Below are 62,049 nucleotides of genomic sequence, written 5' to 3' on the forward strand. Positions count from 1 at the left end.
AATAAACAAAAAAAAAGTTTAAATGAACCGGTGGCACCATTTAGAATGACTCCAAAAAATATATATATATTTAAAATATTATAAAACAAATAATAATAAAAAGACAGAAATCTGGCAGGCGACATTGAAAACTGGGCTCCACCAAAAAAAGAAAAAAAATTTTAAAGCCCCCCAATTTTCAGAAATTACAGTATTCCATGATATATATATAGGTGGCGTCATTCTACATGGCTCCACCAAAAAAGTAATTTTTTTAATCCAGTTGCTGATGTGGCATGTTGGTGGTGCCAAACTCTTTGGCTCCACCAACTTTCACTGTAGATTTTAAATCATTTACACGTTTTATCAAAAAAATAGGTCATTTACGTAATTAATAAAAAAAATTTGGATTAGTTTTATAAAAAAAAATACCTTGTTACTCATAGCTCCCAATTAGGTGAGCTTTGTGTCAGTAGAAAATCACAGACAATATCATTACCACCCAAGAGGTAATTCATTTAATAAAGACTAGGTAATGCAGTATGAGATGGATTGCCATAAAAGTTACTTGAAAGAGCTTACGAATTTGACTAGGTCATTGGACAAAACATAAACCTAATTTGATTTCATAATGGTATATAATTGAGAGTTTAATTATGGTATATTTAGTGGATTGACTCCATAATTAAACAATGTTGTAACTAATAAAAGAAGAGTTTAAACTTAATTATAAATTATTTAAGCTCTAATTATATATTTTCGATTGGTTCATTCGGTAGCTCAAACATAGCCACGTATGGATTGCATTAGAATTGATACAATAAAAAATGAAAACAACAAAAGAAAAATAGAATATTTGATTACTATCAACAATAAATGCATTTTCTTGAAAGGAATAATAGATAACTTAGAATTTAATTTAATTTATTTGAATTATTATTTAATTAATTTTAATTAAATAATTGAGCTTGAATTGAAAATTAAATTAATTGGGTATTGTAGATTTACAAAACAAGAGAATTAAAATTTATTTACTTTAGATTCTATGGTAAAGTCATCATGATTTTGACGGAATTAAAGTTGAGTTGAGAAAATAATTTAATTGAAATAAATTATTTTAATTAATTGAATAAATAGTATTTTATATAAAAGATAATAATTTTACTATGGAATTTTATTTAAAAATTTATTCAAAAATTACAATAATAATAACAAAATAATTGGTTAAGGGACAAAATCCTAGTAGAAAGTGGTGGAGATTGAGAAATATTTTATATAAATCTTTTATCACTCCACTTGATTTAATTGATAAATTTGTTAGGCTTAAAAATATCAAGAGAGGGTGAATTGATATTTTAAATCTATTTACAAACTTTTCTAAATGATGAGAAAAAGGAAGAAAAGCTTGGGTATATAGTGGTTCAGCCACAATTGTCTATATCTACTACCTTAGTATACCTCAACTAAGGATTTTCTCTCAATTCACTATACTTGAATTGATATCTTTCAAGAAGAAAATATAACATTTACAATCCCTATATTTTCACAAGGCTAAGATAGAACATTCCCCCTAGTTTTTATGGCTTAACCAGAACCCTCTAATTTTTACAAGACTCAACTAACACCTTTTACAATTCATTTAAGGTTTTCCATCTCAAAAACCTTAAGTAGCTTTTTGTAATACAAAGAAATATGTGAACAATAAAGACCTCTCAAATGTGTGTCTTTACAAATGTTAAGCTTTCTCAAAGAATAGATGTGAGAATAATAATAAGTACCTAATAGATATGTGCAAGAGAAAATAAAGAAACAAAAAATTTGAAGCTTTTCTCTTAATTACTATGCCTAAATATTCCTCTCCTCTATCTTGAAGTGTTCTTGAGGTCCATTTATACCAAGGAATAAGTTTATTACCATTTATAGCCATTGGGGAAGAAAAATGACCGTCGGAAACATTAAATTCACAAGGCCATGCACACTAAGAGATCGATCCTTATTAAGTAAGTAACAAATATACATGTTAAAAGTTCACATAAAAATCAATTGATTTTTTGGTTACAATGATAAAACTGATTGTTTATCATTTATGGTGTTGTGAGTTTAAATCTTAAGAAGACAAAAACTTCCTCATAAAAGTATAACTTAATTTATATATGATAATGTATTTTAGTAATTTCATAATTGAAATGATACCCTGTCAAATAGAGGCGATCATGGGCCGGGTCGAGTCGGACCCAGAAAAAATTTTAGGCCCATTTTTTAGGCCGAGGCCCGGCCCGGCCGACCCAAAATATGGGCCTAAAAATTTGTCCAAGCCCGCCCCGAAAGAAAATTGCTAAGCCCGGCCCGGCCCATATTAAATTTTACAACACAAAAAAAGTATATATTTAATATATATATTTGATTAAAAAGTATATTTGATTAAAAATAAAAAATATATATAATTCGGGTCGGACCAAAGAGTTTTACCCAAGGCCCGGCCCGTTCTCTAAACGAGTCTCATTTTTTATCCAAACCCATATTTTGGGCCTATATTTTTACCCGAACCCTCTCATTTTTCGGGCGGGCCGTCAGGCCAGGCCGGGTAGCCCAACCCATTAGATATACCTACAATATGGGTGAATATATATATTTGTTAGAAATTTATGTAAGAAATAAATAAAACTTTAACTAAAATGGTAAAATCAAGTCAGGTTAAAATATGTCACAAGTCTTTGTATTTTTCATAAATTGGAAATGTAGTATATGTGCTTTTATTTTTAGGAATTTAGTATTTCTACTTTTCTAATTCTAAAATTCAAATATAAGAGCACGTTTGGTTCGCTGTAATGAAATAAAGGTGTAATGGAATAGATGCGTAATGTAATAGAGGTGTAATAGGTAATCCTTTTGTTTGGTTGAATGGAATGGAATAGAGGCGTAATAGTATTCTTGTGTTTAGTTGAATGGAATGATGTTATAATAGCATAAGGAAAAAAACTATAATGACTAGAATACCCTTAGCAGAATTTTTTTAGGTAGATGATTATTGTTATTGTTATTGTTATTAAATTTTAATAAGATTATTAATATAAATAATAAATGATTTAATCATATTTTAACATAATTATTATTAAATGTAATTTAATAAAATATATAATTTAATAAAATATATGAATTTACTAAAATCATAATATATAATACTATAAAATATAATTTAAAGTAATTATTATTAAATATAATTTAATAAAAATATATAATTTAATAAAATATATGAATTTACTAAAATCATAATATATAATACTATAAAATATAATTTAAAATAATTATTATTAAATATAATTTAATAAAATATATAATTTAATAAAATATATGAATTTACTAAAATCATAATATATAATACTATAAAATATAATTTAAAATAATTATTATTAAATATAATTTAACAAAAATATATAATTTAATAAAATTCTTAGTATTAAATATTCCTATATGAATTTACTAAAATCATAATATACAATACTATAAAATATAATTTAAAATAATTATTATTAAATATAATTTAATAAAATATATAATTTAATAAAATTCTTAGTATTAAATATTCTTATATGAATTTACTAAAATCATAATATATAATACTATAAAATATAATTTAAAATAATTATTATTAAATATAATTTAATAAAATATATAATTTGATAAAATTCTTTAGTATGAAATATTCTTATATGAATTTACTAAAATTATACTATATAATACTATAAAATATAATTTAAAATAATTATTATTAAATATAATTTATAATCTACTTTATTATTTTTAAACTGCAATACATATTTTAATGTGCTAAAATATCATTAGTGGAACAAATAATTTAATTATTCTACAATAAAAAATATTAGCAGTAATAAATAAATTGAGAATTATATTTTGCATAAACATAATTTTCATATATTAACAAAAGGTTAAATGAAATTCATGAAATTCTATGTCATAATCCATATGTTATACAGTTTTAGAACATCAAAAAGTTAGAAGATTGTAATGACATACCATCCCAAATATTACAAACAGAAAAAGTTATGAAAATATCATTAATAGAAATAAGAAGTTTAATGGTCAGCAAGAAATCTTCTGACCCATTCCAATCGCACATCAGAAGGTAAACTAAAGAAAATGAGCATTTGAGTTGGATGATCTGAAATTTTACTCAATGCTCGATACCGCTCATCCACTGTTAAACATTCTATTTCACATAAGGTTGAATATAAATTTGTAGCTTTTTCTTGGATGATCTGGAATTCTTCTGACTTTTGTTGAACTACCACATCAGAGGCAATACTCCTACTGATTTGTTCACCAATGGCCCGCATGTTTTTCGCCAATAAAGTGGTAGCATCATGAAATGAAGAAGAAAAATGATCAGTTGCATCAGAATGCTTTTTTTTCTTCTTTGAAGATGAGGAACCCCCTTGGTTTCTATCTGTTTGCGGCTCCGTAGCAGAAACATCCATCTCATCCAAAGAGACATCAGCTTCGCAGTCATAGAATTCGTTTCTTTCTTCATTAATATCTGCAGTATGTACATCCTGAACATTTATTTCTTCAATAACATCAGCGGTTGTTTGAGCATCTTTCCCAGTCGCTTGATCTCTTACGTATATGGCAGTAAGGTGGTTGTAGTAAGGGAAACTACGATGTCTGAATTGACCGGCTTCTTTATGACTCTATAAAAATGAGGAAATCATATTAGTTATAAGTTTGGTAAAAATAAGATAATAGAGACTTGAAATGATTCTTACATTTAAATAAGAGTCCCAAACCGCATCTTCAGCAACAACGAGCTGCCTATGCTCGTCCCAACCAAAACCGCTATTGTTTTGGTCATTAAACATGTCATACACGATTGACCAATCCCTTTTTAGTAACCTAATCCTCGATTCAATATTAGGTCTAGCCTTCAACATTGCATTAGGTAAAGCCTTTTCTAGCATTTTTTTCCAACTCGTTTAAATAACCGGCTTTAAACTCGGTATCAACATTAAATGTTCCAACATTGTGCAAGTCCACCATGCAGGAAACCAATGCTGCATCTTCTTCTGGAACCCATTTCCTTTTTGTTCCTCGAGAAGCTTGAGAAGAAACATTTGATTCTGAAACACTTGACATAATTATCTTAAGAAAAAAAACAAATTATATTAATTACTATTAATACCATGAATCAAAAGGTGAGCACTTTATAAAATTAAAATTAAGTTCAATATCATGAATCAAAAGCTCAACACTGTATAAAATTATAACACATGATGAATGAAAAGAAATTAAATTATAATTCAACAAGTTTAGTACAATAAAAAAAACAATTCAAACACCACCAAAGTTTCACAAACTAGATACATAAAATAACATAAACAAATTAACTCAAACTCATTTTGTTCCTAAACCTAACTAATTTCTAGATGCTTGCCATTCATTGAACATTTGGTTGGCTAGTTTCATCCTCCAAGTAGCCCAAGCATCCGATGGATGAATATTTACGATATTTGGTTCATCGTCATCTAGCACATTACTAGGTAATCCTTCTCCCACATCTGCTTCAATAGGATCAATACTCATATGCGTTCGAATAAAATTATGGAGCAAACAACATGCAATAATGATTCTATTGTGCACCCTTACAGGATAGAATGATGGACTCCTAAGTATTCCCCATCTAATTTTTAATAACCCAAAGCATCTTTCAATAACATTACGTGCTAAGGCATGTTTCATATTAAAAAACTCTTGCAGAGAACTTGGCTGATAACTCTGACGCCACTCGTTCAGATGATATCGTTGTCCTCTAAAAGGTGCAAGAAATCTCTCACAATTTGTGTATCCAACATCAACTAGATAATAACAACCTATAAAAAAACTTTTTTTAAAATGATTAATTCACCACAAAAAGTTTGATTTTAATGAATAATTCAAAGTCTTCTAACTATCCACTTTACCATGAGGAACTTTTAGTCTATGTCTCCTACTAATGGCATCTCGAAGAACCCGTCCATCAGCAACAGAACCTTCCCAACCAGGAAGAACATAAACAACTTGCATATCAAGTGTACAAACGCCTAGCATATTTATCAACTGTTGGAACCTTAATCTTGATGTAGGTTCCATCAAGAGCACCTAAACAATTTTATATCACATGTTATAAAACCTTGAGTTAGGATACTAAATTTAAATCTAAATCAACTAAATTATGTACAAGCTATATATAAAACTCAGTCCAATACCTTAAACCATTTCCACCTTGTGTCGAAGAATTAGTCGTAATTGGCTCGCCTTTTAAATAACACATCTTGTAAACGTATGACAGCATTTAAAACACTATGAAATGATCTGCTAACAGTTTCCCCGGACTTATTGAAGTGATGCTTGATAACTCGATTTTTAAGGTGATGGGAAATGATATGTAAAAACATTGCCACTTGCTCATCAACAAGCATGTTCCTGGACGACTTCAATCCCCCTAACGTTTGTAACATCTCACATAATTTAAAAAAGGCAAATCTATTCATCCTAACTTGTTCAATATAGGTCTCGTCACTAGCATATATAAGCCTTTTCACGTAATCCCATTGTGCATAAAAATCTAAAATATAGGACCTAATCCTTGGTCTATAAGTATGTAGGCTATGGCTGGCACCCAATGTAAGTAAGAACCAACTCGCAATTTTACAGATTTGCAACCATGTCAATGAAATACCAATTCTTTTACGCCTCACACTTTGTGCAATTAAAGGCAGACGAGCCATTACTACAAGATATTAATGTGTTCCATATTGTCAAATCGTAGTAAAATGGTCACATTTCTCCAATCATAATTTCAATAATAGTAAAATTAAATTAAATAATTTAATTGCCAAAAAACTTACAGTGATTGTGTGAAAAGAAGACGCTCAACTGTGGGTGGAGGAAGCAATCAAACAAGCCGCTTCAATAGGAAGCAATAACACACTATCAAAGAAAAATGAACAATACAAATTTAAAATCTTTACGAGGCAAAAAATAGAAATTAAAATTATCTTTGCAACTTAAAATTCATTTCTTTATATGGATATCTGTTTCATTACAGCTTGATAAAGGGAAAAAAAAAAGAAGAGGAAAAATCTTGAAATTCAATTATTTTCTTTCATTACAGCTTGATGAAAGGATATTTGTTAAATTTATAATTATAACAAGTACAAAATATTCTCGTCAATTAAAATAAAAAATTCAAACTCGTACTATTATATATATAAAAGCATATTTTAAACATCATAATTATAAAATGATATTATTTTTATATATATTCTTTTATCATGCTTTTAAATGGAACCTTTATTTATTATCTTTCTTATCCTATCAAAATCATGACATTTTTAATTATAAAATAGAATTGAGTTGAGTAGCCAACTCATATTATTAAAATTTTATATTTTAAACATTTAAAAATGAAAGATTATATATTTGTAGGAACTAAATTTTTTATTTTCATATATCAAAAGAAAATAGGAATTTATTAAAACTTAGATGGTTCCATATTTTAGGTTTTAAGCATAAATTTCTCTCAATATATATAAAATGTACGATAAATTGACGCAATTAGGGGTGATAAAAAATCTCGAATTTAATGGGTTTCAATATACTATAATTTTATAGGTATGAAGCATAAATAAAAGTTTTCAATTTAATGGGTTTCAATATACTATAATTTTATAGGTATGAAGCATAAATAAAAGTTTTACTTTAACGAAAGGAAATGAATGGACTTCTGATAGTTTTTTGTCGTTTTTCACACTTTTCCATTACTAAAGTCAGGTAAAAGTAAATTATTTTAGGAAAATTGGTTAATTTATCAATGTGGTTTTAATTTTAATTCTTTTCAATAATAAATAAAAACTCTAACTGTATTAAACTAAGGTAAAATCGAAGAAATTAATTTAAAATTAAAATCGAAATAAATATTTTAAATAAAACCGAATTCAAAATCATATATATATAAATTGATTAAGAAAAAATAAATCCAACACCCTACATTGCTATCCCATTCCTACATTGCTTCAAAAAAAGGCACCTTCCAGAGGCAGAGAATTAAGCTTGCAACCTTCAACAGGATCAAAACCAGGAGGCAGATTTCCACTTGGGATTGGCTTTATCTGCAGAATAGAAAAGTTCCATGGATTGTGATGCACAAGTCCAGTATTACAATTGAAAAAAAGAAGGTAAAATTGAAAAAAAACATGAAGCTGAAGATCTGTTGTTAATTGTGATGCACAAGTTCAGTATTACAATTTCAGGCATCATAAAATGTTTTGTAAAACCATCCAGGCACTCACACATTTGGCAGCACATGAAGCATAAGAAAGGAAACTCTATGAGAGGTTTACTTTCGGAAATAGTAAGAGCAAGCAATAACCACTAGCAGGAGGAGAGAAAACCGGTGATAGACAAACCACTAGAAATAAGGCTCAAGCTTACCACAGAAAGAGACAAATGTTCAAGAGAACTTGTAGCATGTCTTAAAGGCTATTAAACTCACCAGCATGCTTCACTCAGTAATACCATATATTAGATCATAATAGGCAAATCATGCATTACTGCCTTCAGCAATACCCCTTCACATTTCACTTCCTTAGTGGAGCCTCAAACAGATACTTTGGCCATGCCCAAGAAAATGGTACGCTAAATAGGGTTCAAGAAATGAGAAAGAACTTCTCAAATTACGACCTTCAAAGATAAAGCATGCCACTTTAAAGCATGCCACTTTCTTGGATTATATTCCTCCATCAGACTTATAATTTGAAGGTGAAAGACATAGCTAAGAAGGTGCAAAGTCATTTTTTATTTAACATCTCCATGGGCTGAAATTCAAATAGCCAATAAAAGTGAATTCTCAAATGCTAAAGACCTCCAAATCGCCATTCCTTTCCTGAGCCGATCAAGGAAATTGCCTTCCTAAATGCTAAACGAAGACTAAACTACCAAGCTATTCTGATAAAAATGATGATGAAATGAAAATCAAGAATTTATTATGTTAAATCAGCCTCTAATAACCCTCCAAACCACTAGTTGCAAATTTTTAGAAAGAAGTGGTGATGTTTATGGATCACAAAGAAAGCGTTTAAAAGTCATAATTCTTCGCAGTAGTATTGATCAGTAATTTTATGTTAAAATTTGAAAGTCTCTCCAAAACCAAACAACACTTCTGAATTCAACCAAATGAAAATCTACATTACTCCAACTCTTCATTATTCTTTAAGTATGTGTGTCCGACACCTATTTCCAACACATATACATGGAAATTATAGAAAATTGAACATACATGTGTTGGAACACACTTGAGCATAAGTAACACAGGTACAAACTCAAGTTGCTCTACTTCTTATACTGATGTGAAACAAGACCAGTCTTCTTTTTCTTGGTTGTTCTGGTAAATATTTTCCTAACACTTCAATAGTAACCTTCTATGACTGGGAAAAGGAGAAATAAGAAGAAAAATATGGAAGATCTGGGAATAAAGGGCACGAAAAAGAAGGAAAGGATCATTGGGATCAAAATAAATGAATCAACTAACTTGTGAAGTTTCCTTAAAACAAATTATGGCACAACCAATATATACACGACTAAATTTCATTTCAGTAACAAAAGAAGAGAATTCCCATATTATGATTAGTTTACCAAGCTGTTCATCAATTTGTCTTGGAAGCCTATGAATGCAAACAAGAGCCATGCATAAGCCTATGGAAGCCTATGAATGTAGCAACTGTTCTTATCGCATATGTGCATAAACTAAAAATCAAGAATTACTGCAAACGAAGTTGACGCCAATCAAGAACCGAACAACAAAGCCCACGGAATATCCAAAATCAAGCAAGAATATGTTACAACTAAAAATAGAAAGACTATTCAGAAAATCCACATAAAACACACAAAATATTATCACAGGTACATCAAAGCTATGTTGCTCAGATTCGGGTATAAATGTTTGATACCCCGAACCCATGTCTAAAAACATGTCGAACACGAAAATTTCAAGAAAAATGAAGAGTTGGAGCCATATAAGAATCGAAGACATACAGAAAGGATGAACAAAAAGAGATCCATATTTCAATAAAACCAAACAACACCATTCAATTTCCATGAAAATCAATCAATAAACCAATGCAATTGGTAAAAGCAAACACTGTTTTTTACAAGTTTCAGACAAAAAGGAATTCAAAACATACCCAGAAAGGATGGAGATCAAGGAAATCTTGAGACCTAGTCAAGAACCAAACAAGAAAGTCAAAACAAGAGACTCAATTTGCAAGGTTTGAAGTTAAAGAAACACACCCACTTACAGGCAACCTTGTCAGAATTTTGAGATCAAAAACCTTGTCAGAGCCCTAGTTCCTGCTCGAAAATGATGAGGCCTCTTCGATTTTCCTGGAGCTTAAACAATAAACAAGCAGAAAAATTGACGGGACAGAAGAAGGAAAATGTAAGGGGCGGTTCTGTTTGATGTTGGGAGGGAGAGGATGGAGGTGGCTTTCGGGTTGGGAGGGTAAAACAGGGCAAAAGAAATTGGGAGAAACAAAACGGAAGCAAATCTGAGCTTTCCTTCCGGAATAGAAAGCAGCAGATTGCACGGAATAGGGGGTAATGTAATAAACCCGTAATAGGGCATTACACCCAACCCGGAATAGGTGGGGCCCACGGAATAGAGGCATAATATCGATTACAGCGAACCAAACATCACGTAATAGTTAACATTATTAAAATTATTTTGTTAAATTTAAGTTTATTACAAATTATTTTTTAGTTATATGACTATTAAGTGAGAATTTTTTATTTCAAAATGTCACAATAACAAAATTAACAAAAAAATAACAGAGTTAACAATTAGATTTTAATTTTGAAATTTAAAAATAAAAAGACTAAATTTCTAAACATAAAAGCACAAAGACTAAATTCTAAATTTGTGAAGAATATAAAGATTTATGACATATTTTAACCAATCAAGTCATATTCAAAATTTCAAATCTCATAAACAATATTAATAGCATAGGTAAATGTACGATAGAGACTCCTGTATTAAGAGTTAAGATTGTATTTTGACTATTCTACTAAAAAAATGGGCTAGTGCTTGTATGTTAGATAAAAAAATAAATCGATCATCCTGTTGAAATTTTCATTCATTTATATGGTTAAAAATGATCCATGTAAGTCAATAAGGGATGCATAAGGCATGCCAATGGTCACATTATGATTATTCTGTGAGCCACATAAGTTTTTAACAAAAGATGAAATTATTAATAGAAAGATCAATTTATTATTTGATTTAACATATAATAATTAATTTACTCATTTTTAATAAAAAATAAAATATAATCTAATTCTTAATACAAATTCTCTACCACATTTTTACTTATAATTGAAGGAACATTCCAGTTTTCAATCCCTAATAGTCGTTTTTTTTTAGGTTGGAACAATGGAGAAATCTGTCCTTTTCAACTCCCAACAATTACATTTGTCAAACACGCGCTTCAATCTGCGCTTATTCAAATTCTCAACTCACACTTCAAATCTAACCCAATTTTCTCTCTCACCTGATCATCAAAATTCAACCTTTTAGATGATACCCAGAAAAGCAGTTGTCAAACACTCGAAGTCTTGATGTGGGTGTTTCGATTCAAAAACCCCAGAAAACTTTGAATAATTTGCAGTAATGGATACCATGTTATGTGATGAATTATTACAAGAAATATTCAAAAGGCTGCCATCAACACCATCAGCTGCTTTATCAGTGTCTTTAGTTTCAAAGCGCTGGCTTAACCTTTATAGAAGCTCAAAAACTTCACTTTCTCTCAGGTTTCTTCCTCACAATTCAATGCTTGTTTCTTTGTCTTCTCTTCTTTCTTATTATCCTTCACTTTCTTCTCTTTCTCTTGTATTATCTGATTCAATCACTAACGCCAATTCAAGCACTGCTACTGCTTTTACTGATCACCTTCTTTTCATAGTTTCTTCTTCTTGTTCTAATCTTCATCATCTCAGGTTCTTAGCTGGTCCAGTTTCTGTTTCTTCTTTATTTTCACTATCAAGATCTTGTTCCCAACTTACTTGTATCACTGTTTCTTTATCTAAACCTCTTTATCTCAGCTGGATTGTGTCATTTCCCTGTTTGAAGGATTTGTGTTTGTATATATGCCCCAATGGAGTTAATAAATTTAGGTCGCTTTTAAATGAGGAATTTGATGCAGAATTCGGTTTAGAAACCCTGTTTTTGTCTGGGATTCAAGCAGGTGATGAGGGTCTTGGTTGGCTATGGAGGAACTGTAAAAGGCTCAAGAAATTACAGCTAAAGAACTGTGCAAGTGTTGGTGATGGTGAATCATTTTCATCATTTATCTTGTGTGTTAAAGGTCTTCAAGAAGTTGACTTAAGGAAATGTAGGAGTATTGTTGATGGGGTTTTATTAAAATTGGCTGAAAATTGTGGTTCATTGAATTCTCTATTGGTTTATGATGGAGGAAGCAAAGAAGGTTTACTTGAATTCATAAACACTTGCAGGTGTAATTTGCAGAAACTTGACCTTAGATTACCATTAGACCTCAACAACACTCATCTCTTAGCTGTTGCGATGAATTTAAGACATCTCTCAACACTTAAGCTTCAAAGTTGTTGTCTTGTTACAGGTGAAGGTCTAAATACACTTGGGACTGCCTTGTATAACAGTCTTGAAGAACTAGCATTGATAAACTGTGATGTTGTTGAAAGAGAGATAGGATTGTTAGCTACCTTGGGACAAAATTTAAGGATGTTGAGGAAATTAGACTTGTCTTATAATGAGTTATTGGTTGATAAAGAGCTCACTTCAATGCTAATTTCATGTAATAATCTGACAGATTTGAAGTTAAGAGGATGTAGGAAGATAACTGGTGTGACATTGTTTTCTATGTCTAAGAACATCAAGTGTTTACAAAGTGTTGATATCATGAATTGTCCTGGGATTGAAGCTGAGGCTGTTGAGTTCCTTGTTTTGAACTGTTCACAAATGAGACAAATGGTGGTTGAGGAGAACAAGGTTTCTAACATTGCAAGAACATGGGCATTGCATAAAGTTATAGAGGTAACTTCCGGTTGATGAATTGATTGATTGAAGTACATATTCTCTCTCTCTCTCTCTCTCTCTCTCTCTCTGTATGTATATGTATGTATATAAATTTATGTATGTATGTATGGATACACACACACCAAAAATCTTGCTTGTTTGCTGTAAATATTTCATTGCTTCATGTTCTGGAATTGAGAGGAGTTGCATTGCTCTCTGAATAAACATATGCTAAACCTGTTTGTTGTTGTAATAACTGCAATCTAATAGAAGAAGGGATTGCAGATGTTAGAATTCGAACTCTAGATATAAACCGAGCTAAGTCTAGGGTTCATGCTGTAATTCATTTTCATATTCATGGTACTTAAAAAAGTTTATGAGTGAATTGAGTGTGAATGTTTACATTCTTTTGAATCTGCCATCCAGTTTACAATATATTTGTGCTCAAGGGTCAAGGTATTTGCCTATTTTTGTTCCGGCCCTTTAGTTTTCTTCATCTGTTTGTATTTGACATAGTTTTGGATATGTATATGAAGATATAACCCTCCAAGGATCTAGAAAATGTTTTTTTTAAAAAGGTTAAAATATACTCCAAGTCCATTTACTCTTTGCACATATGGAATTTAGTCCTCTACTTTTATTTTCAAGAATTTAGTCCCTATACTTTTTAGATTTTAAAATTCAAGTCTAATTGTCAACACTGTTAAATGTCTTCTGTTAAATTCATTAGTGTAGCATTTTGAAATAAAAAAATTTTGACTTTGTAATGAACTTGAATTTAGAAATCAGAAAGTAAAATGATTAAATTCCTTGAAATAAAAGTAGATGTATTAAATTTCAAATGTATGAAAAGTACAGGGACTTGGAGCATATTTTAACCAAAAAAATGATCAAAACTTTTATTCGCACATATATTCATCTGACATTTACACCAGAAATTTTTTTTTATGCACTCGAATTTATGTCTTTTACAGTAACAACAATGTTGATATCAACTGAACTAAGACTCAATCGGCAATTACACACAAGTGTAAGTGAAAAATGTTGTCTTAATAGTAGATAGAAAGCAGCCAAATAGCGTCCCTTGTTTTCTGGTTGTTCACACAGAAATTTGATTTGGGTATCTTATCTGTAATAAAAGGAGCTGCTTTTGTAATAATAAAGTAGTCACTTCCTGCTAATATTTTAAATTAGTTTGTTGAAGCGTTCTCATGTCTTATTCATGGAGGGATATAAGGTTAAATTCAGCCATTGGCATGTTTACATCAAGAAATGTATCATATTATTGATAGCTTGGAAATGTCAACACTGGAAAAGTTTGAGCATTTCTTACCAACCAACTATCATGTTCAGATTCTATGAAGCTCGTATTAACATCGTGATCCTCCAAATATGTGAAAATTTTGGGGATGGCAGAAGGAGCATACCATTATCAGTTCGACATTTACTCCCAATCAATCCAATAAGTTTCAAAGAAACAACAATGTGGTGGTTTTGTTATAAACGTAAAAATTCGATATTAAAATGTGGAAATACATTTGAATCCATTGATATTTTGAGATCATGAAATTAATTTTTCAAATTAATACAAATATTTTAGGGAAAGTGGCTCTCTTGGGAAACAATTCTTGATTAAAGAAAATCCTTTTATCTGATTAGCAATGTTTGTGTCAATGGTGCGAACAAGAAGTTGAAGATTTGAACCATGCACTCTTTGATTGTGAGTTCATTTTCCATTTCTGGTGTGGTTTCTTTCATAGGTTGGTCTAAAAATTTGAGTTGAATGTGTTATATTTTTTAATGGAACAAAGGGATTGATTATCGAATTGAATATTGTTTCAATAATTTAATGATACTTTTATTTTGATTTAAGATTATGGTACTTGGCGATAACTTTTGAAAAAATCAATAACTTAATTAAGGTGATCGAAGATCTAAAACATACGCATATTAGCATAGAGACAAGTGTCATAGTTGGTTTTTTTAGCTTGACCAACTACTCACAAAAATAGTTTATACGAAATTAATTTGCTCGGGGATAGATATCAGTTAGTATTGTAAAGTTGTAGTTCTTTTTGGACAGTTTCCTCATATAAAAATTCAAACGTGTACTCTAAAAAAAACAAATTTCAAACTCAATTTGGTCACTTTAGCAATGTTTCCAAATCAGGTGGAATAAAAAAAAAAGTGTAAAACCTATAGAAATCCTTGTATTAAGTATTAGATTGCATTTTATTTTTTTATATAAAAAATGGGTAAATTAAATCTCTACACATTAAATCAAATAATACTTTTCTGTTAGACATTTTATTCATTTCTACTATTAAAAACTAACATAATTGACAAAATAACTAAACAATTATATGTGCATGCATACTAACATATAAGGACTTATTTTTGTTTTGTTTTTTTTTAGAAAAGGACAGCATGAAGCGATTACATTAGATAAAACCATAATCAAGAGTAAATAGACATGTTGTGATCTCTTCCCAACAAGTTCATGATAGAAGTTGATGGGGATTTAAATAAATGTATCAAAAAGCTACCTGTATCAGCACATTTAGTCATGTGATCAGCAACACCGTTAAGAGTTCTCAAGATATGTCAGATACGAATCTCCCATTTCCGACGCAAAACTTGATGTAACAGTCGCAATTCCACTAAACTACTACTAGCTCCTCCACCAAGTAAAAGTAATTCAACCAACAAAGCATTATCACACTCAAATTCAACTTTTCAAAACCCTTTATCTCAAGTTAAGAATAATCCTTCCAACATCACTCTTGTTTTAACTTATTAACTCGTTACCGAAACTCATCGCATAGCCCCATAACCAATTGGCATTTGAATCTCTAAGAACACCCCCAATAGAAGCCCTTCGTTCCAAATTCGACATACCCCAATGTAAGGACTAGTAAAAAGGATAAATATTTTAATAGAAAAACTGATTTACTCTTTGATCTATCGCCCTAAAATTAATAAAAGAAATAAAATGAAGTTGTTAGGACAATACCATATATTACCCGTCTCTTCCCTTCCCAATCTAATTTTCCATCTAGCTTTGATGTTTAGGAGAAACCCCAGCCAAAATTAAAAACAAACGTCGGTAGTTGTCACCTATTTCTTGTTTGTGGTATGGAATGAATCATGCTCAAAAAGAAAATGACGACGTTGGATTGGCTTGGCCCCACCGTTGGCGGTGGTGGGCCGGTGCCAAATGGACGGCATGGCCACCCAAGATTAACCATGCACCTATTCCGATAGAAAACATTAATCGTAATAATATATATGTGAGCTGACATGGCTCCACCTGTACATCTTTAGGCTGCCCACCATCCTCTTTCCCTAAAATTATATAGAGTTTACACCTCTCCACATAATATTTCCTTCTTTTTAATTTAACTGCATGCTCAACTTTTTCTCAAGAGTCCAAGTTAGAGTATTGTTTTAGGAACCAAAACCCTTTCTTCTTTGCGTATAATAAACAAACATTCAATTCTATTTTATTATTTTAAATATATTTTATATTTATTGGTATAAAATGTGAGATTAAAGAGAAAAACGATTCATCTTGTATGTTAAAAGTCGCTAATGATTATCAAAAGTATTTGATAGTTTTAAAAGAGATTTAACAGAAAGTTACTATGTTATTTCTTAACATCTCTTAGTATCGGAGAAGAGTTACATATATAGAAAATTTAATATGGATATCCTTAAGCAAATATCCTACCACGTAAGGTTAGCACTAAGATCATAGAGTGCCTTACTAGGATGTGAGTTACTTACTATAAAGACTTCGTAGTAGAGTTATGAATGCGATACATAAATAAGGGTGTAGACAATAACCTTGACCCTTAAAAATGTTAAATATACATTTTAATCCTTTAAAAATTTGCAAAATTACAAGCTAATATGTGGATGAAAATCGTATTTCTCCTCTCTAGTTTTAGCGAAGTGGTTACAAAATAAGAATAATTGGCAATGACATGGAAATGAAGGCAATAAAGAACCGTCCATTATCTATAATTATCAATATTCATTCTCTTGATTGACCGACTATGACCAAATGAAAGGGACAATCGAAGTAGGGGTGGGGCCTCTATTTTTATTCAATTTTTACACTGTCTCTTTTATGCCCAACCAACCTCATGCTTTGCTCATCTTTCTTAATGGAACTGCAAAACTACTATTTGATAAATAATTCAATCTTTAATTTTTAAATTTAGTATTTTTTTCAATTTGATCCTCGAACTTTCTTTGAGTCCAAAATAGTTCTTAAATTTAATAACATTTTCGATGGTACGATGCTTTAATATCGTATCATATCATCACCTAAAAATTATATTTTTTATATAAAAATTGAGAGTCAAAATTTAGAAAAGTAAATTAGATCAAAATTTGTAATTTGCTAAAATTTTGAAATTTCTTGCACAATCAAAATTGTGTACATGTTGGTCCTTCTTAAACTATTGGTGAATGGTCTTATCACCTTTCCAATAAATTTTTAATCTAAATTAGAAAGGTTGAATTCGGTAAAAAAATTCAGTTATTATTTTTAAAAATTTTAAAAAGTGATAACTTTTTTAAAAATAATTTATATATTTTAATTTACTACATAAATCAATTGAAATGAGATGAATCCACTTTCTTTAAATAAATAAATAAATAAGCGGAGTGTTTGAAAAAGTGTGTAATCACAAATATAAAATATAAAATATAAATAAATTAAAAATTCAAATAAAATGGATTCATGAAATGGACAATGAATGTATAAGATAGTAGTTCAAAAGGCAAAAGACAAGTTGGTGGAATCTTTGTATATCCACGTCGAGGGCGGCGGACCAAGACAATTTATTTTTGTTTGGTCGGTCGATTTAACACTTTATAGAAAATGAAATTTGATTATTTCGGACCTTAATTACGCCTTGCTAAATGAAAGTCTAAACAGATCAATTCAATTATTTTCTTTATTTGAATTCAACTCAATTATTTGAAATCCTAAAAATTTTTGTTTTTATTTTTGAAAGTAGTTTGCGTCTTCTTTTTCGTTTTATCCAGCGCCAATGTCAATGTTCAGATTGATTTTTGTCCTCTTTTTTTTCTTCATTCCTTTCATATGTCTCTCTCTTATCAGTTTGTAAATCTATTTTGTAGGTATTCTTCCAGTTTTCACAAGTAGTGATGGACAGCTAACGGTGCCTATCGTCGCTAAAACTCCATCGTCCACTGGTACTTTTCTCTTAAAAAAGTGGGTAGCTCTTCGTCGATTTGGACGTGTGTTGTCTTAAGTTTTATATGTTTTCTTTTGTTTGTTTTCTATTATTTAATAAGTCTTTACTTTTAGAAGTTTTTGTCTGCTCTTATAACATATTTTTTAGTTTTGTTCATGCATGTAGTCTTGCTTTTGCAAGTGATTTTAGGTATGATTTTGTTGTCATTCTCTCTAGTTTTTTGGATACTCGGTTCCTTTTCTGTTTTTTGCTCGTCGCTTTGGACCATCCGGGATTGATTTCTTTATAAGTGCTTGCAATCACTCCATGTGCTTGAGTTGTGACAAAGTCAATTATCAACATGTCATAATGTTTTATTATGTTGATGGAACTTGTTATTCACCACTTTCAACAGGTGTTTATTGATTTTATCTGCAAATTATATAATATTTCGTACAACCAACTATTGGATTTTTATTTATATTTCGAGATTTAAATTATTTTTTAGTTACAAATTCAACGCATTCAATGTTAAAAATATTAAACATGAATATCATAAATGCATTTAATATATTAAATTAATTTATTACATTATTTCTATTTCTAACTAATATGTGTCGTACCTAAAATTACAAATTTCAAAGAAAAGAATTACCAAAACAATATTAATTGAGGCATGGAATTAACCAAGTTGTCGCTTCACTGTTTTTTCACACCCAACTCAATTCCATTTACGTATTTAATTGATAAACTCAACCTTCTAACTTATCCTCAATTTTTTAAAATTTAAAATTTAGTTCTAAATGAAAATTCATTTATTTAAATCATTCGCTTAATAAAAAATTATTCCACGCTTAATTATTAAATTTGAGTTTAGATTTAAATTCAGACTAAAATTATAAAATATTCACTTTTTTTTTATTTCCTTTCATATAAGTGTAGCATCACGATTCTTAATATTTATTTTTTGATATAATGTCTAAAAAAGAACTACCCATAACCCATTTTCAACTCTTTAATGCACTCGAACCCTTGTCCTCTTGTACTAACAAGAATAATGATGCCAACTGAGTTAAGACTCAATCAACAAAAATATTCTATTTAAAGCTCTACATATATGTATAATTTGTATTTTATACATGAGTCATATATAAATCAGTATATTGAATTAGTAAAAGTACTATGAAGAACCTTTATACTAAGAGTTAGACTGTATTTTACCCTTCTACTAAAAAATGAGTAAATTAGTTCATATATGTTAGATTAAAGAACAAATCAACCTTCTATTAAAAATTCTATCAATTTCTACTATTAAAATTGATTTTGTAGGTCAGATAAAGTACACATGGCACATCACGTACCATTATCTAGTTATTCCGCTAGCTACACTAATTTTTAACAATACAAATATATGAATTTTAACAAAAATAACCGATTTGCTCATTAATTTAACGTACAAAGATTAATTTACTTATTTTTCTAATAAAAAGATAAAATATAATTTAACTATTAATATAGAGACTTCTATAATGTCTTTACCGTATTTTTATATTATCTGAAACCGATAGTCAAAAATGTAAAAGCATCCATAATTTTTCTCATAAAAATTATTATTATTGGAAGTTAAGAGTTAGTGAGACAGATTATTGGGGCACCAAATGATGCGACCTCACTAGACTGCTATTTTATATAAGACAATTATATTTAAAATAATTAGAAAATTCTCCTATTAGATACGTAAATTTACCTTTGAAAATTATCATCAATTATTTTCAAAGAATTAATCATGAAGTTTTACAACCACTTTTGATCTTGAATTTTCTTTAATTCTCTAATTCAATGCCCATTTTACAATCAAAGTAACCATTGAAATTGATATCTTTCATTGTTTCAAGTAGGTAAATTAGGAAGAACCTTAATATCAATATTAATGCTTCATGTAGAGGCAATAAATTTTAGATTTTTTAGTAGTAGGAAGTTGCAATCTCAGAGTCACAGATATTGAGATTCAATTTCATAAATTTTAAATTTGTAATATGAGTTCGAATTTATTATTATCATATATAGAGAAAGTGAGATGATTTGAACTTGTGCATAATGAGTTTTTTTATAAAATAAAATCGTAAAACTTCTCAAATCAAAATCGACAATACTATCAAAGTTGGGAGCTATCTCTATCGAGCATGATTTATATATTTGATATTTGAGATTGACAAGTTTAATCTTTAACCTTAAAATTAATGGACCATGTGCTCTTAATATCATATATGATATGACCACAATGTAAATAATTAAAAGCATGATGTAAAGAAATGTGAATATGTCAAGTGTACCTGATTGTTTATTTTATCCAATGTGATACTCAGATTTAATAAAAGTTATACATTTTGGTAATTGAAAGTAACAGTGTTAATTTTTCAGTGTTTAACTTGAGTTCTAGAGTTGATTTGTTAAAATTCATAATTAACGATAATATTAACAATTAACATTTATCAAATCAAGCCTAAAACCCGAATCAAGTCATATCAATCGAACTATATTTGACAAATTAAATGTAAAATTAAACAAATTCACAAATGACACTAGATTTATTTTATTAATGAATTATAAAAAAATTCAAACTGGTAAAATTATATTTTATAGAATCTAACTCTAAACTTGAACTAAACACTAAAGAGTTAACTTTAAGTATTAAAATATATAATTTTGTCAAATGCAAGTACTACATTAGACCAAAAAAATAGCGCAGGCACCACATCAAAAAGTATCAAATTAAATCAAATATAAATATTTTAAACACGATTATAATATAATAAAATACACGAAAATGATATGAATATACGAATTATGAGTTATAACTTTTGGTCAAATTTTGAAAGACTAAAAGAGGAATTTCTTTTTGGTCATGGAGTTAAAGTGAAGCTTAAGATCACAAATTTAAGGTTAATTGTGAAGAAAAAGGTGTTGGAACCCCCCAACAAGACAGCTCTAATAACATAAGCCTACAAAAAAGGAACTGTTAAAAGGGTTTTGTCTGAAACTGAAAACATCTCAACAAATTTTCAAATTATTAAATCAGAATTTGATCTTAAACCAAAAGAGAATATATTTTTACATTATTTGCCATGTGAGTGACCAATCAGTAGGGCCAATTCCACATATGTGTCCAACTCAGCATCTATATCAGCAAATACCAAGTTGCATTTGTCAGCTTACTATCAACAATACATTCCTCTTATTACCAGATCAATATTTATGCACATATATATATAACAATCATCAACCAATTCATGGTTATGAATGTTTCAGATCATAGGGAGTTTTCTTTAGTACTCTCGAACACAAACTCGATTCTATTATTTCTGCAGGAAAGTAGATGGCAACTGAAGCAGTGATCATTCAAGAACCTGTTTCCATAGTGGTAAAGTTCTTTCATCTTATATGATTCACAGTTTATGAATGTTTCAGGATGATAGGCCGTTTTGTTCAGTGTTCTTGAACTCGAATTCGATCACTTGTGCAGGAAAAAATTGCAACTGAATCAGTGATTATTCAAGAACCCATTTCCATAGTGGTAAAGTTCTTTCATCTTACATGATTCACAGTTTATGAATGTTTGAAATGATAGGCTCTCAAACTAGAATTCGATAACTTGTGCAGGAAAAAATGGCAACTGAAGAAGTGATCATTCAAGAACCCATTTCAATAGTGGTAAAGTTCTTTCATCTTACACGTATTGTGCTTTAAGCAAACTTTAGAACACTCTACGTCATCAAAGATCAGATGTCTTTGATGACAGATTAAACCAGAAAGATCATGCATCAGGTTTCATCTTTAAATAGCACTTCTGTTTTCGAGTTTTTCGGTGTTGTTGAAACACTTAAAACTGGAGGATCTCTAAGTTCTATAACTATCCTTTTAGTTGATTGATGAAGCATATAATCTCCGGATTTCAATCGGCTTAAAGACGGTAGTAAGCATATATTTTTAGATCTGTTGATGCAGGGTTCATGCATCAACAAGTTCTCTTTAGAAATACAAGGAAAACTTGGAAAAAGAAAATTGAACATGTATCGGGCACATATCCGTATCCGATACTAACACTAACATTAAAGACAAGCTAAATCTCTTTTCTAAACTGTAATTGTCACGACCTATCACCATTTGACCAGCCATAGGCTGTGTTACACGGGCATTGAGAGCACAAAAACGGTATTGTCTTCTTTGAGCGTCCACTAACCCTCGTAAAAGCTTTCTCACCTAAAGATGCGCTGAGTTGGATTGAACCTAAGACCTCCTATACCACACACATATATATAGTGGTCTTTTTTGCAAAGATCAAATGGTACTATGTTTTCAAGATAGACTACTATATGTGTTGTAGGAAGTGTTGGTTTCAAATCCAACGAGACACGCCATTGAATGAAAACCTTGAGGGGTTAGTCGACACCCAAAGAGGACAATGTTGGTATTGTGTTCACGATGCTTGCACAACCACCTTGGACATGACATAATTCAAACCACTTTCAATTACAGATATGGTCATGCATAACAGAAATCCCGTGTTATACAGAATCAAACTCGAAGTCAAGATTCAAATCCAATTCAAATTAACAAAATTCATCAATGTGTCTCGAGACATTATAGACCAAGTCTCGAGAATGTTCACGTTATTCTTTCACGTCTATAGTTCATATCCAAAATTGCCAACTGTTATCTGACAGCCAACTAGCTTTAATATTACATAGGAAAGGGAAAAATTGCCAGAAATAGATTAAGTTTGCCATTTTTTTTATGTTACCAAAGAAGCTTATTCTTCCAGAGAATAAATACCACATATGTAAATGAAAATAAAAGCTTTGTTTTCTTCATGCAGAAAACAGCAGAGAGCAAGCACTTGACCTTGGAAGTAGCTGCCAATAATAAGGGGATCGAAACGGCATATATCATCACTGAAAGCAATACTGGAATCTCTAAAGGTGAAAGTTTTTTAGTATCACCTGAGATTTCCATGGTTGCCAATGAGACCAGTGGAATGTTAGAACACACTGAGGTGGATGGCACTCCATTTAAAGAAGAGAAGATACTAGAGGACAAAGAAAAAACAGTGGTTTGGATCGAAGAAGAGGACCGAACTCGAGACGGAATTGAAAAGGGTGACATGGATCATGGCCTTGAAGAACTCGAGAAACAAGCTTCAATGGATTCTCATAATCCAATAGTGGACAACTTACCCTCAATGGTAGCTGAAAGCGAAGAGGTTGCTCGCGTACATGAACCTGAAGAGAACAAATGCGTCAATGGAGAAAATGATGCCAGCCAAGATGAGAATTTGTTCGATACTTCTTCCATCAAGAAAACCAAAGAGCTGCAATCTCAAGCCTCTGATATCAGGATGGAGAATATTGTTGAAGAGTGTCCAAGAGAAGAAACTGGACAATGTGAGATCGATGAGAAAACTGACCAAGATTTCAGCACGTCAAATGAATTATGTAAGGATGATGCAAACTCTGAATCGGAAAAGGTTGCAGTGGACGCAATAAAGGCAGAAGACAAGGAGCTGGCCATGACGGTGGCATCAGATGAAATGGAAATAGATGAGGAATCCGCAATTGCAATGCCTAAAGAATACATTACTGAAGCAGAACATGTTTCAAATCCAAATGAGAAGCCTGCAAATCCTATGAATGCAGTTTACAAAGATGCCAACATTGACATCTCTGGTGAAACTGCAAAAACAAGCACAAGCATCGAAGAGGCAACATCTGTCAAAGACCATGAAGACAGATCTGAGGGAGATGGGAGGGAAACGATGTCTGTTAAAGAGGTAAGTAGATTATATGACATACTGATCTCTGAACTTCTCACTTATTCAGTATTTCCAAACTCGAACTTCCACGAAAGGCATGGCAAAAACAATCATTATCCACACACACATGCACACCGTGCAAAACAGCAGACCCGGACCATCTTGTACCACACTCTGCATTTAAACAGTTTTTTTGCTTTATCCTACTTCAAGTTTGTTCTTGTTTATAATCTGATCTGTTACCTTCTAGTACTTTGTCGTAGTTAAATCAAAATTGTGTTTTGTCATGCAGGTCCATGAAGAATCAGAAATGGAAGCTTCAGGTACTGGAAAAGAAAATCCGGAAACGAAGGAACATCCAATACCTGACATCTCTGATTCATCAATTACAGATGAAACTGCAAAGGAAAGCATGAAGGAAGTTGAAAGCAGCCTAATGAAGTTGACAGAAGAGGTCAGCTAACAATGATAGTTAATTTAGGTCCAACAATTCTTTTCCTTTCGTACAATTATTTGTTGTTAACTTACGCACTCAATTGCTATACAGGCTACCAACTCGAATGTCACGGAAATGAACTCTATAGAGCAAAGAGCAAAGCCAGATAATGATCCAAGTCCATTTGATGAAAAGGAGTCGAAAGAAGAAATACAACAAACCCTCGAAGAGGACCTTGTTCGTGGCTCTTCGTTTGAGCTCAAGGAATCCAGAATGGAAACTGAAGAAGAAACATCAGTAAAAGAAGATGAAGCAGAAGGGGAAAAGAATGTTGTTGCGGTCAAAGAGATTGGCCTAGCCACAACTGAACATGACGTGATCGGTGTAGAAGGTGCTAACATTGATGTGAATTCAATGGACTTCTCTGTAACATGCGAGAAGAACGTGGAGGCTCCCAAACCCCGAGAAGAAGATGGAATGCAGGATAAAATTCAGAATGCAGTAAGTGAAGATAGAAAGGAGATGACCACTGAGGATGTTCCCTTGAAAGAAGCAATAGGAGATGAAATTAAGGAACATTCTACCATTCCTTCAGAAGAATACGAAACCGCTGAAGAAAGGAAAATAACAGATGAAACTTTGGAAAAAGATAGGGCGTATAAGCACTTAGAAAAGGTTGCAGCGGACGTGGAAGTTGTACTAGACACAGACAAAAAGCCGGCAGTAACTGGGGCATTAGATGAAATGAAAAGGGAAGAGGAATCCACTGTCCTGACGCCTGAAGGAAAACAGGAGGAAGAGATCCCAATCCAGCAGAAAAATGAACCCGAAAAGGAGATGCCTTCATGTCCCCTGAATGTAGTTCATGAGGATGTCAATACTGCCATCTCTCGTGAAACTACAGAAACAAGCACAAGCATCAGAGAAAAAACATCACTCGAAAACCATGAAGAAAGATCCGAGAGAGAAGGGAGGGAAGACTCATCGACCGAACACCAACAAAATGAAGTAAATGAGAATACCAAAACTATGGAACTTGAGATTTCAAACGACAATGCTGATGATTTACATGTTACTGATTCATCAGTTCAACAATCAGCTGAAAACGGGTATGAAAAGCAATTTGAGTTCTCTGATGTTCAACCCGAAGAACAAGTCGATGATGCAATGGTTGCAGTCAAGGAGAAGGAAAAAGTTAGTGAAGATGCCTCCAAAGCAAGTCAAAGCAGTGATTACACAATTCCAGAGCACATATTCACAGAAGCAGCGGCAACAGATTTGAAATCTGAAACAAGTGAAATGGGCAATGAAAACACAATGTTTGTAAAAGAGGCATATCACTTGAACTCCGGCTCAGAGTGCAATGAAGCTTTAAAAAACAAACACAAGGGGATACGACAAGAGCTAAATGATCACATAGAAGATAACTCGAAACACGAAGAAACTAAAGAGGTCTGATTCTAGATCATGAATACTAACTCAATTTCAATCTTTTTGTTAAAATCTGAAAGCTCCATGTTTAACCAATCTCTCAATATGTTTTCATTCAGGTCTCTGAAAAGCTGGAACTGGACAACACAGTTGAGAATGATGGAAAACAAATCCTAGAGGAAGACACCAACAATGATCAGATTACACTTAAAGAGGTAAGAAAATTATATGACTCTCTAATCTTCGAACTTCAAACTTATAATATATTTCTGAACTCGAACTTCCATCAATAGACATGGAACAAATAAAAATCTCTGGCATACATATGCATACAATGCAAAACAGCACAACCAGAACTCTTATGCCCCATCGAAAGGCTATCCATTAAACAGTGTAAAAGTAATAGAGCCGAGTAAATTCAGATCAAAATCAGAAAAGAGAAGGCCAAAAACAGAGTTCCACAATAAGAGAGGTGTCATGAAGCAAATGATGCCAGCAAGCAAACCACAAGATAACTGGGATTTCAAAGAATAAAAAATTCAGTTCATTAACTTAGCACAAAGATGACCCATGACCTGTTGGAATTTGTCTTATAATAGTCTGTAACCTTCTGGAACTTTATCATGTTTATATTGAAATTTTGTTTATTGTGAAGGTGTGTGAAGGATCAGAAACTGAAGCTTTGGGTACAGCAAAAGAAGAAATAACTCTAATCAAAGTCAAAGAAGAACTTGTCTGCAGCTCTTCGTTTGAGCTCGAGGAGTCTAAAATGGATACTGAAGAAGCAACAGCAGTAAAAGAACGTATCGATACTGCTGATTTGGACTGCACATCACAAGCAGCGGAAATGTTAGAAACAAACTTAAAGGAAGCTAAAGCCGAAGCAGAAGAAGAAGAGGAAAAGAATGAAATAAATAATGTCAGTGATGATGAAGATCATGGGAATGGTTTAGGAAGTGCTGACATTGATGCAAAATCAGCAGAATCGTGCATGACAGGTGAGAAGGACATAGATATTCCCCAAGAAGAAGATAGAATGCAGGATAAAATTCTGAATGCAGGCAGTGAAAATCAAATGGAAATGACCACCGACGAGATTCCGTTGAAAGATATAATAGGAGATGATGTTAAGGAACATTCTGCTATGCATTCAGAAGAAAACGATGCAACTCTCTTAGAAGAGAGGAAATTAGTTGATGAAACTTCGGAAGAAGATCAAGCTCAACAGAAGCACTCAGAAAACGTTGTGGTGGATGTGAAAGTTGTACAAGTGACAGGCGAGGAGCTCGCTATAACAAAGGGATCGGAAGAAATGAGAAAGGACAAAGAATCCATTGTTCCAATGCCTGAAGGAGAAATTAGTGAAGTAGAAAATATTGGTCTCGCACGGAAGAATCAGGAGGGAAATTCCGAGAAGGACGAAATCCTAGAGGAGAGCTTCAAGCAAAAGAATGAACCCGAAAAGGAGAACCGTGCATGTCCTTGGGATGCAGTTTCTGAGGATGTCAATACTGCCATCTGTGCCGAAACTGCAGAAACAAGCACAAGCATCGAAGAAGCAACACCAGTCAAAGACCAAGACGAGAGATCCGAGGGAGAAACTAGGGAAGACTCACCAACAGACCACCTACAAGCAAGTCAGAGTAATGAAACAGTGGAAGTTGAGATTTCAAACGAGAATGCTGATGATTTACATGTCACTGACTCATTCGTTGGACAACTAATGGACAATGAGCACGAAAAGCAGTACAAGTTCTCCGATGTTGAACCAGTGGAAAATGAAGCTTTAGAACACAAAGAAGAGAGTATACAGCAGGAGTCAGAGAACAGAAGTGCTCTACCAAAGGATGCCAAGGAGAACGTAGAAGATAACTTAAATCAGGAAGAAACCAAAGAGGTCTGGATTTAAAGCACAAATGAATTCTAACTCAGTTTCAAGCATCTTTTAAAACAATTTTAAACACTTCTCCAAGGTTAGCACTGTAATTGTTAAAAAAAGTACACCATGTTCTTCATGCAGGTTCATGAAGGCTCAACATCCATCGTGAAGGAAGAATGTGCTACCATCAATGACTCACTGAAAGCTACAGAAGAAAATGAAAATGAAGCCACACCTGAAGTAGAGGTGAAATTCATGTTACTTCTAAAATTTTGAAGAGCCTAGTTCTTAAGATGAAGTTTTTCTTTTTTTTTCAACATCAAGTTGAAAGCTGAAAACCTCCATGTTTCACCGAACTTTTGATGTTATTTTTTGTTCAGGTCTGTGAAAAGCTGGAACCAGACAACACAGTTGAGAATTCCGAAAAAAAAATTCTAGAGGAGGAAGATAACAAGAAGGATCAGACAACACTAATGACCAAGACGATGGAAGAAAAAGCTAAAGAAGAGAATACTGCAGCAGTGGTTTCGATAACAGAGGTAAGTAGATTGTATGACTCACTAATAGCTCAACTGTTCTGAACTCAATCTTCCATCAACATATATATTCAAATTTTTTAAAGACTAGCAACTCAATCATCGAGGAATCGGTGTCCATAGAGGAAACAGAAAAACCAAATAATAATTGTAGTCTGTTTGATATTATACAGGAGTCAAAAGAAGAAATAGCACCAATAGAAGTGAAAGAAGATCATGTTCCTAGTTCCTCAGTTGAGCTTGGGGAGTCCAAAAACGATACTGAAGAAGAAAACTCAGCATCATGTACAGCAGAAACCGAAGAAACAAATATAAAGGAAGCTGACGCTGAACTAGAAAAGGAAAAGAACCAAAAATGTAATGTTGTTGTCATCGAAGAGAACAGCTCAGCAAGAACAGAACATGAACATGAACAGATTCGTGTAAGCAGTGCTGAAATTGATGTGAAATCAGGGAACTCATACGTAACAGACGAGAAGGACATGGAGATTCCCGAAGAAGAAGATGCAATGCAGGATAAAGTTCACAATGAAGGAAGTGAAAATCAATTGGAGATGACCACCAAGGAGATTCCCTTGAAAGAAATACTAGGGGATGAAGTGAAAGAATATGAGGCCACACTCATTGAAGAAAGGAAAATAACTGATGAAACTTCAGAAAAAGATCATGATTCATGTGAGCACTCAGAAACTCCAGTGCCACAAGTAACGGATGAGAAATTAATTCAAAATGAAGATAATCCGCTAGCAGATGTCCCTAAAGCTGAGCCTGAAGATACGGGAAATGAGAGTAGACATGAAGTCGAGGAACAGTTGGCTGAGGAATCTAATCTAGATGTCACCGATGTCTCTAGTGGTGAAGAACATGGAGAACTAGAGAATCAAACCGATGCTTGCAAAGCAAAAACACTGCCAGTAGAAAATTCATCAGATGTAGGACTAGAAAGGTCAAAATTTGAAGATGGAAAGCCACTGGATGGAACCATGGATTTGGAAGCAACCTTGGGCACTTGCAAGGATGGCGAAAAGGCTACTAAAGAAGAGAATTCAGCTAAGAACATAGAAAAAACTGAAAGCTTGAAAGAAGATGCTGAAAAAGAAAAAGAAAATCAGATTCCTGAGATGGTTACCATGACTTATAATGCAAGGGTTAGTGAATAGCTATTCTACTCTTTTCACTCTTTTTCTTCTAAAAATACAAAATCAAATTAAAGATATAAAAAAGGGTATCAAGCGTTACTGATACACTTTTCACTTTCAAAATGAATAGATACTCAAACAGATTTTTGGATGTTATATTGTTAAACATTTTAACTATGTTATGTGCAGGTGGCAGACTACCGTTCAGTCTCAACTGAATGTTTCATGGAAGCCAAGTCCAAAGAGCAGATAGTTGCAGAAAACCTGGAGGTCAAAGAACATTTAACCAATGATGGAGAAGCATCCCACATCACCAAAGAATTAGAAGAAATGAGACAGGCTGAAGAGTCCGGAGATCCTGTAAGTCTATGTAGCGAAGATCGAGAAGCCGAAGAGAAAACTGAGGTGATTATTGATGACTCGAAACCGTGTCATGAGGAGAGTTGTATTGAAGCAGTAACAGAAGTAACAGCAGAGACGAGCTTGAACGACGCCGACAAGATTGTAAATGCATCAAATATCAGCTCAGCCGAGACGACTGTAGGAAATATTAAGAGTGATGCTCAAGAGACAGAAGTGGAGAATGTGTGGCTTGAAGAGATATCCTCTGAATTGGATCCTGATGTCCTAACTAAAGACAATGATGAAGTGCAAAAGCAGAATCTAAATATGGAAACTGTGGACAAGGATGAAGCTGAGGTAATCAAAAGAGTTCCTATCATGAATACTAACCCAATTTCAATCTATTTGCTAAAAGCTGAAACCTCCATGCTTAACCAATCTTTCAATATATTTTCATTCAGGTTGCTGAAAAGCTAGAACCGGACAACACAGTTGAGAATGATGGAAAACAAATTCTAGAGAAGGAAGACACCAACAATAATCAGATTCCAATTGAAGAGGTAAGAAAATTATACAACTCTCTAATCTTTCAACTTCAAACTTATAATATACTTCCGAACTACTTCCATTAATAGACATGGAACAAATAACCATTATTGGCAAACACATGCGTACAATGCAAAACAGCACAACCAGAAGTCTTATGCCACATCAAAAGGTTATCCACTAAACAGTGAAAAAGCCGAGTGAATTCTGATCAAAATCAGAAAAGGCCAAAAACAGAGTTCATTAATAAGAGAGGTGTCATGAGGCAACTGATGCCGGCTAGGAAACCTCAAGATAACTTGGATTTCAAAGAATAAAAAATTCCGTTCATGAACTTAGCACAAAGATGGCTCATGACCTGTTGGAATTTGTTTTATAATATAGCCCGTGATCGTCCAGAAATTATCATGTTTATGTTGAAATTTTGTTTACCGCACAGGTGTGTAAAGGATCAGAAACTGCAGCTTCAGGTACAGCAAAAGAAGAGATAACTCCAATTGAAGTCAAAGAAGAACTTGTCTGTAGCTCTTCATCTGAGCTCGAGCAGTCCAAGATGGATACTGAAGAAGCCGCCACAGTAAAAGAATATATCAGTACTGCTGTGTTGGACTGCACATCACAAGCAGCAGAAACGGAAGAAACAAACTTAAAAGAAGCTAAAGCTGAACCAGAAGAGGAAAAGAATGAAATAAATAATGTTGTTGATGGTGAAGATGATGAGATTGGTTTAGAAAGTGCAGACATTAATGTAAAATCCGAAGATTTGTGTGTGACAAGTGAGGACATCGAGACTCCCCGAGAAGAAGATAGAATGCAGGATAAAATTCCTAATGCAGGAAGTGAAAATCAAATGGGAATGACCATTGAGGAGATTCCAATGAAAGAGGTATCGGGAGATGATGTTAAGGAAGGTTCTACTATGCCTTCAGAAGAAAATGATGCAACTCTCATTGAAGGGAAGAAAATAGTTGATGAAACTTCAGAAGAAGATCAAGCTCTACACAAACCCCCTGAAAATGTTGTGGATGCAAAAGTTGTACAGGAGACAGATGAGGAGCTGGCTATAACAAAGGGATCAGACGAAATGAGAAAGGACGTTGAATCCATTGTTCCAATGCCTGAAGTAAAAACTAGTGAAGTAGAAAATATTGGTTTCATACAGAAGAATCAGGAGGAAAATTCCCACAAGGACGAAATCCAGGAGGAGAGCTTCAAGCAAAAGAATGAACCCGAAGAGGAGAACCATGCGTGTCCTTTGGATGCAGTTTCTGAGGATGTCAATACTGCCATCTGTGCCAAAACTGCAGAAACAAGCACAAGCATCGAAGAAGCAACATCAGTCAAAGACCATGACGAGAGATCTGTGGGAGAAATAAGGGAAGACTCACCAACTGACCACCTACAAACTAAAGCAAGTTACATTAATGAAACTGTGGAAGTTGAGATTTCAAACGAGAAGGCTGATGATTTACATGTTATTGATTCATATGTTGGACAACTAGTGGACAATGAGCACGAAAAGCAGTATGAGCTCCTCAGTGTTCAACCAGTGGAAAATGAAGCTTTAGAACACAAAGAAGAGAGTATACTGCAGCAGCCGGAGAACTGCAGTGCACAGAAACCTGAACCAAAGGATGCCATGGAGAACTTAAAACATGAAGAAACCAAAGAGGTGTAAATTTAGGGCATGAATGAATACTAACTCAGTTTAAAAAACAATTTTAAAACAATTTTAATCTCTTTCAGATATTATCATTGTAATTATTAATAAAAGTACACCTTATTCTTCATGCAGGTTCATGAAGGTCCAATGTCGATCGTGAAGAAAGAATGTGCTATCATCGATGACTCACTGAAAGCTACAGAAGAAAATGAAAATGAAGCCACACCTGAAGTAGAGGTGACATTCATGTTACTTCTAAAATTTTGCAAAGACTAGTTCTTAAGATCTTTTTTTTGTTTGTTTTGAAAGTCTTAAGATCAAGTTGAAAGCTGAAAACCTCCATGTTTCACCAATCTTTTGATACTAATTTTGTTCAGGTCTGTGAAAAGCTGGAACCAGACAACACAGTAGCGAACGCCGAAAAACAAATTCTAGAGGAGGAAGACAACAAGAAGGATCAGACAACACTAATGACTGAGACGAAGAAAGAAAAAGCTAAGGAAGAGAATACTGCAGCAGTGGCGTCGATAACAGTGGTAAGTAGATTGTATGAATCACTAACATCTTAACTTTTCCACTTATTCAATGTTTTTGAATTCAATCTTCCATCAACTTATATATTCAATGTTTTACAGACGAGCTACACAATCATTGAGGAAACAGAGTCCATAGAGGAAACAGCAAAGCCAAATAACGGTTCTAGTCTGTATGATATTGTACAGGAGTCAAAAGAAGAAATAACACCAATAGAAGTGAAAGAAGACCGGGCTCGTAGTTCGGAGTTTGAGCTCAAGGAGTCCAAAAATGACACCGAAGAAGAAATCTCAGCATCATATCCAGCAGAAACAGAAGAAACAAACATAAAGGAAGCTGAAGCTGATGCTGATGCTGAAGCTGATGCTGAAGCTGAAAGAGAAAAGAGAAATAACGAAATATATAATGTTGTTGTCATCGAAGAGAACAGCTCAGCAAGAACTGAACATGAAGAGAGTGGTGTATGCAGTGCTGAAATTGATGTGAAATCAGGGGACTCGTACGTAACACACGAGAAGGACATGGAGATTCCCGAAGAAGAAGATGCAGTGCAGGATAAAGTTCCTTATGCAGGAAGTGAAGATCAATTGGAGATGACCACCAAGGAGATTCCCTTGAAAGAAACATTAGGAGATGAAGTGAAGGAATATGAGGCAACATTCTCTGAAGAAAGGAAAATAACTGACGAAACTTCAGACAAAGATCAGGATCAGCGTGAGCACTCAGAAACTCCTATGCCACAAATAATGGATGAGAAATTAATGCAAATTGAAGATAATCCGCTAGTAGATGTCCCTAAAGCTGAGTCTAAAGATATGGGAAATGAAAGTGGACAAGTAGTTGAGGAACAGTTGGCCGAGGAATCTAATCTAGAGATCACCGATGTCTCTACCGTTGAAGAACACAGGGAACTTGAGAATCAAACCAATGCTTGCGAAGCAAAAGCACTGCCAGTTGAAAATCCGTCAGATGTAGGACTGGATAGATCAAAAATTGAAGATGGAAAGCCATTGGATGAAGCTGTGGATTTGGAAGCAACCTTGGGTACTCACAAGGATGATGAGAAGGCTACCGAAGAAGAGAAATTAGCTAAGAACATAGAGAAACCGGAAAGCTTGAAGGAAGATACTGAAATAGAAAAAGAAAATCAGATTCCTGAGATGGTTATCATGACTTATAATGCAAAGGTTAGTGAATACTTATTCTGCTCTTTTTCTTGTTAAAAAACAAAATGAATAGTTACACTTTTCACTTTCAAAATGAGTAGATATTCAAACAGATTTTCGGATGTTATATTGTTAAACATTTTATCTATGTTATGCGCAGGTGGAAGACTACAGTTCTGTCTCAACTGAATGTTTCATGGAAGCAGAGTCCAAAGAGCAGATAGTTGCAGAAAACCTGGAGGTCAAAGAACATTCAACCAATGATGGAGAAGCATCCCACATCACCAAAGAATTAGAAGAAATGAGACAGGCTGAAGAGTCCGGAGATCCTGTAAGTCTGCGTAGCAAAGATCGAGAAGCAGAAGAGAAAACTGAGGAGATTATTGATGACTCGAAACCGTGTCATGAGGAGAGTTGTATTGAAGTTGTAACAGAAGTAACAGCAGAGACGAGCTTGAACGACGCCGACAAGATTGTAAATGCTTCAAATATCAGCTCAGCTGAGACGACTGTAGGAAATATTAAGAGTGATGCTCAAGAGACAGAAGTGGAGATTGTGCAGCTTGAAGAGATATCCTCTGAATCGGATCCTGATATCCGAACTAATGAAAATGATGAAGTGCAAAAGCAGAATCTAAATATGGAAACTGTGGACAAGGATGAAGCTGAGGTAATCAAAAGAGTTCCAATCATGAATACTAACCCAATTTCAATCTATTTGCTAAAAGCTGAAACCTCCATGCTTAACCAATCTTTCAATATATTTTCATTCAGGTTGCTGAAAAGCCAGAACCGGACAACACAGTTGAGAATGATGGAAAACAAATTCTAGAGAAGGAAGACACCAACAATAATCAGATTCCAATTGAAGAGGTAAGAAAATTATACAACTCTCCAATCTTCAAACTTCAATCTTATAATATACTTCCGAACTACTTCCATTAATGGACCTGGAACAAACAACCATTATTATTGACAAACACATGCGTACAATGCAAAACAGTACAATCAGAAGTGATAGGCTATCCATTACACAGTGTAAAAATATAGAGCTGAGTGAATTCTGATCAAAACCACAAAAGATAAGGCCAAAAACAGAGATCCTTAATAAGAGAGGTGTCATGAGGCAACTGATGCTAGCTAGCAAACCTCACGATAACTTGGATTTCAAAGAATAAAATGTTCAGTTCATGAACTTAGCACAAAGATGACCCATGGCCCATTGGAATTTGTCTTATAAGTCCATAACCATCCAGAACTTTGTCAGAGTTATATTGAAATTTTGTATATCCTGCAGGTTTGTAGAGGATCAGAAACTACAGCTTCAGGTACAGTGGAAAAAGAAATAACTATAATCGAATTCAAAGAAGAACTTGTCTGCAGCTCTTCATTTGAGCTCGAGGAGTCCAAAATGGATACTGAAGAAGAAACAGCAGTAAACAAACACATCAATACTGCTGATTTCTATTGTACATCACAAGCAGCAGAAACGGCAGAAACAAACTTAAAGGAAGCTAAAGCTGAACCAGAAGAAGAGGAAATTAATGAAATAAATAATGTTGTTGATGGTGAAGATGAAGGGATTGGTTTAGAAAGTGCAGACATTGATGTAAAATCAGTAGAATCATACGTGACAAGTGAGAAGGACATCGAGATTTCCCGAAAAGAAGATGGAGTGCAGGATAAATTTCCAAACACAGGAAGTGAAAATCAAATGGAAATGACCTCTGAGGAGATTCTGTTGAAAGAGGTATTAGGAGATGATGTTAAGGAACATTCTACTATGCCTTTGGAAAAATATGATACGACTCTCATTGAAGAGAGGAAAATAGCCGAGGACACTTCAGAAGAAGATCAAGATCCACACAAGCACTCAGAAAACGTTGCGGTGGACGTGAGAGTCATACAGGTGACAGACAAGGAGCTGGCCATAACAAAGGGATTGTATGAAATGAGAAAGGACGAGGAATCCATTGTTCCAATGCCTGAAGTAAAAACTAGTGAAGTAGAAAATATTGTTGTCGTACAGAAGAATCAAGAGGGAAATTCCCACAAGGACGAAATCCAGGAGAGCTTCAAGCAAAAGAATGAACCCGAAAAGGAGAACCATGTGTGTCCTTTAGATGCAGTTTCTGAGGATGTCAATACTGCCATCTGTGCCGAAACTGCAGAAACAAACACAAGCATCGCAGAAGCAACATCAGTCAAAGACCATGACGAGAGATCCGAGGGAGAAACTAGGGAAGACTCACCAACTGACCACCTACAGCCTAAAGCAAGTCAGAGTAATGAAACCGTGGAAGTTGAGATTTCAAACGAGAATGCTGATGATTTACATGTTACTGACTCATTCGTTGGACAACTAATGGACAATGAGCACAAAAAGCAGTACAAGTTCTCCGATGTTGAACCAGTGGAAAATGAAGCTTTAGAACACAAAGAAGAGAGTATACTGCAGGAGTCAGAGAACAGAAGTGCACTACCGAAGGATGCCATGGAGAACGTAGAGGATAACTTAAATCAGGAAGAAACCAAAGAGGTCTAAATTTAGGGCATGAATGAATACTAACTCAGTTTAAAACCTTTTTTTAAAACAATTTTAATCTCTTTCAGAGATCATCATTGTAATTATTAATTAAAGTACACCTTATTCTTCATGCAGGTTCATGAAGGCCCAACATTGATCGTGAAGGAAGAATGTGCTATCATCAATGACTCACTGAAAGCTACAGAAGAAAATGAAAATGAAGCCACACCTGAAGTAGAGGTGAAATTCATGTTACTTCTAAAACTTTGAAGAGCCTAGTTCTTAAAATAAAGTTTTTTTTTTCTTTGGAAGTCGTAAGATCAAGTTGGAAGCTGAAAACCTTCACGTTTCACCAATCTCCCAATATTATTTTTTGTTCAGGTCTCTGAAAATCTGGAACCAGACGGCACCGTTGAGAATACAGAAAAACAAATTTTAGAGGAGGAAGATAACAAGAAAGATCAGACATCACTAATGACGGATACGATGAAAGAAAAAGCTGAAGAAGAGAAGAATGCAGCAGTGGTCTCGATAACAGAGGTAAGTAGATAGTATGACTCACTAACATCTTAACTTTTCCACTTATTCAATGTTTCTGAACTCAATCTTCCATCAATATAAATATCCAATTGTTTTAAAGGCTAGTAGCTAAATCATCTAGGAAACAGCGTCCATAGAGGAAACAGCAAAGCCAAATAATGATTCTAGTCTGTTTGATATTATACAGGAGTCAAAACAAGAAACAACACCAATAGAAGTGAAAGAAGACCATGTCTGTAGTTTGTCGCTTGAGCTCAAGGAGTCCAAAAAGGACATTGAAGAAGAAACCTCAGCATCATGTGTAGCAGAAACAGAAGAAACAAACATAAAGGAAACTGAAGCTCATGCTGAAGTCGAAAAGGGAAAGAACGAAATAAATAATGTTGTTGTCGTCGAAGAGAACAGCTTAGCAAGAAGTGAACATGAAGAGAGTGGTGTATGCAGTGCTGAAATTGATGTGAAATCAGGGGACTCTCACGTAACACACGAGAAGGACATGGAGAAAGAAGAAGATGCAATGCAGGATAAAGTTCCAAATGCGGGAAGTGAAGATCAAATGGAGATGACCACAAAGGAGATTCCCTTGAAAGAAATATTAGGAGATGACGTGAAGGAATATGAGGACACACTCATTGAAGAAAGGAAAATAACTGATGAAACTTCAGAAAAAGATCAGGGTTCCTGTGAGCACTCAGAAACTCCTGTGCCACAAATAACGGATGAAAAATCAATTCAAAATGAAGATAGCCCGTTAGTAGATGTCCCTAAAGCTAAGCCTGAAGATACAGGAAATGAGAGTGGACATGAAGTCGAGGAACAGTTGGCGGGGAAATCTAATCTAGAGGTCACCGATGTCTCTAGTGGTGAAGAACATAGAGAACTAGAGAATCAAACCCATGCATGCGAAGCGGAAACACTGCCAGTTGAAAATTCATCAGATGTAGGACTGGAAAGATCAAAATTTGAAGATGGAAAGCCATTGGATGGAGCCATGGATTTGGAAGCAACCTTGGGTACTAGCAAGGATGACAAAAAGGCTACAGGAGAAGAGAATTTTGCTAAGAACATAGAAAAACCGGAAAGCTTGAAGGAAGAGACTGAAATGGAAAAAGAAAATCAGATTCCTGAGATGGTTATCACGAATTATAGTGCAAAGGTTAGTGAACAATTATTCTACTCTTTTCACTCTTTTTCTTCTTAATAAACAAAATCAAGTAAATTATATGAAAATTAGTATCAAACGTTAGTGAATAAGTACACTTTTCACTTAAAAATGAATAGTTACTCAAATAACATTTTTGATGTCATATTGTTAAACTTTTTAACTACCTTATGCACAGGTGGATGACTACAGTTCAGTCCTAACTGAATGTGTCACGGAAGTCGAGACCAAAGAGCAGATAGTCGCAGAAAACTTGCAGGTTGAAGAATATTTAACCAGTGATGGGGAAGCATCCCACATCACCAAAGAATTCGAGGAAATGAGACAGGATGAGGAGTCCAGAGATCCTGTAAGCCTGCATAGCGAAGATCGAGAAGCAGAAGAGAAAACTGAGGAGATAATTGATGACTCAAACTTGTGTTATAATGAGAGTCGTATTGAAGCAGTAACAGAAGTAAGAGAAGAAACGGTGGACAACCTAACCCAGGACCATGAGCTTGTAGAGACAAAGAGTGAAGCCTCCAAAATTTCAAAAGCTGAGCTACTGGGGGAAATAGATCATATGGGTTCCCCTAATACTGTTTTAGAAGTAAAACTTGAGGAGCAATTTCAAACTTCTTATTGCTCATTTCTTTCTGAGACTGAAGCAAGTCCTGTTGAAAAGATCAAAGAAGAGATGCAGAAGGATGATGAAATAAAACAAGAATGTCGAGGAGGTTCATCTGAAACAAAGACAATAGAAGAGGTATGCTTGTCAAATGAACAAACAGAAGCAGTCTCAGAAGAAGAAACTATTGCTGACCAGGCTCCTCTAACTGATGGACCAGTGGAGCAAATTCAAACTACATCTTCAACATTACCTTCTGAGGAAAGTGAGCATGGAACCAGAGCCATCAGTGAGGCGAAAGAATATGGAAAAACAAAGGGAGAAGTACCCACTAAGCTAGATGTTCTTACAGGAGGTGTAGTAACTGGTGAGCAGACTCTCTCAGGTAATAAACCAGAGGAGGGCACTACAAGCACTCCATTGGTTTTTGAGGAAGACAATGAAGAAAATATATGCATAGAAGAAGAGAAAATATATGAAGCAGACATGATTCCAGACAAGATTTCAGAAGATCTTTCAGTTGCAGATACAACGGCAGAGATATGCCTGGAAAAAGAAGAATTTCTCAAGCTTGATGATGGTAAAAATGATGACACTGAAAAAGAAGATGAGAAAACAAACGAAGGGGAACTCATAAGAAACGAGATTCAAGAAGATGCTAAGGAGGCAAAGACAGCATTAAAGATATGCTCACAAACCGAAAGGTCTGTCAAACCAGAAGCTGTTGCAGAAGATGAAATGGCAGTCAGTGAGACTCTCACTGAGAAGACATCAGATGAACAGATTCAGAATCCAACCTCTGCACTGCCTTCAAAGGAAGAGGAATGTGAAAGAACTATAACAGATGAGATGATAGAAAGTGTGAAAACACAAGATTATAATGAAGAAGATGCATCCTTGCAGAAGGACCGGCTTCAAGAGGATGAAGCTCTTGCAGTAGATGACAATGCTTCTTCGGAAGTGATCCAGACAGAAAAACACAAAGATCTTCCGAATCCTGCTGACATATTGCCAACAGATCACCTTCATCTTACAACCTCTGTGCTGCCATCTGAGGTCCAAGGAGATGAAAGGAAGGAAACAGAACTGGAAGAAGATGAGAATCCCGACAAGATTCCAGAACAAACAAGGGAGATTGAGGAAGCTTCCGATTTCAATACGGAGATACATGAAAAGGCTTCCGAAAATGAGTTACTAAATGAAACAGAGGATGCTGCAATCCACGAGAAACTTGTCAAAGCAAGAACTGAGACAGGGGAAATCATATTGAATGAAGTTTCAACAGAAAAGGTAAGCACTACTAAACTTTTCTTCATCTTACTCGTTTTTTGCTTTTTGATATCTGTAGTGAAGCTTTAATCTATAACAGGTCATCTTGGAAGCTCAAAAGACCGGTGAAAATGAGAATCCAATAGAAGATAAAACTGTTGAGGATCCAGTCCAAGCTTCAGATGCCAGGATTGAAACCGCAACAGCAACAGAAGAGGTTAGACAGCATTGAATCCTCCTTCCATGCTTTTCATAATATTTTATGCAAATGTAACCGTAACAGATTGTGCAACAGTCTAGTTAATTTTATGAATCTGTGTGAGTGACAAAAGGAATTTCAGGTTTTAGGATAGAACACAGTTAACTCATTGAAGAACCTCATAAAATCAAATTATTGAAAGAAGACAAAAACCAAAACTTTATAAGTGTCTAACCTTGTCCAGATGTTCATATCACCATTCAATTGTTTCTCTTCATTTTAGTGGATTTCTCGAGCCCTCGGCTAACTTATTAATTTCATACAGAATGTTGAGCTAGCACTAGCAGGTTCTGAAGAAAAGCCCGAATCTGACTCAGAACCAGTGGCTGAAGACCGAAGCAAGGAACCAATCCCTGAAGACACCAAGAGCCAAGATGGCGAAACCAACACTGATGCCCAAAATAAAGAAACTGAAAATCAAATAAAAGAGGAACAGAAAGACAAACTTAAGGACAGTGTTAACAAAGACAAAAAAACAAAAAAGGTTGTGTCTGAAGAGGTAAAGAACACTTATAAATATTTTGCCTATATGACTTTTTAAGGAGATTTATTTCTGTTGATTGACAAAAGTTAACTTTAGCAGGCTGATGGTAGTGAAGATACTAAAGAACAGGTCATGGAGGAAGAAAGTAGCACAAATGAACCTGAAGCCATGTTGGAAGGTGAAACAATTATTAGTGAGGTTATATCCAAGGAATTGGAGGAGCATGGAGCTGTTATAGAAGAACAGAAAATAAAAGCAGAATCATTTGAAGATGAAGAAAGCTCACAATCAAAGATCACAAAAGAGCTTCAAGGTGCCGTGGAAGATAGAGCAGCTGCAGTTCATATTGTTCCAGGTGAGACATCAACAGATAACCTTCATTCTATAACCTCTACATTGCCTTCTGAGGTCAAAGAAAACGAAACAATGGAAACAGAACTGAAAGAAGATGAAAGTACAGAGAATATTCAAGAACAAACAAGAGAGATAGAGGAAGTCTCAAATTTCAACAAGGAGACATGTAAAAGGGCTTCTGACAATGAATTACTCACTGAAACAGAAGATGCTGCCAACGAAAAGAAAATTGTCATGGCAAGAGATGAGACAGAGGGTGAAGAACATCAATGCGAGAAAACAATTGAAGGAAATGAAATCACGAAGGATAAAGATTTGGACAAAGAGGTAGGCAAAACTAACTCAAAACCTTAACAATTTCACGTACTTCCTTGCAATTAAAATTTATTATTGTGAAAACTATCAAATGAGAGAGCAAATTGACAGGTTATGGAGAACAAGGAAGTTACTGAAATATCTTATTCAACTTCCCATTTGGAAGAGATGATCAAAGATGGCTCTGGAGAAGAGCTAAAGGATAAACTGGTTGAAGACAAGAAATATGAAGAGGTCAGGAAATGAAAACCAAACTTCGTTCATCTTACATATTCTTTCTTTTCAATATCTGTACTGAAGCTTTGTCCTTAACAGCTCATTGCGGAAACTCAAAAGACCAGTGGAAGCGAGATAATTGAAGACCAGATCAAAGATAAAACTGTTGAGGATCCAGGCCAAGCTTCAGTTGTCAAGATTGAAACCACATCGGTAACAGAAGAGGTTAGCCTACCATTGAATCCTCCTTTCAAACCTTTCATAATATTTTACGCAGATAGGAAGTATAAGTGTGCAACTTTCTAGTCGATTCCATGAATCGGTTCATATTACAAAAGAGATTCCAGGTTTTAGTACAAAAATGTGATAAATCATTGAAGGACGTCATGAAATCAAATCATTGAAGAAGACAACAACCAAAATTATATATATACACCATAATGGAAAATAAAGTTGTATATAATGTCTAACCTTGTCCAAATGTTCATATCACCTCAACTGTTTCTCTTTAGTTAAATAGCTGGGTTTCTTCAGCCCTCAACTAATGTATCAATTTCAAACAGAATGTAGCAATAGCAGGTTTTGGAGAAAAATCAAAATCTGAAACAGAAGCAGTGGCTGAAGAACAAAGTAAGGATACAATCCCTGAACACACCAAAAGCCTAGATGATGAAACCAGCATTGGTGTTCAGAATCAAGAAACTGAAGAACAGATAAAAGAGGAACTGAAAGACAAACTGGAAGATGAAGACAGCATCAGCAGTGAACAAAACACGAACGTGGTTACGAAGGCTGTAATTTTGTCTGAAGAGGTAAAGAACACTTCTGAATATTCTGCTTACATGATTATTAAAGGAGATTTCTTTGTTATACTGAAAAATATTCATTTTTGGCAGGTTGATAAGGAAGTTGAGAAAGTTGATGGTATTAAAGAGATTAAAGAACATGTCATGGAGGAAGAAAGTAGCACAAATGAACTTCATCCGGTATCAAAAGGAGACGAAGCAACTAATGAGGTTAGATAAGTGATTCACAATTAATACTTATACTCAAATAGCTCTTTTGATATGTCAAATTCTCAAACATCTTAACTACATACTGACAGGTCAAAGACTACAGTGCCGTCTCAACTGAATGTATTAAGGTAGCTGCCTCCAAAGAGCAGATAAAAGCAGAGGTTGAAGAAAATTCGACCAATGACAAAGAAGGATCCGACCTTACGAAAGAAATAGAAGAAAGGAGACAGGACGAAGATTCCAGAGACCCTATAAAGGAGCACGGTGAAGACAGAGAAGAAGAAAAAATCGAGGAGATTATTGATGACTCAAAATTTTGTCATGAAGAAAGTCCTATTGAAGCTGTGACAGAAGTAATAGCAGGGACAAGCTTAAACAACACTGAGGTGAATGAGGAGCTTGTAAATACAGCAAATATCAGTTCAGTCAAGATGAGTTTAGAAACCATTGAAAGTGATTCTAATCAAGAGACCAAAGAAATAGAGAAGGTGCAGCTTGAAGAAACATCCTCCAACTTGGCACCAGAAGCCCCAACTAACAACAATGATGAAGCAGAGATTACTGAGAGAGATCTCAAGGCATTTTACATGCCCAAAGATCAGATTGTTGAAGCCGAGAATGGCCTAAGTGTGGAAAAGTTGGAAGAAGTAACTGGTGAGCAGATTCTTGAGACTAAAATACCAAAGGAGGGGACCACAAGCTTTCCATTGGTTTCTAAGGAGGAGGAAGAAAATGTAAGCTCGGTTAAGAAGATAGAAGAAGATAAATTAAGTGAAGCAGACACTTCAGAGAAGATCTCAGAAGATCCTTTTGATGCAAAGGAAGTAGCAGAAACATGTTCAGAAAAAGAAGCAATCCAGGAGCTTGACGATGCTAAGAACGATGAAGCTGCCACTACTCAATGTCCCCAAGTGGAGGAATCAAGTGAGCAATCTTTGCCTTCAGAATTGACTGTCGAGAACCTAAAGTGTGGAGCTGAGGCCAATGAAAAAGAGGAAGAAAAGGTGAAGGAAGTGGAAATTCTCGAAAAGGAAAGACCTCAGGAGCCTGAAGCTGTTATGGATCAAGAAACCATTATAGTTCAGGCTTCAATAACAGAAGGATCACAAGAGATTGAAGCAAACGAAGAGAAAAGGAAAGAAGCCAAAAAGCTTGACGATGGGAACCGTGAAGACTCGTCAGCTGGAGAAACAGAAAAGCTAAATGAGCTTCAATTAGTTACTAGAGAAGAAATTGCTTCTGGTCAGTCTTCCTCAGAATTGACTGAAGAGAGCCTAAAGCATGGAGCTGGGGCCAATGAAGAAGAGGGGGAAAAGGAGAAGGAAGTGGAACTTCTAGAAAAGGAAGGACCTCAGGAGCCTAAAGCTGTTATAGATCAAGAAACCATTATTGCTCAGGCTTCATTAACAGAGGAATCACAAGAGATTGAAGCAAACAAAGAAAAAAGGAAAGAAACCGAAAAGCTTCACGATGGGAACCATGAAGACTCATCAGCTGGAGTAACAGAAGAGCTAAATGAGCTTCAGTTAGTTACAAAAAAAGAAATTGCTTCTGCTCAGTCTTCCTCAGAGAAGCAACTTTATATTTCAGCCACTGCTATAACTAGTGAAATGCTAGAGCATGAAACAAAGGAGAAAGAAGATGAGAAAACAAACGATAGGCAAATCATAAAAGATGGGACTGAAGAAGATGCTTCAGATGCAAGGACAACAGCAGAGATATGCTCACAAAAGGACAGCTCTCTCAAGCTAGAAGCTTTTGCAGAAGACGAAGCAACTGCTGGTACAGCTGAGAAGATAGAAAGTGAGAAAAAAGGCGAAGCAGAATTCTCACAAGATAATGGAGAAGATGTGATCTTACAGAAGGAACTGCTTCAGGAGGATGAAGCTCTTGCAGCAGAAAATAATAATTCGTCGCAGACTATTCCAACGGAGAAACCTGAGGAGAAGATTCTCAATCCTGTTGTCACATTGCCATCAGAGGAGCATGAGCACGAAACCATCAATGAAGTTGACAAGCCTGAAGAAGAGAATATGAAGGAAGAAGAAACAAAAATTGGAGAAATTGATGGAGTAAAGACAGTGGAAGAGATAAGCACAGAAAAGGATGAGATAAAGGAGGCCAAACCCGTGTTGGAAGTTGAAAATGATCACCTTCATATCACAACATCTGCACTGCCTTCTGAGGTCCAAGGAGATGAAATGAATGACATGGAATCGAAAGATGAGAGTCCCGAGAAGATTCAAGAAAAAACGGGAGAGGTTGAGGAAGCCTCAAATTTCAAAGCAAATACATGCGAAAAGGCTTTAGACAATGAATTACTCACTGAAATAGAAGATGCTGCAATCAAAGAGAATCTTGTCAAAGCAAGGGATGGGTCAGGGAGTGAAGTAAACCAGTGTGAGAAAACAAATGAAGGAAATGAAATCCCACTGAATGAAGTTTCGGTAGAACAGGTAACCAATACTAGCTCAAAAATCATAAATTTTTCATCTATTTCTATGTATTCTCGTTTCTATTATTATCTAGATGACTATTAACTAAGGGTCAAACTTGACAGGTCACAAAGAACAAGAAACTTACTGAAACAACTTATTCAACTTCTTGTTCGGAAGATCTGATTACAGATGGCTCTGGGGAAGATGAGGTAAAGGAAAACCCGACTGAAGGCAAGACATATGGAGAGGTAAGGAAACAGAAACTATAACTTTGTTCATCTTCCATTTTTTTTCTCCTATATATATACATATTGAATATTTAATCTATAACAGCTCGTTCAGGAAGTTCAAAAGACCAGTGAAATTGAGATAATTGAAAACCAGATTAGAGATAAAACTTTTGAGTATCCAAGCCATGCTTCAATTTCCAGGATTGAAACTATAACAGTAACAGAAGAGGTCAGACTACTTTCAACCCTCCTTTCAAAGTTAGCATAATATTTTATGCAAATGTAAATGTAATAGAGACTGCAACAGACTTGTTGAATTCACGTTCCAATGACAAACTGGATTCAGATTTTAGTATAGAACATGGTTAACTCAATGAAGAACCTCGTCAAATCAAATTATCAATAGAAAACAAAAACCAAAACTTCATATGTATACGATAATGGAAAAATATAGTTGTATAGTATGTCTAATCTTGTTCCTTTGTTCATATCAGTTATCACCATTCAATTGCTTCTCTTCATTTAAGTAGCAGATTTCTCAAGCCCTCGACTAATGTATTAATTTCGAACAGAATGTTGAGCCAGCACTAGCAGGTTTTGAAGAAAAGCCCAAATCTGACTCGGAACCCGTGGCTGAAGACCAAAGTAATGAAACAATCCCTGAAGACATCAAGAGCCAAGATGATGAAACCAGTCAAGAAACCAAGGAACATATTACAGAGGAACTGAAACACAAACTGAAGGATGAAGTCTATATTAACAGAGAAGAAAATGAAAACGAGGTTACCAAGGTTGTCGTTTTGTCTGAAAAGGTAAAGAGCTTGTAGAGATATTTTGTCTTCATGTTTATTCAAGGTGCATTTCAGTTACATTATCATTGTTGGCAGGTTGATAAGGAAGTCGAGAAAGCTGATGGTAGTGAAGCCATCAAAGAACATGTCATGGAGGAAGAAAGTAGTACAAATGAACTTCCTCCAGTATCAAGAGGAGATGAAGCAAATAAGGTCATCTCAGTAATTCTTAATAAATAGTTATATACTTCTATTAAAATAGTTCTTTTTATGTGTCAAAATCTCAAACATTTTAACTATGTGTTAACAGGCAAAAGACTACAATTCAGTCTCAACTGAATGTATCAAGGAAGCTGAGTCCAGAGAGCACATAGAAGCAGAACAAACAGAGGTTGAAAGAAAATCAACCCATGACAAAGAAGGATCCCACATTATAGAAGAATTAGAAGAAAGGAGAAAGGGTGAAGAGTCCACAGATCCTGCAAAAGTGTCCAGTGAAGATAGAGAAGCAGAAGAAAAAGCTGATATTATCGACGACTTGAAACTCTGCCATGAAGAGAGTCATATTGAAGTTGTGACAGACTTAAGAGCACAGACGAGCTTAAACGATGCTGTGAAGGAGGAGCTCATAAATACATTGAATATCAGCTCAGTCAAGATGGGTCTAGAAACCATTAAAGGTGATGCCAATCAAGAGACTAAAGAAGTAGAGATGGGGCAGCTTGAAGATATATCCTCCGACTTGGCACTTGAAATCCCACTTAATGACAACAATGAAGTGGAGGTAATCAAAAGAGATGCTGATGCACTTTACATGCACAAAGATCAGGTTGCTGAACCTGAGAAAGGCCCAACAGCAGAACTGGAAGCCAATAAAACTGAAGACGGTGAAGAGAAACCGGATGAGCAACTTCAAAGTTCTGCTTGCACATTGCTTTCTGAGGGTGAAAATATCAGAATTGCAAACCCGATTGAGAATATTGAAGAAGAGATCCAGAAGGATGCTGAAATAAAACATGAGAGCCGAGAAGATTCTTCTGACACAAAGAGAATAGAAGAGGTACGCTTGCCAAATGAAGAACAAGGAGAGCTTAAAGCAGTAGACACAATTGCTGATAAGGGTCTTCCTAATGATGAACCAGAGGAGAAAATTCAAACTATATTTTCAACATTGGCTTCCAAGGAAAGCGAACATGGAACTGGAGCCATAAATGAGGAGATAGAATATGGCAAAACAAAGGAAGAAATACCCAAAAAGCTAGATGCTGTTGCAGGAGATGAAATAACTGGTGAGCAGACTCTTGAGACTAATAAACCAGAGGAGAAGACTACAAGCTCTCCATTAGTTTCGGAGGAGGAAGAAAATGTGAGCAAAGCTGAAAAGACAGAAGAAGAGAAAATAAATGAAGCAGACATGAGTCTGGACAAGATTTCAGAAGATCCTTCTGATGCAAAGAAAAAAGCTGAGACATGCTTAGAAAAACAAGAGTTTCAGGAGCTTAATGATGCAACAAAGGATGAAACTGCTGCTGCTCAAGCTCTTCAAATGGAGGAATCAAATGAACAATCTTTGTATTTAGAATTCCCTGTTCAGAACCCAAAGCATGAAGCTGATGCCAGCAAAGAAGAAGAAAAGGTGAAGGAACCTGAAATGCTTGAAAAGGAAGGACCTGGTGAGCCTGAAACTAAGGAGACAGAAGATGAGAAAATGAGCGAAGGGGAAATCATAAAAATCAAGACAGAAGAAGAAGCTTCTGATGCACAGATTACAGTAGAGATAAGCTCACAAAAGCAAAGGTCCATTGGGCTAGAAGCTGTCAAAGAAGATGAAATGACTGCTGGTACAGCCGAGAAGATAGAAAGTAAGAAAATGGAGGAAGCAAAATTCCTACAACGTGATACTAGAGATGATGTGACCTTGCAAAAGGAACAGCTTAAGGAGGATGAAGCTCTTGCAGTAGATGATAGTGCTACTTCTCAGACTACCGCAACAGAGAAACCCGAGGAGCAAATTTCAAATTTGGTTGCCACATTGCAATCTGAGGAGTATAAGCACAAAACTGTCAATGAAGTTGACAATACCGAAGAGGATGATATGAAGGAAAAAGAAACGAAAAATGGACACATTGATGGAGTAAAGAAAGAGGAAAAGATAAGCCAGGAAAAGGACAAGATAAAGGAAGCCGAAGCCATTTTGAGAGGTGAAACTAACCACCTTCATATCACAACCTCTGTATTGCCTTCTGAGGTCCAACGAGATGAAATGAATAAAACAGAATTTAAAGAAGATGAGGGTCACGAGAAGATTCTGGAACTAAAAGGAGAGGTTGAAGAAGCTATGAATTTCAAAAGGGAGATACATGAAAAGGCTTTTGACAATGAACTACTCAACGAAGAAACAAAAGATGCTGCAATCAAAGAGAATATTGTCAAAGCAAGAGATGGGACAGGCGGTGAAGAAAATCAGTGTGAGCAAAGAAATGAAGGAAATGAAATCATACTGAATGAAGTTTCAAAAGAAGAGGTAAGCAATACTGGATCAAAACCTTAATAATTGCATGTATTTCTTATTCATTCTCCTTTCTATTATTGTCTTCTATAACCAATAACTGAGTGGCCAAAATCAACAGGTTGCATCTTATTCGACTTCCCATTCAGAAGGGCCGATCAAAGATGAGGCAAGAGAAAATGTGGGTAAGGATGAACCGATTGAAGACAATACATTTGAAGAGGTCAGGAAACCGAAACTAAACTTTGTTCACCATATTCGCTCATGTTTTTTAGTATCTAAATTGAACCTTTGATCTATAACAGCTCATTGTGGAAGCTCAAAAGACCAGTGAGAATGAGATAATCGAAAAGCAGATAAAAAATGCAGTTGTTGAGGATCAAAGCCAAGCTTCAGCTGTCGGGATTGAAACCACAACAGTATGAGCCCTCCTTTCGAACTTTGCCTAATATTTTATGCAAATGAAACTCTAGTTGGAAACAGAACAGTTTTGTTTGACTTCATGAATCTAAGCAGCTCTTCATTCATCTTTTATCAGGAATCAAGCTCCAAAATATCCATTGCAGAAGGCAATCAAATACTCAATGATATTCAGCTGACTGATGAAACAACAAAGACAGCATCTGATAAGCAGATTCCAAGGGAATTTGATCACATTGAGAACATGGAGATAACAAGTTTGGTCGTCGACGAATATTTTCGGATAGATTTGCAGGACAGAGTTGATCCGCAAAAGGCTGAAATCGAAGATGTCGAAGAGATCTATTCAGGAGGAGTAGAACATGCTGGAGAAAAAACAGCAAATAATTCAAGTGAAGAAATAATCAAGGAGTCTGTATCCATGGAAGATTTGACTAAGATATCATCATCTGACCATGTCGAAAGCTTCACGAAAGGAACTTCACAATTGACTCGAGACTTGATTGAGAGAGAAGCAAAAGATGAAACTGATGCTTCCCGATTTCTTCTTGTGGACAAACAAGAGAATAAATATCCAGCTCCAGTAGATGCAGGAGAAGAAAAAGAACAGATGGAAGTGGAAACTCGAGATAAAGATTCTTCAGATACGAAGATTGGAGACAATATATGCTCGGAGAAGGAAGAAAAAAAGGAGCTAAAATCTGTTGTGGAGGAAAAATCTATAGTTATCCAACCTCCACAAACAAAGGTTAGATCCAATTTAAACCTTAATAATTTCGTGCACTCTTCACTCGTTCCATTTTCTCTCTTCTTTTTGTTTTGCTCTTACACTTTATATATGAACTCAACAACTGCTAACAATGGGAGCAATCATGACAGATCAATGAGGACCTGGTTTCTCATTTTGAAGATGGCAGCAAAGAAGATGAACATACTGGAGACAAAACAAAAGAAACCTTCGAAGTCCCAACATATGAAATTCAAAACGAAAAGGTCAGTTCTCGAAATGCTCATCTATAATCCTTTGGTTCTTTTCTTGCCTCTTCTCTTTTGATCTTGAATCTTAAATTCACAACAGCCGACCTTGGAAACTCCAAAGGATGCTGCAAGCGACAATATCGAGAAAGAGACTGTTGCTAAAGATGAAACCGTGAAGGATGACATGAAAGAAGCCACTATAGTAGAGGAGGTAAGAATCTAGTAAGAAAAATGATATCACATTATGAGTAGAAGGCAATGAAACAACTTCAAGCTTAATGTAGTTTAAGAGGGTTCTAAAAGAATCCTTTTCAAGGTCCATTCATGGAGTCTAAACATAAGTCATTACATAACATACTATGTCTAGCATAGATATATCACTAATGTAACATTTGACGAACAGATTCCAGGAGAGAAAGATCCTATTGAGTGCAAAAAGACAACAAATTCAATTGGCAAGCAACAGTTTCCAAAAGAACAGCAGGATGAAGCTTCTGAAACCTCAGACAAAGTTGTAGTTGGAGATTTGGAACCTAGAAATGCTCGAGAGATATATTCAGAAGCAGGACCCGATAACGGAAAAGAGAAAAGACCAGAGAATGCAGGTGCTGAAAAATCTGAGGAACCTGAATCAGAGGATTCCGCTAAGCTATCATTGTATGACCTACTCCAACGATCCACAAGAGAATTACAAGGAGCTAAAAATGTGATTGAAGAAAAGGAACTAGTGGTAAGCAAGGAAGAACCACCAGAGGAAGAAGCAAAAACAGATGAAGATGAAGGTGATGAAAACAGTAAGACAGAACCTGGCATTAAACCACATAAAAAATCTCATAACATACTGTCAGGTGTTGGATCGAAAGTGAAGCATTCGATTTCCAAGATGAAGAAGGCAATTACTGGTAAATCATCTCATTCAAAAGAATCGAAACCAATATCACCAAAGGAGAGCAAGAAATGAGGATGATCCAAATCCAATTGTGTCAATCAACAAAGAATCACATATGCTTAGGTGGTTTCTAATAATGGTTTGTTTTCAGTCAAATTGTTTTATGTTCATGGCATTGTTTGCTTAAGCTTGGAGTATTTTTACAGCATATTGAGAAAGTGGTGTTTCAAGTTAATTTTTCATGAAAATACTGGGAGAGTAAGCATGACTGTAAAACAGAGTATTACGAAGTCGCAATATTTCTAAGCTTGCTATAATCACATTTATGCCGATCAGTTTGTTCATTAAAGATTACATCACCTAATTTTCTCCATTGAAAAAACGCAAAACCAAAACCTTCCTAACCTTGCTTAAGGGATATTGAGCTCTTCACTACTCAACCCAACAAGTGTTCATCTTCCATGCATTTATCCATATGTAATATTAATACAACCATGATCATGGAATATAAAGACAACACAAAATTTGATTCCAAAGATCATGGAAGTTGGATAATATTAACTCCAAGTTGATGGATGCTGTGCGCAGCTGTGGAATTGAACCATACTTTATTTGAACATCATATTCAGTCTCTTTCTTGCAATTTCCATTGAAATTTGCAGAACACGAGACTTTTTATTGAAAAGAAACTCCCTATGAGCACACTTCAAAGACCATCTGAATACATGGAATTGAATCATATCTCACTAGAATTGAATAAGCAATGATCATCTTTTTAGTTTCTTGATTGCAATTGCAACTGAAAATTGCAAAACAAGAACTTAATATAGAAAACAAATTCCCTATAAACTGAATTGAGATTCATTAACCTAAAAAGGAACTCCGAATTTGAATGCCAAATGAGGGCTTGAACTCATACTCTTTACCCCGTCATTTCATCTTTCAAAAGCTAAAAACAAACTTAGAAATATAAAATGATTTCCAAAGAGAAAATGAACTCAATAGGAATTAATTAAACAAGCTAACAACTAAATATTACCCATTCCAAAAACCTTCGAAAGGAAGTTCTTATCAAACTTAATAAATTTTCAGTAGCATTAGACATAACTAAAATGGTTCCAACAAAAACACAAAATCCCAAAAGAAAACATATTAAACTTAAAATTAAGAACCCATCATATCCATGGAAAACACACCACTTAAAACCTCCTTCCGGGTCCACCACCACGTCCGAACCCGACTTGAGGAACCTGAACAGCAACCGGATCAACCTTAACAATCCCAGGAAGATCGGCCATTCCAAGAAGTGAAAGCATATCAATGGTTTCCTTATCAACTTCTATTGAATCAACAGCAATAGCCGATATATCGGGGACAAAATCCATACGACGCTCACGCTCTTCTTCCTGAAGCTTCAGAGAAATGCCACGAACCGGACCCTTCTGGATCCGTTTCATCAAATGGGTTGAGAACCCAGCAATCTTGTTCCGGAGCCTCTTGGATGGGATAATAGCTACTTCTTCGATAACCTTTTTGTTGGTGTGGAAATCAAGCGTCATGCGAGAGTAGTACCTCTCGATTACCTGACGAGACGATTTCTTCACAGTCTTCGTACGGACGCGTCCCATTGTTTGGATCGGTAGAGGGGCTGCGTGGGTGGCTGAAGTCTTTGCTAAGAGGAAACTAAGGAAGTGAAGGTCAGGGTTAGATTTTTTAAGTTAGGGATTTTATATATGGAGAAGGAAATTTTGGGTTGGGCTTCAGATTTATTTTTTATTTGGGTTTGGTTGAGCCCAATTAGATGAATATTAGGCTCATCACAATTATTTTACTTCATCACTAAATTTTAATATTTTATAAAAAATATTTTTTTTGTAACATATAATTTTTTAAACAATGCCTATTTGTACTTATAACCTCTCCATCAATTCTTAAATCTGGATAAAACGTGTTTAAGTGCACATCAACTTATGTTATTCTATTTGTTACAATAGCAACGGAGACTCAATCAACACAATTTTTATTAACTAGATTATAGATGAAAGAATGTACATAAAAACATATTTATGAAAACTTTATATAAAATTAAATAGAAATGAAGCTTTCAACTATTCTCAAAAGTCACAAATACCAATATCAACACCATTTACATTTGTGCCAATCCCGTCTTATCATTAATGTTTTTCAAACTAAATTAATAATTAAACCAATCAAGCCACCAGTTTATTAGCTTGATAATTCAGCGAATTCGACTAAAAAATTATTAAAAATTTAAAAAATAATTTAACTGATTTTTTAATCAATTTAAACGAATTTCCAATCTAACCTATTCGAAAGTTGAAGTTTCGCATCTACATACTGTAAATCAGCTCGCTGACCTTCTGACCAAACCGTTGACTCCAGCTACGTTCCATCGGGGGCGTAAGTATGCATAAAGCTATTTAATTTCTCCTTTCCAAGATTTATTTTATTAAAATATTTAGCTTTGATTTTTCTTCATTTTCTCTTTCATTATTGGAAATATTTAGCTTCGGCTGTGATTAGTGGAAATTGTTCATTTACCCTCAACATTAAGAGCTTGTATGTAATTATACCAATAGGAACCTTTTGATTCTCTAATTTTGGGACTGCAAGATAGATATGAATATATTATGATGAACCCAGTTTTTGTTTTTTTATCATTCCAAATCTCAATAACTTTAAACCATAACTAGACAAAATTTTAGCCATTTACACCAATAATTGGCGCAACTCTAAACTTACAATCACTATCAACCTTGACTAGCTTTGTCATAAAACAATATTACCAAAAACATAAAAATAAAAACCTCAAGAAACTTGAGCTTTTTTATGTTTCTTCTCAGATTTCTGAGCTGCTTCAATATTCCTCTTCCGCTCCTTGAGTTTTTCAACACGCTCCTTCTTCTGTTGCTTGCCCATCTGACCAAATCGAAATACAATCAAGTCAAACCAAAGATGAAACATCGATTCATAATGTGAAACTCTTCCTTTTTTTTTCTCATGTGTCCAACACGTTCAAACATGGGCAATGCTATGATCTTTCACATATATGGAAAAACTATAAAAAGATCGAAACATGCCTATGTCGGATACATACTCATCCCCTTCCCTTTTTTCTCCAAACCAGAGAAAAAACACTTTAAATTAATAAACTATTGCCTGCTGGGAACTACTAAGACGAAAACCATATCTATGCTGGCAAACTTCCCAATCGATAGATCAACTACAACAAAACTATGATAACATGGAAAGTTGGGTGCTCAAAGCTATGATAAGAAGGTTAATGAAGTTACCTCAATGGCCTTATAAAGCCCCCTCTTTTTACGAGACATCATGAGTCTTGATGGATCCTCGGCACTTTGCTCTTCTACATCAGGAAGAGATTGTTCCTTAGACTCGGTGTCCTCAGAGTTCAGCTTATTTATACTTGAGACACCCTGAAGTTCCATTTTCAATTCATTATGATACTGCTTCTCGAGAAACATCATCTGCAAAAATATAAAACCATTAAGTCAGTAAATGCATAAATGAACTTCCTAGGATTTCCCACGTAAAAGCAATATAATTTTTGAATGTCCATCATGTATTGAATTTTCTAGAAATCCAGCACAACATACCTCTTGCTTCTTCTCAGCAGCTTCCATAGCCTCTGTTCTATTGATAAACCCTTCTGCCAACATATTTTGAGAGTTATCCAACTCATCATTTCCCGTGCCAGGCAAAGGTTGAATATCACTTTTTGCAGCAGCCTGTAGTTGTCTAATGGTCTTGGCATAATCAGGAACATAACCTTCGGCCTCATCATCAACAAAAGGCGACAGATGTGGAGGTGGGTCCCTATTGACAGGAAGATGGCAATATCAAACACCGATGGCATTGACATGAAATGACAATATTCAAGCTTCAATTGCAATTAAGTTATTCATATTGATTCAAGGGGATATGCACACACCAAATTATATAAATGAAGAAACCAAATTAGAAAATGAGAACCGGAAAGCATAAACTGAACCAAAACAAAAGAAAAAAGTTAAAACACAGTGATTAAAATAGATATTTCAAGAGCAAGTTCCAAAAATTTACCTCCCAACCATATATGGCTCAGTTGGCAAGATGATCCGTGCATTTATACAGTCATAAACCCACTGAGGTTGAACATATTCTCTTGAAAGATATACATGTCCCTGGGTTGGTCTGTCCACAATCTACACAAACAAAAACATCAAGTAAAAAAGGAAGTCTCCAAAACCAAAATTACCAGGTACCTGCAAACCTCACAAATGTTCTGTTTATTGGCGCACCTGATGAGTGATGCTATCATCAGATTCAGCGAATGGAGCTCCATCTCCTTCCCAAGAAACAATACCTCCAAAAGCAGGAATGACAAAAAGCAGGGATTCTCTTGGAACCTGAATACAAGGAATATTAGGAACTATTCCAACAGAAATGAACTAATCTAAAGAAATCAAAGCCACTTAGTGTACTGCTTCTGTTGAACAAAATGAAGCAAATCTACACAGACTTGATATAGAACTTCAGCCAGGAAGAATTGATCTCACCTCACGACTCAAGAAAATTTTCTTATTTTGAAAAAGATTTTTACAGTTCCTTGTAGTTTCGTCTTCCTCAATTTCACTGGATGCATCTTGAACAAGGTGCATTAGTGCACCAGGTTCGTTGGCAGGCAGTTGATGCTGAAGTTGAGCAAGTCGTAAGTCAGACTCCTCCTGCTCTTGCTCCGATCTAGATGAACCAGCAACTTGAGGTTCTTGAATAGCAGCTCTGTGGTTAGCATCAAAATACCTTGATAATGCATAGAGATCTGCAGTATTCAGAAACAGAAGATTAATATTTTCATATACATCCAAGAGGAAGAAATTTACAAGAATAATTCATAGTCAGCACTTAAAACTGCATATAATTCTGAAACATGCAAGTGTCATTACAAAAAGTAAAGCAATACAGCAAACCTGCTGCCAGAGCCTCCAACCGGGGATCCAAAATAGGAGGATACTTCACATTTATAGAATGATAAAGTTGAAAATTGACAAAGCCAAGAAGTGCCTGCACTCAAAATATATAAATGAAAAAGAAATAAAAGCCAATAAATTGAAGTAACTAGCAGATAACAACAGCTGGCGATAAAGTAGCTTGAAACAATTTACAAACTTATCATAAAAGTAGCAAAGCAATATACGTGGAAAACATGACTTAAATTGATAGGTAATCTAAAATTAAAAAGGTAAAATAAAAATAACATAACAAGAACAACAACTAACAGCTTCTCCTTCATGCTCAGCTTAAAAGCTTATTTTACCTATGTTTCTAAGACTTCATGACACACCTCCCACCTTTCTGACTATGACAGTCCTTGCTCATTAACAAAAAGATTCTATATCTGTTTACAAACTAGGACACATGGAGAGAGAGAGAGAGAGATGTAACCTCATAAAATTCCAAAAATGTTAGCATGACATTGAAGTCAACATCATCAGTCAATACTTGTTGCCGTGCATGTGGTGCTAACCATGTGATTTTTTGACCATCAACCTCAGCCTGCATGGGGAAGAGAGTAACCTTAAGCAACATGCATAATAGAGAAGGTAGAAACTGTATAATAGCTGGCAGGAAAAATAATTACAATTAACAGCAACATAAGGTCCCAGTACCTGGTAATATATACCCTTTACAGCCACAAAAACCTTCCGCAATTTATGTGTTCGAGAAATGTAGGCTTGCCATTCATGACACAACCTGAAAAAGGACCGAGAATAGCAAGACAAAGATGCAACTGATGAGATTCTAGAAGTAAGGTAACCATCAATCGCTCTCTTCTTGTTTTATTTCTCAATAATAATGAAAAACCCACCAACCTTCGACAGTTATGAATGCGCTTCACTTCAATTTTAAGCCTATCAATGGCAGGCAACATTGCAAACAGGTGCACCATTGTAAGAGGATCATCCAAATCTCTAAGTGCATCAATAAATGTTGGATACCTAAAATACCAAACACATTTAGATACTACAGAATTCATACAACTACCAACGAGAGGAAATAAAACATACAAAGATTGTTTCACAAACCTATCACGGATGACCATATCAAGTCTGTAAGAAGGTGCACGAGATAGAAGAAGCTTTGCTAACTCATCATTCTTTTTAGCCTTAGCTTTCTTTATCTTCCTTTGATATGCCCTTATTTCTCTAAACTTCTCAAGTAGTGGATCATGAAGAATGTACATGACATCCTTCAAGTGATAGTAAGTATGATGATTTCCTTTCACTTTCTTCTTTGGCTCTCTCGGAAATACTCCTTTGTGGATGCATAATTTCCTGCAATATTAAATCCATTAAAGCAAAACGAAGCCAACCATATTTAATAAAAAATAACAAATCCCATCAATACGCGTTTCATTTGGTTGAGGCTTTTTTTGATGTTTTCTTACTAAAATCCTCGATTTTTTATAATAATAATAATAAAAGCAAAATTATATCAATTAAAAAAAACAAATAGCTTTAAAATATAATAACATAAAATGAACATAGTAATAAACTCATCCTGAAGCAAAAAGCTAGCAATAAGAATATTTTCCGTACACACTTCTTCTCTTTGCTTCAGTGAGCAAAAAACAGTTAGCAAAAGTAGCAACTAACTGCTTAGCAAAAGTAGTAACTAACTGCTACCTGATGAACTAATCTCAGCTTAACGAAGCTCAATAGTTTCACATTCTTAGCTAATTAATCTTCGAAACTAAAAACAACATGAAAAAAATGATAAAATAAGGCAAATAAAGGAAGCTTAAATAATAATAATAATTAATAAAAGTGAGAAAGAAGAGATGAACCTGAAATCCGAAAGGCTAACTTGAAGGATTTTAATAGCTTGTGACCTCGTCACATATCTCGCAGCATTTCCTTCCTTCTTCTTTCCCTGTAAAATTTCACCATAAATTATGAGAAAAAAATCCTTACAATAAGTCAAATTTGAAAATTTAAATCGCCAATTTGAAAGCAATAAAGTTCAAAAGAACTTGCCGGGGGTCGGTAGTGCTTTGGTTTCCCCATACTACTGTGGATAGAATTGGGAAACTGAGAACCAGGAAAGCCAACAAAAAAAAAAAAGGAGAGGCGCAAAAAGGCAGAAGAAACACTTAGGGTTTAAGCTTTAGATAAATATAGGATTTTGAAAACGATGACGGCTATCCGGGTAGGATTCTCCTTTCATGGGCTTAGGTTTTTCTTGCAAGCGGACTATAACTGTGTGGCCCAAATAACTTTAGATTATTTCGCTTATGTCTTAAAGTTTTTAATTATAGTTTATTTAAGGGTAAACTATCCTATTAGTCACTATTTCTTTTTGTATATTTCTATTTTAATCATCAAACTATAAAAACATTTAATTTAATCACTAAACTATCCGAATTTGTTTTTTAGTCTATGTCGTTAAAGCATAAGCAGCTCTATAACATAAACTTTTTAAAAAAATTAGTTAAAAGTTGTGGGTCCGATCACATTATTATCTTACATTATTTATTATTTATTATTTTTCCCTATTTCTTTCTCCTTTTTTTTCATTTTATTTCTTATCCTTCTTTCTTTATTTTTAGTAACTTCAACCATAGTTACTGTCTCCAACAAAACTCGCAGCTGAAAAACTCTCCTCTTCATCATTTTTTAAACTGCATAAGTGATTTCTTTGAAAACAATAAGCACAATGGCCAAAAGCATTGTTAGCTCAAAATAAAGACTTCCAATCCGTCATCATACGCCTTTGAATCGCAGCCAACCCAAGATATGTTACTCTCCGCCACTTTCCTTTTTCTTATTCTTTAAATCGTCAATATGGTGCCCTAAGGCCTTTAACCTACAAAACCCGAAATGAGTACGGGTTCCTCTATTCTCTCTTGTCTTCTATTTTCTTCCTTCTTCTAATTTCTTTTTGATCTTTTTTTCAAGTTTATTGCTTGAGGATGGCTTCTCCCTCTCGCTTTGATCTATTTTTGCGAGCTTTGGTGGTTTTTAGGTTTATGGTTTTATGTAACACTCTGTACCTAACTCGATCGATGGGCCTGATTACAAAATGTCATGTCATGTCCGAAATAAACTATGAACAATTTACAATTGAATTGTATGACTAACATGACTAAAACAGTCATATATGCCTTCTTTAATCATACTTAACTTAGTTCAAATATTGTTAGTAACATCTTAACATGTTTAATTAGCTAACTTGCTAAATGAAAATACAACTATAAATTTATAGTTTAAAAATCTTAACAGACGGACTTATGAAAATTTGACAATAACAACTTTAATATTTTTAATCGATTTCTCTACATTGTAATAAAATACTATTGTTCATACTTAGTTAAAAAAAAACATTTGACCCCAAAGCTTAGCCTTTAGGTCGCCCCACTATATGCATGTTACAATTAAGAATACAAGTTCGCCTAAGCTTGAATGAATTCTGGCCTGATCCCTATTCAGCTCTTTATTCAAACCATTATACTTGGAAAACATAACAAAAACTAAGTAAGTTTGAATGAACTTAGTGAGTTACTAATATAACATATCATTTATGAATTTATAAGTTAGAACTTCATGAGTCTTATCTCCTGTTTGACATCACTTGCATAAGTATAGTTCGCACATATTCCTAACGTACTATTGTCATCCATTATGGTGGCTCAAGTTGAAAAATTGTACACTTTCTGCATTGTCACAATCCTCCATTTCTATTCCCATGCTATAGGCTACAATTCAGAATGATTTCATGCAAGATAGGTTTTTACCTCTTTTGCCAGCAGAACATACGCGAATTACCTTAGCAATTATCATCATTGCGGATTAATGTACGACAGATTGACTCCATAAAACTCATGCATGGAGATTCACACTTGGGAGAATTTTTACATGCGGATTTACACATAAAATATTATATATGCGAACTCGAGCTTGGTGAATACATACTTGCAAACCTTTATATGCGGAATCATAATCACAAATTCATATATGCGGGTTCATACTTGTGAACTCATTCTTAAATGATACTCACTGCTAAAATCTTGTTTGGTGGATAGTCACTATTAGACTCTTGTTTGGCAAATAGTCACAATGGACTCTCGATTTTAAAGATAGTCTTTGGTACTCCTATATGAAAGAAAATCCCTATGATTTTGGCTTGAGAAAAATAATTTATACAAACTCTCGTAGCTTGAACATAAGGACAAACCCATGCAATCTCTTACTTGAATAATAGCCCATACTGACTCTTGTGAAAGATAGTCTCTTTGAACTCTTAAAACTTAAAATATCAATACAAGATCATCAGACTACCATAGCTTGAATTATAAAAATAAATCCAACGAACTATCATACATACAGATTCATATAGAAAATTCATGGATGCGAACTCATAAATGGCAAACTCATACATGGGGATCCATAACGAACATTTAAATATAGATGCGATTTCATATACGCGAACTATTCTGCGGACTTCACATGGTGGAATTCTACGTATAACTTTGTCATGAAGCTTAGGGAACAAGTCCAGCGGCCTGTCGTGGCTTGAATCATGAGATAAGTTTAGCGAACCATCTTATCTTGAGTGTGCTCATGGCCATAGGGCTCGCTTACATAAATGAGGCTTTAAGCCTTAGACTCCGCAGAGTCTCATATTTGAAAAAACCCACGTAAGGTTATCATATATATACATGTGCACATATATCTCTGTAAAATATATCTGAACCTACGCAAATCCAAAATCATGCGTAAGGTTATCATATTTATGTGCGCATATATTAAGATTTATATATAGTCATATTAACATTTTTTAATATTTTATATTATAGTAGTATTATATATTAATATAGATATAATTTTTGTATTATAGTTTACATAATGTATAAAAATTAATATAATATAAAACATTACAAACTTAAAAAACAGGTTAGACCGAGCTCGAGCTTGAATTCAAGGTCCAAGTCCGACCCATATTTTTAAATGGGTCTAATTATTTTACCTAAACTTGAAAACCTAATAATTTTACCCAAACTTCATCGAAATTTGAGCGGGTAGCCCGACTGATACGACCTCGGTTTAGTAGTTGAATCCGAGTCGTTTAGTTCCCAATCGTAAACGAATAAGTATATTTGAATATATTGATTCAAGGGAAAGGAAATATGATTGGGTACAAAGAAGTCAAGTAGGTTCAAACAAAGATGGATATGGATTTGGTTTAGGCTAGAAAATATGTGGAATAGGTTTGGTCAAATTCGGTTTAGGTTTAATTAGGAAATGGTTTTGGTTTTGGTAAGAATTGGAATTGGATATTGGTACGAAATGGTATGAGATTTTTGGTACGAAATAAACCAAATTGGCTCAAAAAGGTCAAGGATGAATCAACACTAAAGAGGAGTGTTGACCCAAAACTTAAAGGACCTAAAAGAGTTGGATTTGGTAATTTGGAAACATTGACCCGATACTTAGGAAAGTATGAACCAAAGGTATTAGGGTGAACGCCACACTCGGGTTTAGGGAGTGATAAGTTCAGAAAAGACTCGGAAAGACGCTACTAGAAGCTAGATAAGTCTTACTGGTCTCGAACGAAATTTGAGAGAAAAATGGCTCACAAATTCGGCAGCAATTCATTAATTATATGCCAAAAGTTCTTTACAAAATGAAATTTTCAACTATTTATAAGCAGCACCTAAGCTAGCCGAATAGTCACATACATCCTTAAGAACTAAGCAAATGAACCCCATTAAGCGAGCTAACAAGATTCGGCTGAATGAGAGCTTCAATGGTCAGCTTCTAGATAGATAAATGAACCTTGGACAACTTGGATGGTGCATGGATGAGCTAGGTTCGGCCAATGAGCATAAATCAACTCATTTAAGATACAACTTTTGCTGAAAAGTGACCAGCAATTAAAAGGAAATTGATCAGCCAATTGAAGTGTGAAAGCTCCGCTTTGAAGAGTCCTTGAGCGTGAACACCATGAACCGAACAGCCAAAATGATTCCAGCAATGTGAAAGAATTAAATGGCAGCTTTGGAGTAGGAACCATCATCTCCTTTGGTTGAATAGTCACATAGGAAACTTCAAAAACCAGCACACCACTTTAATTGCATTCCATGCATGTATTGCCAAATACATTGAATCCAACGTGCATGCATCTTTTAAATACACTCCTACATTCGGCCAACTTACAAAAGAAGCAAATGAACTTAATTTAATTTATATTCA

The 62,049-nt window shown here is 34.6% G+C and overlaps 5 protein-coding genes across 23 annotated transcripts; 2 read left to right on the top strand and 3 right to left on the bottom strand.

Moving 5' to 3' along the window:
- Positions 1–3,926: 3,926 nt before the first annotated feature.
- LOC105769073 (uncharacterized protein At2g29880-like) lies at positions 3,927–10,632 on the bottom strand. Of its 10 annotated transcripts, none has more exons than XM_052633769.1 (7): positions 10,336–10,632; positions 10,215–10,248; positions 8,063–8,144; positions 6,882–6,963; positions 5,955–6,132; positions 4,764–5,136; positions 3,927–4,688 (listed from the first exon to the last, which is right to left on the bottom strand). In XM_052633769.1, the coding sequence occupies exons 6-7, from the start codon at positions 4,953–4,955 to the stop codon at positions 4,074–4,076; spliced, it is 807 nt and encodes a 268-aa protein (XP_052489729.1). In that variant the 5' UTR covers positions 4,956–5,136; positions 5,955–6,132; positions 6,882–6,963; positions 8,063–8,144; positions 10,215–10,248; positions 10,336–10,632; the 3' UTR covers positions 3,927–4,073. The 10 variants fall into 10 exon arrangements, 9 of the variants coding, with proteins under 9 accessions (XP_052489729.1, XP_052489728.1, XP_052489727.1 ...); XM_052633768.1 differs by having other exon boundaries at positions 10,321–10,632; XM_052633767.1 differs by having other exon boundaries at positions 4,764–5,114; positions 10,329–10,628.
- An 896-nt stretch (positions 10,633–11,528) lies between these two features.
- On the top strand, positions 11,529–13,466 carry LOC105769067 (F-box/LRR-repeat protein 3-like). Its single transcript, XM_052633108.1, has one exon. It carries the CDS (start codon positions 11,696–11,698, stop codon positions 13,112–13,114), a length of 1,419 nt encoding a protein of 472 aa, XP_052489068.1. The 5' UTR covers positions 11,529–11,695; the 3' UTR covers positions 13,115–13,466.
- Positions 13,467–21,568: 8,102 nt separating this feature from the next.
- LOC105768983 (uncharacterized) lies at positions 21,569–51,125 on the top strand. Of its 10 annotated transcripts, none has more exons than XM_012589352.2 (44): positions 21,569–21,712; positions 21,815–21,865; positions 21,952–22,002; positions 23,168–24,118; positions 24,393–24,554; positions 24,648–25,988; positions 26,087–26,182; positions 26,623–27,864; positions 27,988–28,092; positions 28,227–28,385; positions 28,556–29,530; positions 29,711–30,220; positions 30,325–30,423; positions 30,849–32,081; positions 32,205–32,309; positions 32,450–32,608; positions 32,708–33,793; positions 33,933–34,442; positions 34,547–34,645; positions 35,070–36,311; positions 36,435–36,539; positions 36,681–36,839; positions 37,027–37,995; positions 38,180–39,898; positions 39,978–40,094; positions 40,402–40,635; positions 40,717–40,975; positions 41,057–41,301; positions 41,401–41,523; positions 41,605–41,730; positions 42,069–42,317; positions 42,402–42,521; positions 42,611–44,977; positions 45,082–45,207; positions 45,293–45,418; positions 45,762–46,001; positions 46,077–46,193; positions 46,291–48,504; positions 48,611–48,712; positions 48,795–48,908; positions 49,028–49,657; positions 49,789–49,902; positions 49,988–50,098; positions 50,291–51,125. In XM_012589352.2, the coding sequence occupies exons 1-44, from the start codon at positions 21,668–21,670 to the stop codon at positions 50,846–50,848; spliced, it is 21,465 nt and encodes a 7,154-aa protein (XP_012444806.2). In that variant the 5' UTR covers positions 21,569–21,667; the 3' UTR covers positions 50,849–51,125. The 10 variants fall into 10 exon arrangements, with proteins under 10 accessions (XP_012444806.2, XP_052489623.1, XP_012444755.2 ...); XM_052633663.1 differs by having other exon boundaries at positions 41,180–41,301; XM_012589301.2 differs by having other exon boundaries at positions 40,717–41,301.
- A 659-nt stretch (positions 51,126–51,784) lies between these two features.
- Positions 51,785–52,476, bottom strand: LOC105769062 (40S ribosomal protein S17). The gene has a single exon (XM_012589453.2). The coding sequence runs from the start codon at positions 52,402–52,404 to the stop codon at positions 51,976–51,978; it is 429 nt and encodes a 142-aa protein (XP_012444907.1). The 5' UTR covers positions 52,405–52,476; the 3' UTR covers positions 51,785–51,975.
- A 919-nt stretch (positions 52,477–53,395) lies between these two features.
- On the bottom strand, positions 53,396–57,988 carry LOC105769051 (pescadillo homolog). Its single transcript, XM_012589432.2, has 13 exons — positions 57,835–57,988; positions 57,645–57,730; positions 56,884–57,132; positions 56,671–56,796; positions 56,467–56,551; positions 56,243–56,353; positions 55,768–55,861; positions 55,357–55,619; positions 55,099–55,206; positions 54,881–55,002; positions 54,415–54,634; positions 54,091–54,285; positions 53,396–53,716 (listed from the first exon to the last, which is right to left on the bottom strand). The coding sequence occupies exons 1-13, from the start codon at positions 57,862–57,864 to the stop codon at positions 53,606–53,608; spliced, it is 1,800 nt and encodes a 599-aa protein (XP_012444886.1). The 5' UTR covers positions 57,865–57,988; the 3' UTR covers positions 53,396–53,605.
- Positions 57,989–62,049: the final 4,061 nt, after the last annotated feature.

This window comes from Gossypium raimondii, chromosome 7 (genome assembly GCF_025698545.1).
Source record: "Gossypium raimondii isolate GPD5lz chromosome 7, ASM2569854v1, whole genome shotgun sequence".
Taxonomy (NCBI): domain Eukaryota; kingdom Viridiplantae; phylum Streptophyta; class Magnoliopsida; order Malvales; family Malvaceae; genus Gossypium; species Gossypium raimondii.

What these genes read in the sequence shown, in the direction of transcription:
- LOC105769051 (XM_012589432.2), bottom strand. Translation starts at nt 57,864, where the DNA reads ATGGGGAAACCAAAGCACTACCGACCCCCG. An exon ending in TAAAGGGTATATATTACCAG is followed by an intron (nt 56,354 to 56,466) that starts GTACTGGGACCT and finishes TTCCCCATGCAG; the next exon opens with GCTGAGGTTGATGGTCAAAA. An exon ending in GTTGGAGGCTCTGGCAGCAG is followed by an intron (nt 55,620 to 55,767) that starts GTTTGCTGTATT and finishes TGAATACTGCAG; the next exon opens with ATCTCTATGCATTATCAAGG.
- LOC105768983 (XM_012589301.2), top strand. Translation starts at nt 21,668, where the DNA reads ATGGCAACTGAAGCAGTGATCATTCAAGAACCTGTTTCCATAGTG. An exon ending in CAGTGGCGTCGATAACAGTG is followed by an intron (nt 32,609 to 32,707) that starts GTAAGTAGATTG and finishes AATGTTTTACAG; the next exon opens with ACGAGCTACACAATCATTGA. An exon ending in CCACATCGGTAACAGAAGAG is followed by an intron (nt 41,731 to 42,068) that starts GTTAGCCTACCA and finishes AATTTCAAACAG; the next exon opens with AATGTAGCAATAGCAGGTTT.
- LOC105769067 (XM_052633108.1), top strand. Translation starts at nt 11,696, where the DNA reads ATGGATACCATGTTATGTGATGAATTATTACAAGAAATATTCAAAAGG.
- LOC105769062 (XM_012589453.2), bottom strand. Translation starts at nt 52,404, where the DNA reads ATGGGACGCGTCCGTACGAAGACTGTGAAGAAATCGTCTCGTCAGGTA.
- LOC105769073 (XM_052633769.1), bottom strand. Translation starts at nt 4,955, where the DNA reads ATGCTAGAAAAGGCTTTACCTAATGCAATGTTGAAGGCTAGACCTAAT. An exon ending in TTTGGGACTCTTATTTAAAT is followed by an intron (nt 4,689 to 4,763) that starts GTAAGAATCATT and finishes TCATTTTTATAG; the next exon opens with AGTCATAAAGAAGCCGGTCA.